Here is a 66,396-nt window from a genome sequence, read left to right on the forward strand (position 1 = left end):
CTCAGAGAGCTCAGAGCCCACAGCAGCAGCAGACGCACAGATAACAAGTCACAATTACACCAGGAGCTGTGGACACCCCAGAAGTGGCCCCTCACTCAACAGTGGGAGAAGAGAGAGGAAATCCAGAAGCCTTCCTGGAGAAGGTGTCTCTGCACTGAGTCTTTAAACATGAGTGGGAAAGCCTCTAGTTTCTCACCATCAAGTACAACACCCCCTCAGCCCAAGCTGGGGAGGATGGCCTCTACTCCTATTTTGTGTAGAGCGGTCATCATGCGTGGGTGTTGGATTCTGCATCTCTAGCTGTGATCACACGATTTCTCGTCTCTGCTCTGTTGATGTGATGGAGTGCGCTCGCTGATTCTCCAGTGTTGATCCCGCCTTCCGTGTCTGGGATAAACCTCACCTGTTCAAGCTCCTGTATCATCTTTCCATACAGTTGGGTTTGATTTGTTAATATTTTGCCGAGGATTTTTGCATCTATGTTGATAAGAAATAGAGTTTTCTTGTAATGTCTTTGTCTTGGTGGTAGGGCATAGTGGCCTCATAGAGTAAGTTATGAGGTGTTCCCTCTACTTCTATTTTCTGGAACAGATTGTAGAGAATTGGTACAATTTATTCCTTAAACGTTTGCTAGAGTCCTCCAGTGAAGTCATCGGGCCTGGTGCTCTCGGTTTCGGAAGGCTGGAGATTATCGATTTAATTTCTTTAATACGCATGGGCCATTCAGATTGTCTATCCGTCCTGCGCGCCTCTTGGTAGATTCTGTCTTTCAAGGAATTTGTCTATTTTATTAAAGTTATCAAATTTGTGGCATGGAATTCTTCATAACATCCCTTTATTATCCTTTTTTTTAAAGCTTTTAATATTTTTATTTATTTATCTGACAGACGGAGATCACAAGCAGGCAGAGAGGCAGGCGGGGGGTGGGGGGGAAGCAGGCTCCCGGCTGAGCAGAGAGCCCGATGCGGGGCTCGATCCCAGGCCCCTGGGATCATGACCCAAGGTGAAGGCAGAGGCTTAACCCCCTGAGCCACCCAGGCGCCCCCCCTTTATTATCCTTTTAATGCCTGTAGGATCTGTAACGCTGAACCACCTTTCTTATATTAGTAACTTGTGCATTGCCTCTCTTTTTCTTAGGTGGCTTGGTTAAAGGTTTACCAGTCTAGTCATCTTTTCCAGGAACCAACTTTTAGTTACATCGGTCTCCTCCATTATTTTCCTATTTCCGATTTCATTAACTCCTTTTTTTTTTTCTTTAAAGATTTTATTTCTAAGAAATCTCTACACCCAACATGGGGCTCAAACTCCTGACCCTGAGATCAAGGGTTGCATCCTCCACTGACGGAGCCAGCCAGGTGCCCCTCTGTCTGCTTTTTGTTTGTTTTCTTCTGCTTACTTTGGATTTAATTTGCTCTTCTTTTTCTAGTTACCTGAGGTGAAAGCTTAATTATTGATTTTAGATCTTTTTTCTAAAATGTACGTCCGTCTATAATTTATCTCTAAACACTGCATCTGCCGTATCTTACCCATCTAATCATTCGTAGTTCCATTTTCATTTAGTTCAATTAGAATATTTCTAAATTGCTCTGGGAACTTTTCTTTGACTTATGTGTTATTTATTCCCCAAATATTTGGGAGACTTTCCAGCGATCTTTCTCTTAGTGATTTCTAGTTTTATTCCTAGCATTGGGACTTTTCTAAGTGCACTATATTGGATTGATTTCTAAGTTTAATTCTTGTGGTCTAAGAGCAAACTTTGTGTGATCTCTAGGCTTTTGTTAAGGTGCTCTTCCTGGGCCAGATCGTGGTCCATCTTGGAGAATGTTCCATGTAAGCTCGAGAAGAATGTGTGTTCTGCTCTTGTTGGATAAAGTGGTCTGCGGATGTCACTCGCGGCCAGTTGGTTGATGGTGGAGTTGAGCGCAATTACGCATCTGTAACTTCCTGCCCGTGGGTTCTGTCCACTTCTGGTGGAGGGTGCGGCTGCTCCGACGCTGACGGGGGAGGGTATGGCTGTGGAGGGTGTCCACGCAGTGGACTGCTCCCCTCTTCCTGGCAGGGCTGCCAAGCTCTGCCTTATACATGTTCACCCTCTGTTGTTAGGTACATACATGTGTACCTGCGCTGGCGGGCTGGGCAGCCGAGGAGGGGAAGGCAGCAGGAGGAGAAAAGGTCCCAGAGTGTGGCAGGGCAGGCCCAAGGGGCGGGCAGTGAGGGAACCGAGGCTCAGGCCAGTTTGGCAAATTCGGCAAGGGATGTCTGGGCCTTTCCATCCCCAGGAGGCACGTGGGGCTGCGCAGGGGGCTCAGACCACTGGGGGGTAAGGCTCGCCTGAAGGGGCTCGGAGGTACGAGGCCCCCCCATCCCAGTGCCCACACCCTCGTGTGGCTTCCTCGACTTGAGTGTTGGGGAGACCAACCCGAAAATCGGGTGAGAGTGGCGCGTGTACGTGGCTCTGCGCGCGTGGTTGCGTCACGCTGGACGGTCGTCCCTCTTCCTGGGTTGCTCTCTCTTTGGCCGACCACGGAAGCGGCCACACTGGCGGGCAGCACGTGCAGGGGCCGTCTGGCCAACAGCCAGCAGGAAGCCGGACCGCAGTCCTACAATGCAGGAACGGAACGGTGCCCGCAACTTGAGCCTGAGCCTGTGCGCCCCAGCGCAGCTCCCGACAAGACCATGGCCGCGTGACCCCTGTGCAGAGCACAGCGCCCCAGAAACTGAGAGTAAGTGTGCGTGGCCTGAGCTGCCACCTTGTGGTGGTTTGGTTTCACAGCAAAGGCCGCTGGCGTCTAGGTCCAGGGCCCTAATGCCAAGGCCTTCGAGAAATTCCAGGGGAGTCGGGACAACCTGGCCAATGCGGAGGGGCGTGTCGCCGGCCGCCGGACACACCGGGAGCCGTCGCAGACTGCGGCCGGGCTGGCTTCCGAGACCTCGCGGGACGGACGTGGGCTGGGTGGTAGGCCGGGCCGTCCGTGAGCAGAAGGACAGGCGTGGGTTCCACAGGGACGAGGAGGGTCCCGAAGGCTGCGGAGCCTGACGGCCCGGCCCCCTCGCAGCTCCCAGAACCACCTCCCGGAACCGTCGGTAGAAGCTCGACGGCAAACGCCGACAACAACACGATTTAATTACGAGAGGACGACAGTGAAATCAAGGAGCGTATTGCGTGGGGGGTCGCGGTCTCCGGTGGCCAACGGCGCCCGCGAAGCTCGTCTGCGATCAGCAAGAACTGCGGCGCCCGCCGGGGGGAGTCGCGGCCGGTGTCAGCGCCTCCACACGGATCTTCCTCCCACAGGCTCCCGATCCGCACCGGCCCCGCGGCCGGCCAGGTCCAGTTAGATCTGCCTTTTCTCATCCAGAGAGAATACCGCGCACTCTGCCTCACTCTGCCTCCAGCCGCTCCTGGCAGTCGGCCGGGAGGGCCGCACCCAGTCCCTCACAGTGCCCGGCCGCCGAGGAGAGCGGCCCCACGGGGCTGGCCTCCCACCCGCGGGGGCCGCCCGCCCTGGGCCTCGTCCTGCCGTACGGACGGCGGTTCCCGTGACCCGTGCCCGCGTCGCCGACCACCCCGACCCGCAGACGCAGATGGAGGAACGTCGTGTGTGAGACGCGTGCTGCGCGGGTGGCCTCGGGAGCCCGGTGAGTGGACATGAGCGGGCCTCCAGGTCAGAAACGGCCCTTCTGGTCTGGACGCCAAGACCTGCGAGTCTGTCCCCGCCCCCTCACACGCCCCGCGGCCGCCGGCTGCCCCGGACGGAATCTGGGAGGGAGGCGGGCGCCCCGGCCGGGCTCCTGGAAGGCGCAGACGCGAGGACGCTCCAAGCCGCACGTGCGTGAGCAAACGTTTAACTTCACGCCCGTCCTTTGCCCTACAGGACGGCCCTTCTGGGGACGGCGGGTGGGAAGCCCTGCCCAGGGCGGCCCCGCCGGGCTCCCCGCTGAGGAGGCTCGACCTTGTGAGCCCGAGGGGATGGGACCGCCGCGCCGTCCTCCGCACCCATCTCTGCACACATCTCCCTTTTCCTCTTCGTTTCTGTTAGATTCTTACCAATCAGTAAAGCGGATTTTCCCCTTCAAACCGGAGGGTACAGGTTTGCTGTGAATCTTCTTCAGAACCCGGAGCCCTGCTCCGCCCTCCGGGCCGCCCCGCTGCACAGGGCGGCTCCTGTCCACACCCCTGTCCCGAACCGGCCCTGCCCGTGGGGGTCCCCAACCCCCTGCCCTCCGGAGCCCTCCCTTCTCAGCCAGCCCCCTAGAACTCAGACAAGGTCCCTCCAGTCGGACCCCACCGGCAGAACGCCCAGTCTCACGGCACGACCCTCGCCCCACGGCCCCCTCGGAGCTGAGCTGGGCTCCAGGCACGCGGGAGGGGCCCCCGCCCCAGGGATCACCGGACCCAGCAGCCCTGGCCCAGCTTGAGCCTCCCTGGGAGGCCACTCAGGACAGCCCACGGAAAGTGCGGCCACGACTCACCCAGCGCGTGGGCCCCACCGCAGCGCCTGCCCCGTGGAAGGTAAGACACACGCACTGTCTCAGGGACGCCTGGCGGCTGCAGGTTACCACCAGCAGGTCTTGTGCTCGAGTCCAATGCAGAGTCCCTGCTAAACGCCAGGAGGGCGCAGCTGGCCGTCAGAGCCTGGGCCGCTGGGGAGGGTCTGTCCCGGGGGCCGACAGGGAGCACAGGCCGGGGCACGGCAGCCACAGCCCTGAGCACACAGCGAGGGCGCACAGGCCTGCCTCTCCCTCCGCGCCCGGACATCCGCACCACAAACACGGCTGTGGGGGCAAACACGCTCCGGGCGCCTGTGACCTCTGAGAGCCCCACACGCCCGGGGGCGGGGGCCGAGCACCTCGGGGATGCCCGGCGGAGGCAGCGGGCGGCCTGGGCTCCGGGCCGGGACCACAGCAACACAGGCAGTGCGGGGCCGAGCGAGAGCACGTCTGGAAGCAGAGCCCCTGGGCCCTGGGGACGGTGTGGCGCCAGGGCCTGGGGCACGCTCTTTCTTCTCTTTCTTCTGCGTTAGAGCCCAGTGTTTCCTTATCTGTGAGGGGCCTCTGTCGTCTGTCCGTCGTCTTCAAACCACCCCTGGTCTCTTAAAGATGAGTTACTCGTAAGGCGGCCTGGGGGGCTCAGCTGAGCCTCTGACTCTTAATTTCAGCTGATCTCAGGCTCATGGGATCACGTCCTGCGCTCGGCTCATCTGGTTGGGACTCTTCTCCCTGTCCCTGCCCCTTCCCCCCAAATAGATACATCTTTTAAGAAAAAAAAGAAGAAGAAGAAGAAGACGACGACTTGTAAAGCTTCATGTGTAAGGAAAGCCCTTTTCTGCGGCTTGGGTTGGAAACGGTCTTTTGACACTAACAGATCTGAGGACATGCACGCACAAACTTTTAAATTTTATCCTGTTAAATACGTTACTATTTTCTGCTATAGTCTCCAGAAGTGTAGTCACATTTGTAAAGGGCAACTCCACTTCCGTGGCCATAAATGATCATTTCATGTTTTCCTGGAATTTTCATTATTTCACTTTCACCCATGTGAAATACACCTATCAAGAAAAATAACTGTGGCCTTAAAAGGGTATAAATGTGTGTTTCTGCCACACAAGTAAATCAATCCTCAGGAAAGCTGTGTGGCTCTGAGACCGGCTTACTCTCCCCCACAGCTCTTGCCATCTCCACCACACGAAACAGCTGCTGCGGCCCCAGCCACCACGTCCACATTCCAGCCAACAGAGAAGAAAAAACAGCAGGAAAGAGCTCTCCTCCCTGAGGGCACTTCCCTGAAGGGTCACTTCCCATTACGTCCCATGGGTCGGGTCTGCTGGCCTCGCCCGGCTACACGGGCCCCTCTGAGGGCGAGGAGGCAAGGCGGGGCGGCGGTGGTGGTGCAGATCTGCGGGAGTCTGGGCCACAAGCACTCCTGGGAAGGAGAGCCTGCTCTCGCCAAGGCGGTGATCCCAGAGCACATGAACCTGGGCGGTGTGAGGCCCTAGAGAGGGCATGAGCAGGAAGGGACACAGGGTCCCCGTCTGTCATGGGGAGACCACGAACTCTGCCAACTGAGAGCAGGAGCGAGAAGGCCCGGCCAGGGTGGCGGGCATGCAGGGGCCCTGAGCTGAGCCACACCATGAGCGCCACCCACACCTCGGACACCAGAGGAGCCAGGCTATGGTTCTGCCCCTTCGCGCTCGGAGCAGAGCCTCACCGCCTGGAGCAGAGACACTGAGCGGGTCCAAGCCTGAGTCCCCAGGCCCCGTGTCCCCCAGGGTCCCCCGGGCAGCCCAGAGACCACAGAATCCTGGCCCCAGATAACCTACAAGTGTAGCAGGAGAGAAGGCTAGCGGGGCTGACCCAGAGCACGAGATCGGTGCCTGCCGTCCAGCGGGGCTGACCCAGAGCACGAGGTCGGAGCCTGCCGTCCAGCGGGGCTGACCCAGAGCACGAGGTCGGTGCCTGCCGTCCAGTGGGGCTGACCCAAAGCACGAGGTCGGAGCCTGCCGTCCAGCGGGGTGACCCAGAGCAGGAGGTCGGAGCCTGCCGTCCAGCGGGGTGACCCAGAGCATGAGGTCGGAGCCTGCCGTCCAGCGGGGTGACCCAGAGCATGAGGTCGGAGCCTGCCGTCCAGCGGGGTGACCCAGAGCACGAGGTCGGAGCCTGCCGTCCAGCAGGGTGACCCAGAGCACGAGGTCGGAGCCTGCCGTCCAGCGGGGCTGACCCTGCCGTCCGTCCCAGGCCGCCCGGCTCCGACCACCAAGGGTTCCCCCGCTGGCGCTGGGCCCTTGCACCCCCACCCCTCCCAGCAGCTCCCCTCCTGGGATGCTGACTTCTGGTGCTGATGCCAAAAACCTAGACAAACAGGGACCATTTTCCGCCCCTTCCGGTGGCTGCGGAGTGGGTTGCCCCCGGGAGGTGACCCAGCAGAGCCCCGAGGTGCCAGCATGTACCAGCCCCTGCTGGGCAGGCACCGCCCGTCCCACATCCCCCTCTCACCTTGCCTGGCCGCAGCCCCGACCCCGACCCCAGCTCTGAGCCTGGCGGGCCAGGCTGGCTTCTGAAGAACCCCGGAAAGCAGCACGTGGTGGGGTCCGGGGCAGGTCCCCGTGGGAGCCCCGCATGCCTGCAGCCTGTCCCAGGCGACTGGGAACACGCTGGGAGGCACGACTCCACTCCAATGGACGCCACGAACGGAAAGTTCACTCTGCGCAGACCCCGACAGCACTTTCTTCCAGCCTTCGGTGTGACCGTGACCACGACCCTGACCGTGAGCGGTGGACCGTGGTAGGAGGGGCCACCAGCCGCCCTCCCCAGCAATCTCGGCTGCCGCCCCAGCAGGAAGCTGGGGTGGGGGGTGCCTGGGTGCAGCCCCCGCTCTGTTCGCAGACCGCAGCCCGCGTCGGGCCCACCGTGACCCCTCCGCCACCAGCAGCCCCCCGCCGAGGGCCACAGTGGATAAAAAGCGTCCGTCAGACACAGGACAAGCTATCAAAGGAAGACATTTTATTTTCAAGTTTCTATGGAGATGTTACAAACAATGGAGACTGAAGGGGAAAAAGAAAAAACATTTAAAAATTTTAAAACTACCACTTTAAAATAAAAATATGATTAGGTAAAATAATAAATAATGCCATCCCGTGACAACTTTAAGAGGAAGGCATGTCGCGTGCCTCGATGAGCCGGCGGGGACAGGCTGGCACGCGCCCGCCCAGCGCCCTAGAGAGGGAGGAATGAAGTGGCCACACCGTCCAAATCTTGACTTTATTTTTTAATATAAAAACCGCAGTTCTGGAGACCCACCCTACCCTTTCCCCTAACATAATGCTTTACCTCTTAAAAATAAAAATAAAGTACTAATTCTATATACATCACATGTACCATACAAAATGTATCCAAAGTTTCTATTGCTACCAAAGTGTTCTAAATTAAAACAAGTTACAGAAAGCCCCTCGTTGTAAACAAAAGATTACAAGTTACAAAATCAAAGAACACACAGCCAGAGTCATTTACACAACAACCAACACATCCGGCTCCCAAAGCAAGTTGAATTTTTATGTGCTTGTATAAAAATGCATATCAATATACTTCTGCAAATTTATCTTTCATTATAAAGCGAATGAGTACACTTTCTACAATAAATATCCCGCTGGGAGGCACACCCGTGGACAGGCGAGGGCAGGCGGCAGAGGCTGGAGGCCGGCAAGGCCGGCGAGGACGCGACACCCAGAGGACGCGCCCGCCCCGGCCCTCACGGGGGACGGCGGAGTGTTTTTGGTGATTTGCAAGTGATGTACATAAACTTATTCTCCACCTCTTTCCACAAAGTACCATCAAAATAATGTCATTTTCTTTCTTAAAATACACATTTGTCATTGTAAATTTACATCCTGTCTTATTAAACAGTGGTACTCCGTGTAAAGAGTATGATTTACAAAATTATTAAACATTCAAAAGTCTTTAAAAAAAAGCTACAGGTCAGAGAAAGTGACGCGAGCAGCGGCCTCCAGCCGGACGCGCGGCGGCACAGACGAGCCGGAGGACGCAGCCGCGCCGTTCAGAGCGCCCAGACGGGGATGTTCCCAGAGAACTTGGAAATAAAACCGGCCCTCCGCGCGGAGGACGAAGGAAAGAACCAGGCCGAGAGATCAGAATAAGTTAAGTCTGGAACAATATACACGCATGTACAACTTATCCACACTATGGACAAGGCCACGCAAAGGCGGGCGGGTCAGTCGATGTCACTGAGGTCGCTGGTGGGCTCCCCGTGCACGCGGCTCAGGTGGCTCATGGCGCGGTCGAAGGCGACCCTCACGGCCTTCCTGATGCTGGAGTTCCGCCCCTCCATCATCTTCAGTTTGTCTATGGTCTCGTCCATGCCCAGGGGGACCATCTTGGACTTGGGGAGCCACTGCCTTTTTAAGAGAGAGAAGAGGGAGCGGTAAGGGCCGCCCACAGGGAACCAGCAGCTCCGAGCTCCTGGGCTGGCGGGGATGCGTGGTGGGCGCCAGGCGCTCCAGGGCCAGCCCGATCAGCCACCCCTGACCAGCCCTGGGGCCGCGGGCGGGGGGCACGGCCTGACCCTCCTGTGAACCTGGGAGGGGCCGGGGGCTCAGGGACTGTGTGCAAATCAAGACTTCACCACGTCTCCTCCGCGACACTTACCAAGGGGCCACTGCACCCTGGAGGCTAGCGGGAGACCAGCACAACCCATCAGCCGCCCTTACCTTACCTGAGTGGCCACCACGGGCACACACAGACCCTCCCTCGCACAGCGGGCAGGGGAGGGCAGGGCCACGCCAGGAGGGGCGGGCAGGTAGACCAGGCTGTGGGGCGGCCGCCCGGCCCTCTGACCAGACACGGCGGGCACAAGCCCCCACGTCTGACCAGGACCAGGTCACAGTGAGGAGAGGGACACGGGTGAGGAGCGCCCCGGCCGCCAGCAGCACACACAGCGCGATCGGTCTACACCCCTCCACTGGCCCTGCACGGCCCCTCCACACTAGGGAGCCCCTCGCCGGCACAGGGAGCTCTCGGCACGGAGACCACTAACGCGTACCCCATGCGTGCTCGGGGACAAGGGACCCGAGCACCGTGGGGGTTGTAGGACTCCCAGGCCCAAGAGCACCGTGTAGACCCATACGAGAGGAAGTGACAGGGTCCGGTCAGCTGTCCCCCAGCAGGACCCTGGAGCACCGAACGGCGTGACAGCAAGCCCAAGGCCGGCCCCGGCGCGGCCCGCGCCCCTGCACTCACCAGCTTCTCTTGTTGTCGAAGAAGAGAACGAGGAACAACTTCTCGTCAGCCTTGGTCTGCATGTGCTCACCTATCTTCAGCACGTCCAGCGGCGGGGCCGGGATGGTGACCCCGTTGTGGTGGCCGGGCACACGCGGCATCTTGGGGTCAATGATCTGTCAAGGGAGGTCACGTCTGAGGGCCCGTCTGCCGCGGCCCCAGAACACACTGCTCCCTGACCCCGCACACACATCCCCCGGCCGACGCTCAGGGGACACTTGTCCCGACAACAGCAGCGGCAAGGCCCCCAGACTCGGGGTTCAGGACCCCACAGCTCCCTGGCTCCCCAAAGGGCAGCCCCACGGACCCACACGACGCACAGCCCAGAGTCGTGGCCCCACAGCCCGCTGCCCCGAGGCTCACCAGGGCCGGATAGGAGGGGTAGCCACTGCACTTGGCCCACACGACTTTGAGAGGCTCGAGGACGGAGGCCGCAGCATCGGTTGAAATCCACATGCTGTTCTGACCGACCTCTGGGCAGAGAAAGGAAGGACGCAGGGCGTCATCGGGAGGGCCGGGCACCGGGCACGTCTCAGGCCAGCCCTGCAGGAGTCCCAATAGACCCACTCCCACCTGACCCCAAAGCCTGGCCCGGCCAGCACCTGCCCAGCAGGTCCCTCGCGCTCCACCAGATGCGGAAATGTGGGGAACCGGCAGGCCTGCGGTCCCCCACGTGTGGCTGCAAATGGCCACCGAGCCTAACGTCGGGGGCCTCCAGAGTCTCACAACCAGCGGACATTTTGACTGAGTACCCCCCACACGAAACGATAATGTGCAGGACAAAGCCGTCCCCGTGGTCCCCACGGCCCCCCTTGCCGTGAGCGGCAGCCGTCCCCATGCGCGTGGAGCTCACAGTCCCCTGGGACGGAGGCCAGCTCGACCCCGCCCGGCAGAGCGGGCGGCCGCATCACAGCCCGCGGAGGACGGGGCGCGGACTCACCGGCGGCGATCCGGGCGGCCTTGGCGTAGTTCCCGTTCTCGATGCAGGAGATCAGCTCGCTGCGGTCCTCCAGCGTGTGCCTACGTACCAGCGCGGGCTTGCCCCGGCCACACCTGGGCGCGCTGAAGCTTCAGGAGGAAAAGCAAAGCTGCGTCAGGACGCGCTCCTTCCCCTGCGCTCTGTCTGCAGCCGGAGCCGGGCCCCAGAAGGCACCCGGGGCAGGTGCACCCAACAACCCGGAGCGTGCGGGGCCCCCCCGGGGCAGATGGGGGGTGCTGTGCTCGCCACCCTTCCCATGAGCGCACGACTTTGGGAGGAAAAGATAAAGAACAAGTGTAACCAGATCCAGAAACTGCCCGTTTTCCGCCAACAGTTTCCCATCTCTGGTTCAGCTCCAAGAGGCAGGTGGATCACAGGAGGCGCAAGCCCCGGGGGTGGGAGGGGGAGGGGGAGGGGGAGGGGGAGGGCGGGACAGGGCAGGTAGGCGCAGGTCAGCAAGCGGGGCCGGGCCCACCTCGCGTCGCAGAGCGGGCTGCTGCTGGAGGCGATGCTAGACTCGGAGGCGCAGCGTCGTCGGGGCGCGGCTCTCCTCCCCGGGGCGCTGCCCGGCTCCTGCGTGCTCTGTGCACCCCCAAAGCCATTGGTGAGACCTGCAACACAGGCCCAGGGGCACCTCAGTCCCACGCGCCGGACCACGCTGCGCAAGAGCGCTCCCGTCCGAGGCCACGCGGCATCCGGTGGCCCGTACCCCCACCCCGCAGCGTGCATGGCAGAGACACGGAGGTGCCCTCTGAGCCCAGAGACCGCTGGTCCCAACACGGCGCTCTTCAACACAGAGCAACGCGGTCTGCACAGGCCCCACAAAGGCCAAGCCGAGCGCACCCGCGTCGTCCTCCCCAACTCAAAGGAATCTGCCACATGACGAGCCCCCGCGTGGGGGACGAGCCCTGCCTGGGTGAGGCCCCTCGCCACCAGAACAGGTTCACACACGGGAGCTTCAAGGGGAACAGCAAGTCCGAGGAAACACACGCACTCACGAGCACGCCGGACACGTGAAAGCAGGCGACGCGCCCTTTAGCCCTGCGCCCCGCGGCCCACCATGCCAGGACCACTGGGGAGGCGACCGTGACCACGCCCCGGTTTGCCAACAGTCTGTGTAGCCGAACAAAACACAGTTCACCCAGAACCACAGCAACTCTGAACCGCACCGCTGCCTCCCGAAGCACCCGACGCCCCAACAGGGCAAGCGGGCAGCTCCCTCGGGGCCCAACAGCTGGGACACTTGGCACATTTCTCTTCCCAAAAGCAATCTCATTCCCATACTCAAAAAGAACGTTAACTCTGGGGGTGCCTGGGTGGCTCAGTGGGTTAAAGCCTCTGCCTTTGGCTCAGGTCATGGTCCCAGCGTCCCAGATCAAGCCCCGCATGGGGCTCCGGGCTCAGCAGGAGCCTGCTTCTTCCTCTCTCTCTGCCTACTTGTGATCTCTGTCAAGTAAATAAATAAAATCTTCAAAAAAAAAAAAAAAAAAAGTTAAATCTGATTCTTTAAACATTTTCTGAAGGAGGCGGCCAGATTTCGGGGTCTCCTCATCGACTTTACACGCTACTTTCTCAGCAGCCAAAGCACGCGTTCAATGAGCTCAGCCGAGAAACACAGCCGCGGGCAGCAGGCCACTGCTCACAGGACAGCCCGAAGCGACTTGTTCTCCTGGAGTAAGTCCTGGAGACGTCTTGTTCCAATGCCCTGCGACTCAGCAGTACCGGTTCCGAGAGCACCGAGCTACCGCGGTGCTCACGTCCGCACCCCGGCGGGCAGGGCAGCTGGCGGGGGCCGAACTCGCCCAAGGCGTTCGGACAGTCGTGGCCCATAAAGCGCAGCTGCTGAGCGGAAGCCAGGCCAGCAGGTCGGGGACACGGGGAAGAGTGAAGCAACAACGCCCAGGGTCCCCCAGGAGCTGCAGAAGGCAGCAAAGACCCCAACCCAGAGACAGCCCACCCCACCCATGCTCCCTGTAGGGATGGCAGGACAGGGCCACAGTCCCGCAGGTGCACGTCCAGCACCCGGCAGCAGTGAAGCCACAAAGCCACCGCCTGTGCCTTTGAAGACGCCCCAGGACATCACCCGACTGGCCCTATGGGCAACTGCCTGAGCAACAAGGACATGCGGCCACAAAGCAGCTCTGCACAGGGTCACCTTGGAGCTGGGGCCTGGTGACTCGGGATGACCTCGCCGGGCACTTGCCACCTTGATCCCAGGTCCCTTCCACCCGCACCTCTCCCTACAGAGCTGGAGTGGGCACTGCTGGGGCAGGCGTGAGAGGCACTGGGAAGAGCCCAGCCAGGGCCCGCGCCTGTCCCCAGCAGGGCAGTCATCGCTCAGAACAGCAAGAGAAGACGCCTGCTCCAGAGCGCCCTGGCCAAGGTCCGACCGAGGCCCAGCGCCTGTGTAGAGGCGTCCAGGGAAGACGAAGACCCGGCACCCGTGTTCCCAACGTGGCGCCAGGCTTCACTTGCCACCAGGAAGGCGGCACCAAGGGGGAAAGTGAAAACGTGGAGCTCCCACGACCTCCCGGGGCACTAGAGGACACCGACGCCCACAGCGACTAGTTACACGCACCGTGTGGCTGCTACCCGGGAAACATCACTAACAGCTGCCGACGAGCAGGCATCACAGACACGCCCGGCAAGAGGAGGCTGCTGGGGCCAGAGCACAGCCCCCCCAGGCCGCCCAGGCCTCTCAACATCCTCAAGGTGGCCGGAGGCCGGGGCAGCAGCGTCTCTGCCCCCTCCCGGCCCACAGATCCCCTGCACAGACACACGCTCCCTCCCAGCCAGCGGTGGCTGAGGGAGCCCCCGGCCCCACCCTGCACAGCCCGCAAGGCCAGGGCAGGTTTTGGGGTCTGCGCGGAGATGGGCGCGCGAGCCACTCACAAAGGACAGGCGTTCACGCGGCACCTGAGGCCCTAGCCGAAACCACGTCCACACCACCTCTAACGAACCACTTCAGGGAAACATACGTTTCTCAACAGTGAACGTCGAGTCAGCGTGCTGCGAAACCCAGGCGACGAGCTGGCCATGCGGGAAAGGCTGGCGGCCTCCAGCGCAGGAGCCGCGCCCCCAGAGCACGCGGGACCTGTGCCCAGGCCCTGTTCCGCCACACAAGGACCGTCCTCTCGGCCCCCACGGGCACAACACCCCGAACCAAAAGACGCTCTGGCCCAGCAGCTCCCCTGGGGAGCCTTCCTGGGGCACAGCTGGGTCCCATGGGGAGGGGCTCCCAAGGGGCCTCCTGAGACGGCCCATCAACAGCGGCAGAAGCTCGGCCCTCGAAAACTTCATTACAGCTTCGAGCTCGTGGGAAGAGCTCCCGGCCACCGGGCAGTGAGAAGTCCCTGGCGGTCCCCCACGGGCATGAGGCCCACACCTGCCACACCCTCACTGCTCCTCAAGGAACCCTCTGCTCGTGGGGCAGGAGGCAGAGAAGCAGGGTGGGCCGCGCTCCCCACACACCACACCCCGTGGCACAGACACCGGGGCGCTGCCTGCCAGCCCAGGAACTGCCCGGGACCCCGGACAGTACAGCCCAGGGTGTGCCGCCGGGCCAGCTCCCGAGGCCGGGGGCCCAGCGACTGTGCTCAGCCTCCCGAAGTGCTGGGGCCACCCGCTTCTTCGTTCATACGCCTTTACTTGTACTGCCGGCAACACAATTACGTTTTTCAACCTTTTCATAAAAACAGCAAATGAGATCCCAACCACCCTGCTTTCGCCTAGACCACCTCCCGGAAGCGGCGGCGGCGGCAGGGCAGGCTCCCGTGCACAGCAGACGATCGGCGTGGGGAGCAGAGACAGAGCTGCCTGGCTGGCTCAGGACTCCCCGGGGCCCGGCCGGCAGGGAGACGCACGGAAGGAAAGGCAGAAGGAGACCAGGCAGAAACCCAGGAAAGACAGACACTGACAAGCGAGGGGAGGCATCGGCTGTTCACACATCTTCCGGCCGGGCCGCACCCTGCACGTGGCCCGGAGCCCCCGGTCCCATCAGGCCAGTCCCGTGCCTGCTGAAGGCGGGATCACAATCTCGGTCCACGTAAGTCATCCGCGGGCGCCGTAAGTCATCCGCGGGCACCGGAGGCTGTCTCGCCCCCCGGCTCTAAAGTCGCCCTCGGCAATGTTCACACCTACCCACGGGGTCAGGGCGGGCTGAGGCGGCGTCCCTGCCGACAGCCACAGCGGCCGGCTCGAGGAGGAGCACCGGGCGGCTCTCCGGCACCAGCACCGTTGCTCCCGGGGGCGTCTGGCTCTGACTTACAGAAGGGGGTGGGCGGGGTGGGGCCCATGTCCTCCACGCGCCGGTGTGTGTGTTTTTGTTTGGAAGATGGCTGAACAGATGCTCCCAGCGTCCTCCACAAAATTATGTGAGACCCCAGGGCGCAGTGACCGCTCAGCAGAGCTCCGGTCCACGTGGTGAGAGAGGACAGTTAGGGTCCAAAGAGTGAGCTACCCAGCATGCTAGTGGTTAAACTGAGAACCTGGAAAACAGCGAAAAAGCCATTTAGTCTGACTGGGGGCACCGCGAGACCAGCCTCCACAGAGCGGCCTGAGGGTGAACGTGACTCCCTCTCTGTGTCTCTGTGTCTCTGTGTCTCTGTATCTCTGTGTCTGTCTCTGTGTCTATGTCTCTCTCTGTGCCTCTGTCTCCGTCTGCCTTGTCTGTCTCTCCGTCTGTCTCTGTCTCTGTCTCTCGAGGTGGCCGGTGTCTGCCTCCATCTGTCTCGTCTCTGTCTGTCTCTGTCTGTCTCTGGATCTGTCTCTGCTCTGTGTCTCAGTCTGTCTCTACATCGGTCTCTGATCTCTGTCTTTGTGTCTCTCACACGCACACACACGCCACGGCGCGTGACGTGCACACGGCCGGCGTCTCGAGAGCAGAGACCAGGAGCGCGGAAGTCCCGGGCCAGCTGTCCGTTCTGGGAAACAGATGAGCATCGCAGAAGGAGGAAGCGAGAAGACAGAGCGTGGGCTCCGGGTGGCGTGGCACCAGCACGCGCGGGGTCAGGGTCTCTAACCCGGGTCGCCCCCCGGCGCTTCCCACAGCTCAAGAGCAGGGAGGGCCCCCAGAGGCCGAGCGTCTCCAAATGAGAGGGTCTGTTTTCCCTCTAACTTGGGAGTCTTGCAGCGGGCCGTGGGACGCCAGCAAACCCCCTACAAGGCAGAGCACACGGACGAATCTCTGGAAAAAGTGGAAGGTTCAGAACAGTTCACGTCCTCGGACAGTGGAGGCCGCCCCTCGGAGAGAGCGGTCCAGGGCGTGTAGAGAGCGCCAGGAGGCGGAGGTGAGGTAGAGCCAGAAACAGGCGCCAGGACGGGCAGCGGGAAGCGGCGCGGGCCTGGGCCCGAGCGCTGCGCAGGTCCCGGTGCTACTAAGACTCCCGGGCCGCGCAGGACGGCGTCAGGACTCAGCACGCAGCCAGTCTACTGCCGCTCTGGAACAAGAAAGCAAACACCCCCGCGTCAGTCATGCCACCGGGGGGAGGCGTTCGTCAGGTCGCCCGCCGCGGCCCGCTCACAGACGCTCCTGCGCAGCTCCTGTCGGCACCAGACACCTGCAAGGCCCCCGCTCGGCCGCACACAGGGCAGGAGGGACCAGCACCTCCTACAAGGGCGAGGGCGTCCAAGGCCCCTGCAAGCATGGCCGCCGGGCTGCCCGTGGAGCCTCACCTATTCGGGGGGTGGGGGGGGCATCAGCTATAGCAGGACCCGCCTGGCTGGTTGAGAGCCACCGTCGGGCCCCATGGACCCCTCCTCTGACACCATCTTTGTGGCACACCAGGGCCGCGGTCGGAGGCTCTGGCCCGGGGTCTGGAGCCCTGAACAACGTCCCAGCGGCTCTGCCCAGGTGCCTGCAGCACGACGCGCTCTGGCTTCTGTCCTCGCGCACCAACTGGACCTCGGCACTCGCACACACAGCGCGGAAGGAGTGTGCCCCTGGCCCGGCTCCGACGGGCCACAGCGCGGTGTCTCCACTCACACAAGCACAGACACAAGCTCCATGCACAGCCCGTGCCCCCCCCGCGCAGCTCACGGTACGCGGGAACAGAGAAGGCTCCAACCCACCCGACACGAGCAGCGGCACAGAGCACTTCCGTCACATTAAGTGAATGAAGCAAAGTTTCGCACACGTTAGGACAAAAATTCTACAGAATCTTCCGGCCACCAGAAGGAGTCGCATGTTGGCTGTGGGGCAGGGAGCGCGCCCCAGCCACCTCTGCCTGGCCACCCCCACGGAATGCGCCTCCGGGTGCAGACATGACAGGCGGACCCTGGGCACGGACACTCCCGGGCCTCCGTGGGTGGCACGAACACAGATGACACGCGCAATTGGCTGCACCGCCCGAGCTGCACGGGCTCAGGAAGGACGGCCAGCCACGCCCGTGGGGAGGCCACCAGCCTGCGGCCACCCCGGCTTGAGAAATTCAGGGGACTTGAGGACAGAAGCCCAACACGCGAGGCCAACAGGCTCCAGGGTCACATCAGCGGCTCCCGGTGAGGCCGCCTCACCGCCGCAGGCTGGAGCCACGCAGGCCCGCAGGGGACTGTCCCCATGCGCCCTGATCCACCGCGCCACCCACATCCTGGGACACGCCACGTGTGCCACCAGACCCCGCCAGGCCACCCCAGCCCCCGACCGTCCGTGGCCAACAGCAGCTGAGGGCCCCGCCGGGCGGCTCCAGCGACAGCCCGGGAGGAGAGAGGCCGCAGCACCCCGGAGCATTTACCTGTGTCCAGCCGCTTTCCCGGGGACCCTTCCTCCACCTCAGAGTCGCCGCAGGTGCTCCGCGACCTTTTTCTTGGCTGCAGAAGAGTCTCCAACCTCGGAAGGACTACAGACAAAAAGGTTTTGGTCCCTAGCTGAGGAGAAGTTGGCTGGGTTTCAGTGTTCTTGGCAGACTTTGGGGGGCTTACACTTTTCGATTTGCAGAAGAGAACAGAAGTGCGTCTGTTTACATCGCTTGCTGGCTCCGGCACCGCGGAGACCGCCGCTGGCGCATCGCCACTACCGGCGAGGGTGGGCTCTGGAGGGTGTCCGATTACCAGTGCGCTCTGAGTGCAAGTGCTATGTGATTCATTATCAAATGTGACTCTTTTGAATAGTTTACTCTGCTCTGGGTTGAGTTCTACTGGTTTGAGGGTTGGTGGTTCTGAATTAGTCTCCGAGTTTGAAGGAAGAGGTAATGCATCTGATGGTTCAAGTTTAGGGGGAGATTTATCTCCTGAAAAAATTATAAATAAAGTGATTTTTGAAAACTGATCATTATAAGATCTATTATAAAACTTACTATAAATGTGAAGTCCACCAAAACACTAAGTCAATCAAGGAAAACATCGCATCACATATACTGTCTGCAAGTGGTGAGGGCCGCAGCGGCCCAGGCCCGTCGGGGACACTGTGTGCTTCCCTAACAGCGGACACTGACGCGGCCCGGCGCCCAGGCTCCAGGCACACAGGGTATCACGTCACTCCCGAAAGCGACTGTCGAGGTCTGCCTCCACATACGCCAGTACCGACCGCGTTCGCGTCTGTGACCGCGACCGCAATCCACCGTTCACTTACCTTGAGGAAGAGGAATACGTCCCAGAACTAGGGGGCTACCCAGGCATTCCCGCATGGTCCTGACCTGGGCCACACGGTCAGCGAGCAGGTCAGCAAGAGCATGTAAATCTGACTCTGACCGAGGGGTTCTAGGCTGGTGACAAGGCCCATCTGGTGAGTGGCGGGTGGCTGTGAATGTCTCACGGAGCAGGAAAACCTCCCCCTCGGCTCTCCACCACCCCACAAACCACGCTCTGAAACGTCACAGTGGAGAGTCTTTTTCTCAAATCTGACTTTAAAAATAAAAACACTCTTTCAAAGACAATCTTTGCCTCATTTAAAAGGCTCCTTGAAACTATTAACATGAAAACCAGAAGTCGGATGACCTGAGGGAACAGGGCTTTTATCCCCGTGCCCAAGAGGAGGTCCTCCAGGGACCACGCAGGCTGGCCACGCGAGGAAGCAGCCCTCTGGGACAAGTCACTGCTTTGGGCTACAAGACACGTGACGCCAAAGCAAGAGTAACAATGCACACGGCCCGAAGCGGTCCGTACAGCCTCACTCAGCACAGTTCTCCTCTTACTAACCCTCCAAACCGCCCAAACCTGCATGGAAATACCTAAGAAGGTCGTGTCTCAAAGCTGGTCATTTTGAAAGCGGAAAGCTACACAGCTCCTGGGTCCCACTTACGGCCCAGAGCGCGCATCCTGAGAATTCTCCCTTAGGAACGTGAGCCGGAGCCAGGCAAGGCTCCAGCCGCCAGCGCGGCAGGGTCCTGACACAGCCAGACATAGCCCTGCTGGGAGATGGCCCTTGAAGCTGGACACAGCACGTCACAGGGGACCCAAGCCCCGAGGCAGTGTGTCCGCGGCAGAGGGGACCCAAGTCCTTCTGTGTCCACGCCCTTACCACGGCAGTACCACTGCCTGGGGAACCGTAGGGCACCCGTGACGCGGAAACACTGAACCGCGAACCACGCTGACCAACACGGGGCAGGGTTCTTCCTGCCTGTCCCTTCCAGTCCCTAACAGGCTTAGGAAAACAAAAGCCACGGGCCCCCCAAGGAGACTGAGCCCATGGAAACCGGAGAGCAGGGGAGCTGCTGCTGCTGGGAAGCTTCTCCAAGAAGCCCCCCGCCGGGCAGGGACTCGCCCCCGCAGCCCACGCCCACTCGCATGAGGGCCCAGCACCGCCCCTTCCCTGAGCGCGCGCCTCAGTTCGCCACCTGCCTCCTGTCCCCGCCCCGGCCTCTCCCCCGGCCGCCCACGCCAGGTTCCAGCCCGACCACTGACCAGGAGTCCTGCCCCCATCGCTGCGGCCACGGCCGGCAGCCCGCCTCTGTCTCAGCCAGGTGGGCCTTGGCAAGGCAGGCCGCGGCCGCGAGAGCCTGAGAACGCCACCGCCTCCCCAGGTTCTTGTGGGCCCCTCCTCACATGCCCTGTCCGTGCTTCCCCGTCAGCCTCCAGTCCCGGCTCAGCCCCGAGCCTGCCCGTCCAGCCTGGGCCGCCAGCCGCCAGGGCGCCCGCGTCCCTGGCCAAGTACCCAGGGCCCTGGACCACCAAGGTCCACGCACACACTCTCCTGCATCTCAGGCTCCGCCCACCCAGGGCTTTCTTCCCTCGCGCACCTCGCCAGACGCCAGACGCAAAGGGGAGGGCGTCCTCTGAGGACCCTCCCCACCCCTCCTGCTGCCCAAAGGCAGCCTGAGGCACAGCCACAACGGCCCTGCCTGTCCCCCGTCCCCGCGCTGGGCTCAGCCTGGACGGTTCCCCAGAAGCCTCTCTGAGGCGTGAAGGGGCAGGAGGCGGGGGCCAGCCGTCAAGGCTATGCAGGGGACCGAGGTGCAAACCAGCGCCAGTACCGGCGGCCACACCGTGGGGGTTACCGAAGCCCGGGGCCTCACTCTCCTCACCCATGAGAAAAGAAGAAAGCACTGGTGCCCGGTGACCCCGCGGCTGGACCCCGTGTCCGTCAGCCAGCACCCCTGCCGCCCGCTCAGGACCCCAAGCCCACCCCCCACGGGGAGTTAACACACGTTCCCTTTCTCTTGAAAGGTCACCGGCCGCTGACAGTCCTGTTGCTGAACCGCACAGGAGACCTGCTCTACGACCTTCTAGAACAAACCCCGTTCCACTCTGAGCCGTGGGCACAAACATCCAGGTCCGAAACTCCGAAACTCCCAAAAGCCACAAGGTTCCCTGCTCGGGGTCTGAAGCCAGCGCCTCGGAAAACCCGGAGAGGCAGGTCCGTCCACAGCTCAGGCCCTCGCCAACTCCCCTGACCGAGCGCGTCCACATCAAAGCCACAGAGAACTCGGGCGGGCTCCGGCGGGAGGCGTCCGCCTCCTGGGACCCCAACCGCACGCTGCCTGACCACCACCCCTGCCTCGCGCTTCCACCCCGCAGTCCTCGATGGAGAAACCACCACCTACACACACTGCGGACTGGGGACACCTTTTACAGACATGGGACGTGACAGGGCCCTCCCCCGCTCCAGCGGGACCCGCCGAACCCCAGCCCCACTCGCTCTGAGGACTCTCGGTTGCACGGAACTAGAGCGGGCCCCGGGGAGCCTGCAGGAAAAGACAAAGGCTCGGTCCTGAAACACGAGGACAGACCTCCTCGCAGCACGACCTAAATCCCAGGGGCTGGAAGGGAAAGGCCCAGCCGGCGACTCAGTGACGGCGCCCTGCACCCTGCCGGCCCTTCTCCCAGAGCCACCTGCCTTCACGACTCTGCACCCGATCAGTCCGCTGGGACCGAACTCCAGGCAGCAGCAGAGAGAGACTAAGCCCTGAGAGCGCAGGCAGGCGAGGACGCACGCACCAGACACCTGTGGCCGTGACCGGCGACCCGGAGAACCAGGGGAGCGCAGCAGACAGAGCGGAGGCAGGAGCCCTGGCCCTACCATGGGGGGGGCGAGGAAGAGGTCCCAGCGGAGCAACGGTCCCCAGGGCCTCCCTTCCAGGAGGGGCCTCAGGGGGGCCAACCCACCCGAAACCCCTATTCAGTCGCAACCGAGACAGCACGCGGAGGGCGCGGAGCACGCGGCGGTCCTGCGTCCTCCTCTTGCACAAGACGCCGGGCCCCCGTCCCACGGGAAAGATCACGAGCTCTCCTTTCTGCGCTAGTTCCCCGCTGTCTTCGCCGGCCTTCATGGGATGACAGCCCCCAGCCCTGTCCCCAGCCCCTGCAGGTCCCACGGCTGCCTCCACCTCCCCGGCACCGCTCCCAGCAGCTCTCTCCACGTGGACCCCGGGCCACCTCTCGTCAGAGCTCCCTGCTGTCTTCCTTCAAAATGACCCCATGCCTCCGAACAGCAAATGTGGGCTGGCGTGGGGGGCGCCCGCCTGGCGGGGAAACTGCAGGGAAGACCCCACGTCCACACAAACCCCACCCCCGGCCCCCACCGGGGACCGTGAACAACTATTCACTATTCACAAGCTTTCCCCAAACTCACTCTTTTTGGAGCAAATAACACACAAAGAGTGGTTTTCCCATGAAGAGAAACAGATTAGCTCAGCCAGAGTGACCGCTCAGACAGGGGCAGGAGACTGGACGGGATGGAGGTGTGCCTCCCGCTCCAGGCCTACGAGCTGGGCCCCCCTGGACCCCAGGGACCGTGAGGGTGCACACACCGCACAGCCAGCATCAAAGCCTGGAGGAGTCAGGCCATCTGCAGAGCAGAACTGTCGTGGGGTGGGGCGCCTGGGGGGCTCAGCCGGTTGAGCATCCGTCCAACCCTTGATTTCAGCTCCGGTCAGGACCTCAAGGTCATGAAATGGAGCCCCATGTCAGGCTCCATGCCGGGCATGACGCCTGCCTGACAGTCCCTCCCTCCCTCTCCCAACAAAACAGAACGGCAGAGCCGTCCTTCCTGCCCCGCCGCGGCCTCTCCTGCCGCCCTCATCCGATCGCCCGAGAAGGAGGTTCCGGAGCCTGCGTCTCGCGCCACAGGGGAGCCGAGAGCCAGCGGGGGCAGGACGAAGCAGAGCTGCACAGCCGCTCGGAGCTGCCGCACGAGGGCTCACGTCCAAGGACAGAAAGGAGCCCGAGGGCCGCGGCTCTCGCCTCCAGTAGCCGCCTCGTGCAGCGGCTGCGACAGGAGCAGTGACACGGGGGACGCGCTGTGGAACGCCCACACCGTGCCGAGGCGGACGCCCACGGCGGCGTTACTGTTCCTGCTGCTCCAGAGCGGACGTGCCGAGAAGAAACCCAGACTACGAGGCAGACCGCCAGCGGCGTGTGCCTTCTTGCCTTCCGCCCACTAAACGCGTGCGCTCGCACTCAGACGGAGAGCGTGGACACGTGTGGAGTGTCTTCCACTGGGTTCTCTAAGCTCCAAAAACTGGGCCACAGCACTCCCGACAGCCTGCGTCCCGAGCTCGAGGCCTGCCCCCTGTGGCCACCTGAGCCGTTAGTACTGGGCTTCCCTGGGGTTCCCCGCAGGGCGCGGGCTTCCTCTCCTCACGGACGTCCTACGCGCAGAAACGTGCCTGGTGCCCGGCACTCCTCCCAGACACGCGCCCCACGAAAGGTCACCAGCCCCCGTCACTGTGCATGTGACGTGTCGGGAGCCCCAAGAGGCAGCTCCAGGTCAGATCCCTGCTCCCCGGTGACAGCCTGTGCGTCACCTGCCACCCTTCAGTATCAGAGAGGAGCGTTCAGGGGACGGTGGCATCACGGCCCTTGCAAGAGCTGTGCCAGGCAAACACCATCCCTCTCGCCACGTAAGCCACGTCTGCTCTAGCACCATTCTGGGCAGTGTGCAAGGCCTAAGTCACTCTTTCTAAATAGCGTTTCAAGAACAAGTTAAGAAAGTCTCATTCTGAGCCTCCAGCTTCGTGACTGTGTCAGAGCCGGCGCCCGCAGGGACCGGAAGGGAAAGCCCGGCGGGGGCTCCGGGGAGCAAGTGGCGACCGACGCTCAGCACGTGCTTACCTTCCTCCCCCGTCTCCTGCCCCAGCTGAGCACCTTCCTCTTCAAAGCTTCCAATACCTGATTCCGCAGGCGGGGGCTGGCTGTGCTGCTGGCTCAGCTTGTTTCGGAGGACGGCGATCTCCTTCTTCAGGAGCTTGGCGCGCTTGCTCCGCGACCCGCTGGACTTCATGGCACACGTGAGGTCGAGCTTGTCCAGCAGCTCCCGCAACTGCTCCTCCAGGACCATGTGGGCCCTGTTGGCCGGGTTCAGCAACCTGTCCACTGGAGTCAGAGGACACCGGTCAGTCATCCACCACGCCGCCCCTGCGACCACCTCACTGGCACGGGCCCCACCCACAGGAGCCCCAAGTCCCCACCGCGCTCATTCCACACCCTGACAGGCTGCCACGCCAGGAGACACACTTCCACCCAGCGGGCGTCAGGACATGCCTGCAGGGAAGTCTCCACATCCCCAGCAGGCGAGCCAGGCGCATGGGGACAGGGTGCCCTGAAGCAGGCCAGCACCCCTCCTGCCGTGCACCTGCTCCGGCGGCTGGGCCGGAAGAAGGAACAACCGGACTACACACACCGGCCGCCTGTGCAGACCCGGATCCAACCCGGCTGGGGTTCACGTCTGGGACAGTCTCCTGACCCAGCCGTCTGGGGGGCTTTACTCAAACCGGGCCACACAATGCACAGTTCGTTGTCCACTTCAGGCGTATTTACTATGAAAATCCCTACTGACTTTAACTTAAGCAAAACAACAAAATTCATAAAACACAAAGTAATGGAAATCAGTGAAAGGTGGCCAAGAAAGAAACGGATCTTTCCGAGGGAGACCAGAGCGGGAGCAGGAGCCCAGCGGGAAGACGGAAGAGACAAAAGCCACGGCGCGACCACCACCGTCCTCCAGAAACCAGCACTTACTAAAAGCATCTGCGCTTTTCCCAAAGACGCGAGGCATCAGAATTGCAGAATAAACACCGAACGGCCTGGCCTGCAGCCACACGGCTCTAACACAACTCCGTGAATAAGAGCCTCAGCAACGATCACGTAAACAGCAACCGTGTCACTTGAAGCCCCCTCAAAACATGGCCTCGTCAGATCTTTACCCCTCAAGCAGACAAAGGACGGCTCTGTGTGCAAGACGCTCCGAGACACAGCCCATGGGCCTCAGCAGCATGAAGGCAGCCGGTGCCCCCACGGACTGGACGGGGAGGAAGGACGGAAGGCCCGCGGCCCGCGGACACGGGCTCCCCTAGCTCCACCATCTCCCCGCACAAATACAGAAAAAATAAACATTTCTCATCCTTGAGTTTCTCCCTAGTGAAACCACGGGGGCAGGACCTGACTGAGGAAATCCTACCAGGGCCCGTATGCCCAAGTGCTCAAAGCCCGGAAGCCCCTTCCTGTCCTGGGGAGGTCACACAGTGGCCGGAGCGTCACGGCCAGGGCAAGGCCCAGGGAAGGCAGCCCCCAAGGACAGGAACATGCGAACAGACCACTGCGCCCGTCCTGAGAGGCACACAGCGGCACTCAGATGGCTGCAAGGCCAGAGTCTGGGGGCCTGGGCACTCACCCGTCCCTGAGGCTTTCCCCCAGTCACAAGATGCCCTCAGGAGGGGCCTGAGACCCACTCGGGGCACAGTCCCCAACTGAAATGCCCCCCTGCCATGTACATTCAGACCCAGGCCGTCCCCTGCAGAGCCACTGGCTGTGCCCTTCTCCCTGAGGGGCCCTGAAACACGCCTGGTCTGGACAGAAACGTGCTAGGGCATAAAATCCACACTGCGTGGCAAAGAAAAATTAAACAACAGAAATCACGCGCGGTAACTTCCACAGCGACGGCGCGTTAAGAGCACGATGGGCCAGGAGTGCAGAGTTAAAGAGACTGTTTCGAGCGAATCCCTCCCCTTTCTCGTGAGTACGGAAGACGTACGGTCACACGGCAGCTCGCGTTCTAGTCCCCCGGCCTGCGGACGGGGCCTGCGGGCCAGCGCGCGCTCCCACCGGGGCCTGAGCTCAGGGCTGGTGCTTACCATCGTCCCAGGAGAAAGGCCGCCGGGGGGCCGCGGCAGGCCGCTCAGGCAGGTGCATCCCCGAGGCCTCCTCGAAGCCGATGCTGTCCGCCTGGCGCCTGGCCTGCCGCAGAACGACACCGCCCTGATCGCGCAGCCTCACGGCGGCTCTATAAAACACCGTGTCCTTGGCGTTGTACTTCATGCAGTTATCTACAATGAGATTAAAATCCTCCTCAAACTCAGTGAGGTGTCTATACCCTTGAGCTTCTAACCGTTTCCTCATTGTGGCAAAGTCCATGGGATGTTTAATGTGATCCAAATAATCTGGTACCTAATTTCAGGGAGGAAAAATAAGCATTTACCAACAAAGAAGGACTCTTATTCACTCTACACAACCCCACCCACCCGCCACGTTCCGTCCGAGACACGCACACGCACACGCGGCACTGGCGCCTAGCACACACCTGACCGTGCGGCACACGCTCACCCCACGACCTGCCGGGGCCCCTCTGCCTCAACCTCCTTAAACTGCACACGGCGACTCAACCGGCACACTCGTCCGGCCGGAGGCGCCATCCTGGATGGCTTCTCTCTCAGGGGGACTCTGGCCTCTCGTGCCCGAGACTGGACGCTGAAACCCGCGCCCCCCCTAACCTCGAAGGGACCGTGATCCATAAACACCAAACACTCGGGGCCCCGCAGGCGCACCCCACGCCCCAGCGGGCAGACGCCCGCGAGCAGCCGAGCGCCCGCCCCGCACCGGGCGTGCGACACCCACCTCCTTCAGGCTCACGGGCTGGGCGAATATCCGAGCCGGGTCCTTCTCCTGCAGCTGGTCGAGCACCGAGCGCAGCAGCACTGTGAGCGGCGTCAGCCGCAGCTCCAGGGCCGTCTGCTCCACCTTCACCTGCGGGACACGGCACCGGGCTGTGCTGCGCGCCCCGCCCCGCCCCCGCGAGTGCCCACACGCAGCGCACTCCGCCTGGGCGGCCGCCCTCCTGCCCAGCGCCTCCATCAAGGCAGGGCACACGGGGCACCCCCCCCCCGGACACCCACCGCGGGCCAGCCGCGCCCCTGGCCCGGGAGGAGGGCAGGCGGGGGGGCTGCAGCCGGCACAGGCGCCCTCGCAGGGCCCCAGGCTCACCTGCTCCCGCTTGAGCTTCTCCCGCTTGCGCAGGAGCTCGATGAGCAGACGCGCGCGCTCCAGGTCGTGCCGCAGCCGCTGCCAGTACTTCAGCTTCTCTTTGGCGGCTTGAATCTCCTCATCATTTTCTCTCTGACAAAAGGAGCGCAGGGTCAGCCGCTCACAGGAGAACCCGGGGCTGCCGAGGGGGCCAGGGGCCAGAGCAGACGCCGCAGGCACGGACTCGCCCGCAGGGGCCCACAGGCTCCCGACGAGGCCGGCCTGCTCCAGACCCAAGAGCCGAGCGGACAAGCTCAGCGATGGGCATCTGAACCCAGCTGGGGAGCCGCTCAGGGGAGTGGGCAGCTGTCGCAAGCCGCGGCCTGCCCCCGCCCCCAAGCCCGGGAATGGACGGCGCGGGGAACCAGCCCCGGGGACACACCCACACCAAGTGGCTCTGAAATCCGCACACTTGGGGTCACCCCCTGAGCGCTTCCTCCTTCTGTGGCAAAACACACAGTGCCACTAACCTCAACACAGCCCTCGACTGACCCATTTCCACTCTAGCATTTTCCAAAATAAACTTGCACCCAGAGCACGAGAGACAGCAGGCGGCGCAGAGCAGACAGATGGCAGCACCCCCCCCCCAACGCATCTCAGACCAAGATGCAGGAAGAGCTGCTCTGATCGTGGCAGAGACACCGAGGAGCACCAGGACCACAACACACGCCCCACAGCAGCTGAGGACGCCCCCACATGACGGCCAGAGAGCCCTTCCCTGCACTGGGAAGCACGCGAGCTCCAGGAACTCCCGACCCAGGGCCTCCGTGCTCCCATCCACAGCTCCCCTGCGGCCTGCCCCACCCAGGCCCAGGGTGGCCGTTCTCCCCGCCCCCACAAGGCCCCACCGCCCTCACCCGCGGCCCCACTCCTCCTCCTCCAGTCCCTCAAGGTCTGACCAGGCCCACAGGCCACCGTCTGCTCCTACGGCTGCCGCCTGCCCTCGGCTCCAAAGCCCACGTGCTGGTGCGGCACACGGACGGCCCCACCAAGGCCACAGCCAAGAGCAGAAGATGCCCTCGGCCCAACCACAGGTCCTAGGCAGACCCATGCAGACAGCAGAGGAAGCAGCAGTCGGGGCGCTCCTGCGCCTGCCCCTGAACCCCAGCTCCGCTAAGATGCTTCCATCTGTCCCCATGCAGTCTTCCCGATCGACAGCAGCCCAGGATGCCTACTGCGAGGGTGCACACGGGACCCCGGACCGAGAACGTCCCCGGCTCCCGGTGGCGTTACCTTGCTGTTCTGCAGACACACACCTGCAGCCTCGGCCCGGTCGCCCTGTCAGGTTCCGGGACACGCTCCACCCACGCAGACCCCCGTGGGGTCCCAGCCCACCGCATCCAGACAGAGCTGCAACAGCGCACCTGCCCAGCAGGGCCCCACCCCCAGGCGCCCCTCACTCCTGCTCTCAACGCTGAGCACCTGGCAGGTGACAAGTGCTGAGCTCTGACCCCGTGTCCTCACTTCAGAGTCCGCGGGCAGAGAGTCACCGGCGAGGCTACCAAAACCTTCCCAGCTACCAAAGGGATGGGACAGGCTGGGCCAGGGCCTCCTCGCCAGGCACCCTCCCACCTGTCACAGAGCTTGTCTGAACGTTACTTCGAAGTCGCAGGCATCGGGGCGCCTGGCTGGCTCCATCGGTGGAGCGTGCGACTCCTGATCTGAGGGTCGTGAGCTCAAGCCCCACGGTGGCCGTGGAGCCTACTTCAAAAAAGAAATCATCCAAGTCTCAGGCCATCAAGCAGGAGTTGACAGTAACATCAGCTGCATAAATGTGGCCAATAAATACGTTAAAAAGTCAATTTAGAAAACCCAATTCCCCAAAAGCACCTGAAAACCCCTTTGTCCGCTGGTAAGCACTCCAAGGACACCGGCCGGAAGGACATTGAGCCTGGCGATCCCACAAAGCGGAAGGTGCGGTGCCGCTCAGGATCCTGGCTGGAAGACGCACGCACGGCCGCAGAGGGGCGCGCTCCCTGCACACGCCGCCTTCAGGACAGGACCCGACCCCGACACGCTCCGCATCAGCAGCCTCAACGACACAAAGCGGCCTGAGTTTCCTGATTTTGTTCGGCGAGCCGCCTCCTCCAGGGAAACCTACCCAGGAGGACTCATGAGGTGGAAGAAAAGCAAAGTGGTTTCTGGCACCAAAGAGCCGGCAGGAAAAAGAACTTCAGAAGACCGTGTTTACCACCCCCACCGCACAGGCAGGACGACACAGGATGGAGGGGACGGAGCGGGCCACCCCAAGGAGGTGAGGACCACAGCACACCCACGCGAGCCCCAGGACACCACCAAGGACCGAAGGCCCCAAGAGGCCGTGCTCCCTGTCCCTAGAGCAGGACGCACGGAGGGGCCCAGCCACGGGGCCGAGCCTCACACCCCCAGCTGCAGGCTGGACGGCCACAAGCTCAGTCCCAGCACAGGAAGTGACCATGTTGTCCTAAAGCCACCAGAGAGGACGTGGAAATGCGGCAGAGGGAGGCACTGCAGCAAGCCGGAGGACGGGCCAGTTCCAGGCCTTGCGGGACCCGTCCAGAGCTCTGCCCTCCACCTCCCCCAGCACTCGCCCACCGACTCTCACCCCAGCCAGGGTCTGAGGATGGTGGAGGACGGACACTGGAGACGGTGCCATGAAGGCTCCAGGAAGGTGCCCGCAGGAACCCCACGCTCCGGGCCAGATCAGAAGAGCTGAGCCACCTCCTCTGAGACCACTTTGCACAGCAGCGTCCAGCAGGGCCAGCCCCGGGCCAGCCCCCAAGGTGCCTCATCTGCCTGGACGTGGGGCAGGGGCCCTCATTCTCGAACCGGCTGGTCCCATCTGTCTGTCGTCTCCCACCTAAAGGTCAGCCATGGGAGGGAAGGGCCGCCCATGACCTCCTGCACAGCCTGGCCCAGAGTGGGCACCCAGAAGTACAAACAAGTCACAGATGTCCCAGCTTTGAAAAGCACATAAACATCACACCAAGCCCTACTGTTCCATTTGGAACATTCCTGTTTTGGATCCCTGGAAACCGTCAGCCCCTACAGGGTGAGGCAGGAAAGGTCAGTCTGGGTGCGGCCCTTCTGTGGAGTGACTGAGGGTCTCTACAGGCCACGCAGGGAGCTTCCAACCGCCACGTCACGGACCTGCCCTGCCCCGCAGGAACTGGCCCTGGTGCAAGCCAGGACACCCTCATTCAAGCCGCACAGACAGACTCCAATCCAGGCGGTCCCTTCTGCCGAGGACACAAGCACTCCCACAGCTCATGTTCCAGTCCCTACACGTGTTACCTCCTATGTGGTCACTCCCGCTGGCCCACATGTCCCATGGCAGAAAGCCCCGAAGGGGGACACCAGCACCATTCCCAAAGGGGAGGAGGGACGAACAGGCAGCTTATCACTGCAGCAGACCTCGCCGACAGAGACCTCCAGGGTGATGGGGTTTAGCATGGATCTGGAAGTCCCAGGCCCAAGCGTGCGCAGGATGCGGCCAGCCCCCAGCGTGGGCTGCACGCACACCACACAAGGTCGCACCCACACCAGTCGCAGCCCCAGTGCGTCTCGGGAGGTCCGAGCAGCCTGGCCTCATGTGTGCCCGCGTCCAGCGTCACCAAGACCACAGTCTGAGTGGGCGCCTTCGGTACACAGGAACACTGGGCCCAGCAGCCCCCGGCCCAGGGACCCTGGATGCCACGGGACAGGACTCAGATGGTGCTCTTGGCCTGGGCCTCCCAGGAGAGGGTCGGCCAATCGCCGCACCCTCGGAGGGGCATCAGCTCCCAGAAGCATGCCCCTCCTTCCCCAGAGATGGAAAAGGTCAAGGCCAAGTCCACAGAGGCCCAGAATCTTCAGTTTCTCTGTGGCTTTCCAAAGGTGTAAGGGGGCGCCTGGGTGGCTCAGTGGGTTAAGCCTCTGCCTTCGGCTCCGGTCATGATCCCGGGGTCCTGGGGTCGAGCCCCGCATCCGGCTCCCTGCTCAGTGGAAAGCCCGCTGCCCCCTGCCCCCTCCCTGCGGCTCTACCACTCCACCCCCACTTGGTCTCTGCTCACGGGGGTCTGCTTGAGCTTCTCTCTCCCCCCCTCCGCCATCCCCCTCCCCCGTCATCTCTCTCATATAAAGAAGTAAAATCGTCAAAAAAAAACGGTATAAGAAAGATGTTAAAACCCACAAATTTAAAAATTCAGGTGAGCACGTAAACGTGTTAACGTTTTGCCTCTCCTTGTCACCACAAAATCAAGGAGGTCAAGATGCCGTCACCCGGGCCGGGCGATGAGAGTCAGGCTTGACCTGCGCCACCAGCGGTGACCAAGGAGGAGGGAGAGCAGAAAGACAGGAACTACTTCTCCTAGCACGGGGGGTCACGAGCTGTCAGTTCACTCCGCAAACGCTCGTCTCGGCCGCCCCTCTGTCAGCACAGCGAGGAACAGACTCGCACCGGCCACAGCTAAGCCACCCCCAGGGACCTGCAGCCTAAGCCTGACCACCGTGGACGGGGGTCAATCCACCCACAGAGAACCCCACCAACCAGGACCCTGGGGGGGATCCAGGAGCACAGCGTGCAGCCGCATCGGACGGCATCCCCTCCGACGCACTCAGCCACCTGGCGACTCGGGATCGAGAGGACAGCAGGCGCGCAGCGGCCCACCGCAAACTCTCGGGAAGGCCGGTTTCTGCTGCATACCCAGCGTGCCGGAGAAGGGCCATGAGGGGACTCTGCTCTCTGCCAGGGCCTCCAGGCCTCCTGGACTAAGCAGGTGGCCGGGCCCAAGGCCAACCATGGTCACGCTCCCGTCCGAAGCCGCCCATGCCCCAGCACAGAGCCGGCTCGTCAAGAACCTGTGGCAATGGGCCGAAGAGCCGTGTCTGTCCTCCACGTCCGCTCGGGACGCCTCACCGGGCCACGCCCTCACTGCCCGACCCACTGCCCCAGAACCACGTCCTGCGCTCAGCAGGCTGGACACCCGCAGCTGCGCTGACACCCCGAGCTGGTCTGCCTGTGCTCTTTCCCACGGCCGGTCCCGTGCCCGCTCCCTCCTGGGGCTCTTGTGTCCCTCCCTCCCCACGGGGTCACCACGGCAGGGGCCGTGGGTCTCTGAAGCAGGCCTTCAGAGCAAGGCCCCGAGACCACCCCCCCGTACGTCCCCGGCCCAGCACGCGGGCAGGCCCGCTCGTCCCAGGGGCCCAGGTCTCACCTCCTGCCGCTCCAAGCCCCGCGGCAGGCCCGCTCTGTGGCCGCCCCAAGCCCCGCGGCAGGCCCGCTCTGTGCCGCCCCAAGCCCCGCGGCAGGCCCGCTCTGTGGCCGCCCCAAGCCCCGCGGCAGGCCCGCTCTGTGCGACCTGGTGGAAGTGACTTCCCTGGCGTCCCCGGCGCGGGCAGAAACAGCTGGAGTGCGGACAGACGAGTCGCCACACCTCCGCAGCGTCAGCAGCCCGGGGCGGACGCCAGTCCGCGGCACGTCCGCACTGGACCGGCTGGGGCGTGCACACCCAAGCCGCAGGCGTGCAGCGGGCGCCGCTGCGGGAAGCCCCGAGGGCGGGAGGCCACGTACCTGCTGCGTGCTCCTCTGGGACTGCAGGCTGGACTGGAGTCGCCGCAGCAGCGGGGCGCCGTTCCTCGACAGCCTTTTGAGCAGCCAGTAGCTGTGCGCCCTCTCGACGAACTGCTTCTTCCGCTGGATCGCCACCTGGTTCGCGATCCTGTTCAACCTGCGGCACGGAGAACTCAGAGTTTAGCTCTGACGGAGCACGGGAGCAGGCTTCATGGTGGAAACGAGAAAGGGCAGGGCCACTCTCACACACCGACGTCCACACGTTACCGTCTGTGCTCAGCCCCCACCCGAACCGAACAGCTGCCTCGGGCCGCCCCGGTGCTGCCCACAGCCCGGCCTCCAGCCACCGCCAGGTTCCACCCGCCGTAGCCACGTGGGCGTCCGCCAGAGACATCAGACACGGAAGAGGAGATACAGCGGCGAAGCTCCTCCTGCCTCCCACGTTTCGCCGACCGCACCCAGCGGCCGTGAAAGGCTGCTGCGCCGGTGGCCTGAGCAGTGCCCTCCAGGGGGAAAGAGAGGGGACGGCAGGGGTGGCGGCTGCGGGCGGCCGAGCGGCTCCTCGCTAGCACACGGCATCCGCAAGTCACAGGACACAGCTTCCCTTCAGGGACTGCACGGCGCACGGGGCTCGTGCGAACCCCTGCACGGAGGGAACCATCGTCTAAACCCCCCGAGGCTGGCCGGAGAGCTCCCCCACCCGTTACGGTCCTCCCTGCTGAAACAAAGCGGAGACTCGCCGATGTGCCTCACCAAGACACTGAGAGAGAATAAAAACTCAATCATCAACTAAGAACTTCATGAAAATACAAACGAAACGAGATGTTCCTCACTGTGCACCAAACCTGAAAATGTCAGGACGAAACCAAGCAATTTTAAGACCAAACTGTGAAGAAAGTAAACGGTAAGTTACAAAATGATCGATGATCCCAACGGCCAGAACAGCCCCGGCTCCACCACGTCCAGCACCCGTCATCTCAAGACTGTCCCGAGCACGGCTACTGGTCGGCTGCTGACTCCAGCAGGGCTGCTCCCCTCCTGGGGCTCGCGACACCGGTGCTCCACGCGCAGAACCAGCACGGCCTCTCGTGGGAAGGCACAACTCGAGTGTCTGTCCCGCCAAAGGACCCGACGCAGAGGAACTGAGCAAAGCTCTGTGCCAAACACAGGTTGTGGGGGGCTTTGCCAGGAAAGTCCCGTCAGACCTCAGAAGCTGACGCCAAGGGCTGATGCGAGCAGGTGCAGAACCCGTGCCCAGGTCTGTCTGCAGCGTGCCCGGGAGCAGGGGCCGTGGGTCTGCCCCTGCCAGGCCCCCAGGTGCCACGGCCTCGGCAGGAGGCGGTGGAAGGACACGTGTTGCTGCACCCACGAGCCTCTCCAACGCTGCTGCGGGCGCCAGCAGAAGGCGCTGGGGTCCCCCGGGATCCTGCCCGCAGCCCCACGCACTCTGCCGCTCAGCTACGGGGGGCCCGTGCGAGCCCTGGGCGCTACCGGTGCTGTCTCTGGGGGGGAAGTCGGTCTGTTGACCAGTCTCCGGCGAGGCACGACTCAGGAGCAGGACGGAGCATGGACCTGGACGCACACGGCTCAGACAGGTGTTCTACCACACGTGCACACTTGGCCGTTTCAACAGTGGAATGACACAGAGCGAACAGAAGTGCTTCCTAACGGTCTGAAGGTTCGAGGAAGCGCTGTTTGAGGGCAAGCTCAGGAATAAGGACTCTGAACCTCATGAGACAAGCCGCCACCTAAACAGAGTCGGGGTCTCTGAGCCACCGACAGCTCACGCACGTGAGCAAGGCTCTGAAGAACGTGTCTCGCGGCGGTCCTGGAGCGTTTACTGAAAAGCCGCCTTCGGCTGAGCTGATCCGCGTCACGAGCCACGACGAGTCCTGGAGGAGCAGGGTGGGCGCCGAGTGCCCGGGCGCCCCACGTGCCCCCTCGGACACACCCCAGCCCCCGGGAGGCAGCAGCGCCCGCCTGCGCACACGCATCAACCCTGCTCCCACCAGCCCCGCAGCCACCGCAGAGCAGGCGGAGGGCTGCGGACCGTGTTGGAGCTCACCAGAGACAACGCCCGCCACACAGGCCTGGCCACGGGACAGGGCCCAGGAGCCTCGCGCAGGATGGGGACACGGCTCTCCAACACTTCAACTCCGACGGGACAGAGACCACAGGGACCTTCATACGATGAGAGGCAGACAGGGCTCGTGTCATTTTCAAGGCAAGGCACACCTTGGTGCTCAGGAAGAGGGTGATCGGGCGAGTCCCACACCGGGGAAGACAGCGGGAGTCCCGGGACAGGGAGGGCTGGGGGGGGCTTCTGTCTGAAGGACGGAGCCATAACAGGGGTGTTTACGCCAGGGCCATGTGCTTGTTGCTCGATCCTTCTCCCTTTGTGTTTTGAATACTTTCGTATAAATTTCCCTCTGAGAGAGAGAACACACGGCAAGCAGGGTGAGGGGCAGAGGGAGAGAGAAACTCGAGCAGACTCCCCACTGAGCAGGGAGCCCGACACGGGGCTCGATCTCGCGACCCTGAGATCACGGCCGGAGCTGAAATCAAGAGTTTGGACACTTACCCGACTGAGCCGCGCAGGTGCTCCTTTAGATATTTTAAAAAAAAAAAAAAACAAAAACACTATTTGGCAAAGGTATAAAAAGGATTACGAGTTCGATCTTCTCCAGCCTTGCGGAACGTGTCTCCCACACGGCGCCTCCAGATGAGAACTAACCAGGCGCAGGGGGAGGGCCCGACCGACAGAAGGTCGGCGGTAAGACACCAACGTGGGACTCTGGCGTGGGACTCTGGCGTATGATCTGCAACAAAGTGTTGTAAATCGAGTCCCTGCTGTGATAAAACCGCTTTCACAGTTTCTATTCACGTACGCGACCAAGATGCAGACTCACGTCCACGGTAACAAAACCAGGAGAACTACAGGAGAGGGGGCTCATCGGAGCGAGCAGCGTCGCAACCACCAGTGGAGCCCAGCCGTCCTGCAAAGCCCTGTTCCTGGAGACGCTTACGGGGAAGGCGCTGCAGCCGCGCACTGTCTGCCCGAGCGCGTGCCGGCGGCAGCCCCGCTGCGTGAGGACGAGCGCGCGGCACCTGCGGGGAAGACAGAGGCCATGGCCCGACCGCCCAGGCCCCCCTAAGCTCCCTTTTGGGAATGATGAGCCTCTCCACTTGTGTCTGTTTTTAATATTCCAGAAATTACACCTTCTAGGTGTTTGATCGTAGGATGCAAAGTGCTGGATTTGAACTCAAAAATGCGGAAGGTGGTACACTGCTTTATATCCAAAATGTCTTAGAAAAGAGAAAAGCTGACTCTGTAACAGGCAGCCCCCTGAGATAAGTCAGGAAATCGGCCACGGGACGTGGGCTCAGCGCATGCAAAGACGCCCCCGCCGCCGCCTCGGCTGTGTACCACGGAGGGCGAGCCATCGGCCGGACACCCACAACACCCGCGAGCTTCGTATCACCACGCTGTCACCTGAAACTGACAGCGCTGTCCGTCGAGGACACTCGATGTCGCTGGGGGAACAGACAAGCAACACCCAGCGAAATGGAAACAGGAGACACACGGAGCTCCCGGCCCCCAGCCACTCAGAGAGACGGGTGGGCCACGTCTGGCAGGCCCTGCCCTGAGCACAGACACGGCGCGAGCTTGGGGAGGACAAATGAACAAGGATCAGTTAGAAATGTGAATCACGAAACCAACCCAGGGAAAAAACAAGACTGACTTCTGAGGTACAAAGAAAAAACTCAATACGTTCACAGTAATGATTGCAAGAACAGAATCAATAGTGTAAAATCCTCCTCCTACCCCAAAAGGAAAGGAAAAAAGGTAGTTTTTCAGAAGAGGTCGGCCGCCAGAAGACCAGGCAGCCTCTGCCGGCCGCCGGGGAGACAGCAGGGGTGCCCCACGCCGAGGCAGCGGGCGCTCCAACTCACGGGCCGCAGGGACACGAGGGAAAGGCCAAGTCACCCACGAACACACGCCAAACTGGAACCAGTGCACGTGGGTATAAACTGACCCACCCACCAGGAGCGAGGGGGCCTGTCCCAGGAAGGCAACGGGTGGTCTTGAGAAGACAAGTTCTGTAAGGAGAACTCACAGACCAGCGGTGCAGCGCAGACCGTGCTCATCTCAAAAACGACCCCCAACTCCCATCAAGGGGGCGAAGGCCCCGCCAGCAGGGCCGGGAGAGGCTCCCCTCCCCAGACCGACGGCAACAGGCACGTCGAGATGCTTCCCAGGTTCGGAACCGACATAACGATGACCCCCTCCCCACTCCCACGAGCAATGCAGACAGTGTTTTCTTTCTTTCTTTTTGTTAAGGATCTCATTTACGCATTTGCCAGAGACCGAGCGCGTGAGCACAGAAGCAGGGAGCAAGTGACAGGGGAAGCAGACCCCCGCCGAGCAGGGAGCCCCCAGCGGCCTCAATCCCAGGACCCCAGGATCGTGACCTGCGCCGAAGGCAGAGTCTTTAACCCACTGAGCCCCCCGGCGCCCTGAGCGAGGACGTTCTTGCCGATGGAAAGAGAGGAGGATTTCAGGACGGGCGCGCACCGCCTTCCCGGCGGGAGAAAAGCATAGACGCGACTGAGCGGGGCCGAGGGATTCCCGCAGCGACACCCGCGGTGCGCGGTAGCTGGACAAGGACGAGAGGAGCAGGTGCACAAACTTGGAGGTGACCGAACGGGTCGGCGGACTCCACGGGATTCCAGGTTCCCAGAAGGTCTGTCAAGAAGCCCCACAGGACGGCCCCAGGGCTGGGCAAGAACCGCACCGGAGGGACCTGCTGGGGCTGCGGGAGCGAGCGGGGAACTCACTCCGGGAGCGAGAGAAGGCGGTCACCCCCGAACACCCAACCGCACTCACTCCTCACCAGACTCGTCCCCAGGTGCGTGAAGACACGGATGTGAGGGACACGGATTCTACAAGTGACCGAGGCCTCCGCGCCCAGGCCGGGGACACTTCGGGGAACGGCGGCCTGTGCCGGGGTGGCCTGTGCAAGGAGGCCACACAGCCAAGACACGGCCGGCAGACCCCGAGGGCCCGCTGGCACCGAGGCCGAGGGGACGCGGACGCCGACGGGAAGGCCGTCGGAAGCTTTCCCAAGAACGTCCTGAGGCCTTCAGGGAAACGAAGGGTCATCGGACCGAGACACCGCAGGCACCGACCAGCGGACAGAGCAAACGCACGCCCATGGGCAGTAAAAGGCAAAACTCTTGGAAAGTGCCAGGACTGAGGCAAAGCTGTCCGCTCCCGCCCCATCAACCCGCTGCTGGGCCGGCGGTCCTGGCCTGCACTGAGCCTGGACGGAGACCGAACAGGGACTTGCAGCCCCCCCACACCATCATTCCCTCACGGACTGTCCCCAGAAATGACCTAATAAACTACAACACATTGTATCAATCTTAACAACAACAAAACAAAACTACCCCGAAAACCACGCTACTCACAACACTCCATGAGAACCCCAGGAACCCTCGGGGGACGTGGAAGCGGCGCCCCGTGCACAGCAAGGCAGGCCCACTCGTGCTCGCGCAGCCCCTGTGCACGGAGCCCCGGCTTCCCGCAGGGACACGGCCATGGCGAGAAGCAGGCCTGGGAATGCACATGGGGACGGCGACCCAACCACGCAGACAGGGACTCCGCAGGGACCCTGCGTGCGTGCGCGCCACGCACGGCGACGACGGGTGCAGGGGCGAGGCGTGGGCGCTGGAAGCCGCGGGTCGGAGCCGGCCCACTGACCGGCCACGGGGGGAAGACACAGAAGCAGGCGGGAGGGCTCGGGCTGCGGGGGGAATACAGGGGAGCGGCAGGACGTTGGCGCAGGGGGAGGGAGGCGGCCTCAGACCCCGGCCGCAGCACCACCCAGGAAAAGACGCTAAGAAGAGTCCCCTGCATCAAACGCCGCCGCGCTACGGTGTGTTCTCCAGAGTTCGCACCTGTTCTCAGGGGTGCGGGTGGCTCAGGTCGTGATCTTAGGGTCCTGGGATCGAGCCCGGCACCAGGCGCCCTGTTCAGTGGCGAGTCTGCCTCCCACCCCCCCCCCCGGCTTGTGCTCTCTCTCTCTCTCTCTCACTGTCTCTCAAATAAAGAAAACCTTAAAAGAAGACGCTCTTACCTGGTCTCTACCAACGTGCTCCTGGACAGAATGAGGACAGAAAGGAAGGGACAGGCAAGGGAGGCCTCCGAGTGCCGTGCCGCTCGGACGGGGCCCCAGACCTCCGAAGCGGAAGAGCCCGCAGACACAAGGACAAGCGTGGCGCGAAGCCGAGGGGAAGGGACACACGCGACGTGCACAGCCCAAGCACCTGGCCACGCACATGCGAGGCAGAGGCCTCCTCACCACAGGGACATGCACGCCACCACGCGCGCCCGAGGTGGCCACGAAGAGACACCGGCTCGTGCCGAGAGCACCGCGCCAGTCCCCAGCGACGCCCAGCTCTGCAGCGAGCCAGGAACTCCCACGTGAGCAGCAGGGTCGTCTGGCCGCCCACCTCCAGACCCACGGCAACGCCGGAAGCCGCGACACGTGACAGCGTGGTCCTCAAGGTCAGCGCACAAGCAGCAGCAGACCCTGTGCCCAAGCACGGAACACCAGAGCAGGGACTGGAGGAACACACCGCCATTCACCAGGGGCCGCTGCGAGGGCTGGGCTAAGCGGACTGGAGGGCCCGAAAGGGACTTTGGGAGCGCTCCTTTCTTGTCGTTTCTTTAAACAAACAAAAAGCGACAAATGCCTGTGTTAGTCTCTAGTTTTCCATTTTAAAACTTTTTATATAAAAACCCTGGGAAACGGAAAAAAAAATGCCATTAAAAAATTATTTTCCCTACACGTGTGCACGGCCACCGCAAGGACGTGCTCGGGACGAGCGGGCATCGCCCCTGCGGAGCCGCACCTCAGACCCCACCCTCCCTTTGCACCACCTTCTCAACTGTCCTGAGTCTTTCCAACGGGGACAGCTCACTTCTGGACCAGCTCAGAGGTCAGACGGAAGTCGGGGGGGCAAGAATGAAATCCAACCCCTCCGACCAGAATCTGCCAAGGCCAGAATCTGCCTTGGGAGCAAAGTGGTTCTGCAGACGCGGCTCCCAGAGACCCTCCGGTCCTCTGCCCTCCCCCCTTCTTAGGATTTCCCGTCACCGAAGCCGGAGGTGGCCGGGGCGCATCACACCCAAGGCGAGGTGGCCGTCTGCAGCAAGCTACCCATGAGCCAAGTTCCCCAAGGTCAGGTCCACGGTGACGGCCTGCTGAGCCACCCAACGCTCTCCAGTCCCATGTCCAGGTCCCTCTGCACAAGCAGAGCAGAAGGGAAGGATCCCACGGAGGAGAACCTGGGGTGGGGGCTGAGATGGACGGCCCCCCAGCCCCCCCGGGGCAGAGAACCCACAGGTGGGACCTGTGGCCGCGGTGAAGAGGAGCCAGGGGCTGCCTGGCCTCCTTCTCCCAGACCGTGGGCCGGACATCGGAAGAACACAAGCGCAGAAACCTTCCGCGGGGGCGCCAGCAACACCGTGGTCACCAGGGAGCAGGGGCTGTCACTCCGTCCGGGCGAGGGACACTGGCAGCTCTGCGGACACCAGGCGAACCCAGAACAAGGCTCACTCTGCAGAGGCAGAGGGCTGCCTTCTCCAAACCCAGCCCACCAGGGAGGAGCTTGGGAAGCACCCAGATCCCAGCAGGCTCACCTCCCGGGACCGGTCCTGAGTGCCGGCCCGGCCTCGCTGCGGCTCACCCCGAGCTCAGTCCCATTACGGGACGTGTGGGCACACGGGGCCTTCTCTGTGCCGGGCAATGGGAGGCACCTTACAAAGACGTGGCTCCGAGGGGGCACCTGGGTGGCTCAGTCGTTAAGCGTCTGCCTTCGGCTCAGGTCATGATCCCAGAGTCCTGAGATCGAGCCTCACATCGGGCTCCCTGCTCCGCGGGAAGCCTGCTTCTCCCTCTCCCGCTCCCCCTGCTTGTGCTCCCTCTCTCGCCGTGTCTCTCTCTGTCCAATAAACGATGGCTCAAATAAGAAGATTTGGGGGTCTCGCTCCTTATTTTTGCAATATTTTATAAATTTAGAGTTATTTCCGCATTTCCAATTTCAATAAAAAATTGAAATAACTACCCTCAACCCGATGTGATCCGCACCTGGGCCTGTGGAGGGCCTCCTAAAACCTCCCTCGGCACTCTGAACACTGTCTGTCCGTCCGCCGCGGCATGCAGGTGTGGACTCCAAGTGCCCCGCACACATCTGGCCCCTGATCAGCCCAGGGGACACCCAGGCTGGGGCGGTCGGGAGACAGAGCAGCAACTACCCACTGCCAGTATTACAGAAAACCCAGACCAAGTCCCAATCCTATTTCTGCCAACAACAGAATGAGTATGAACAGAAATGACAAAATTTTCTTCTCCGGCACGTTCTTTCCGTGGACTGAGCGCCGGGGATCCTGGGTGGAGACCCAGACCCAGTAGGAGGGCGAGGACACCAGTGTGGGGAGCACAGTGGCTCCCTGCGGGGAGCACCAGCACCCAGAGCACCCTGGGAGGGGCCGAGCGTGGGAGGGGCTGCACAGGGCACAGGCCAAGCTGTCCTGATGCTTGAAGGACCGTGGCCCACGGCCCACAGCACCACACTCACAAGACTCCGGGAGGAGCCTGCCGGCCCACACACCTTGACCAGGTCCTTCCCCAGCGCCTCCCCTTCACTGCAGCTCCCTGGTCCAAACAAACCTGATCACCAGACCCAAGGCACCCTGTGCCCCCTCCCCCGGCCTCCCCCGGCCTCCCCCGGCCTCCAGGCAAGACAGCCGGTGGCATGGCACAGCCCCACCCCAGGCTGCCAGAGAAGCCACAGGCTGGGGAGCACCCCTCCCAGGAGGACACGCCCCACCCCCAGTCTGAATTCAAAGGGAGATCAGGGCAGGTGGGAAGGAGAACATTCCCAGAGCACTCGGCAGGCCCACATCCGTGCTTTCCCAGTGGCTGGAGGCAAACACAAGCACCTTGCTTTTCCACAGGCCACAAAACGCACAACCTGCAGGTTTTACTTTTTGATTTTTTTTTTTTTTTAAAGATTTTATTTATTTATCTGACAGACAGAGATCACAAGCAGGCAGAGAGGCAGGCAGAGAGAGAGGAGGAAGCAGGCTCCCTGCCGAGCAGAGAGCCCGATGCGGGACTCGATCCCAGGACGCTGGGACCATGACCTGAGCTGAAGGCAGAGGCTTAACCCACTGAGCCACCCAGGCGCCCCTTCGGTTTGGTTTTTAATGCTTCTTTCCAGAGTAGCCACTTCTTTAGTCCCTCCACAGGCCCTTTCCTGAGGACCCCAATGCCGGCAGGGGGCCTCGCCTGCCTGTGGCCCCACACCGAGGGTGGCACACAGTGGGCCAGGCAGCCCTGGGGGACAGCAGCCCTGGGGGGGGGGGGCAGAGCCCCCATCTCCCGGAAGGGCTATGCCAGCGCCCTACACGGCCCTACAGAACTTTTCTCAATTACAATCAAATTAACTTCCAGAAACACGGCAAAAAAAGACGTACAAAGCTCAAGCTCACACTTTTCACTTATGTTCAAGAAGCATAAACTTTCTCCGCCAAGTGTCTCCCGCGTCTGTCCTCACCTGGCGTCTGCACAGAGGGAGGGCACCGACCAGCGATGCCCCTGAGTTAACGGAGCTGTGGACTCGACCCTCCAGCTCGTCATTAACAACTTACCAGGCGTGCACGTGCCCTGAGCCACCCCCCCATAAATGACCCAAGTGGCCGAGAGGACCAGGCTGGTATCAAGGCCAACAAAGCACATCAGCCTCTGCTCGTTAGAGGCCAATCTCCTCCACAAAGAAAGAGCTGCCCCCACCAAGTACGACAAAGGCGAGCGCTCGGGGAAAACTCCGTGACTACCGGGAAACCAGACGCCACAGCTTGCTGAGTCCTCCTTCTGGCCTGTCCCCCTCTCCAGTGCCCACCTCGACTGGTCCCTCCCCCTAAAAAAGCAGCGTGGAAGATGAGGAACCAGAGAAGACTCGCAGAGAAGAGCAGCTACTGGAGGGAAAGGCACCCCTGCGAACCGAGGAATGCCTGTGACAGGACAAAGCTTGGGCTGTTCTTGGGAAGCCCAGCAGTGAGGGAGCATGCGATTTCCTCTCTAGACTCTGCTCCCTCCTGCGGCTTCGCACTGCTGCCGAGTGAGACACACTCTCACGAAAGCCCGTGACGCCCGTGCCGGAGACAAGACAGACAAGGATGGGCCTGACGCAGACCTGGGAACAACCCTCGGTCACTGTGCCCGCGGCCACACCGGCAGGGGAACCCTCAGAGGCAGACGATGACCCCGCCAAGGCAGAGCCCGGTACTGCACCCATCCACCTCCACCGGCAGCCCCTGCAGCCCCCCGGGAACGAGGCCGCCAGACCAGCCACACCTCAGGCCGCGGCTTCAGGACAGTAAGAGCCGTGGCTGGACGGCCCGGGCCACCCCAGCACCGGCCCTGTCAGCCCCCAGAGCGGTCCGACCACAGATGACCACCAGCTGAGGGTGGCCGGGAGATCTTCCAAGGCGGCCCAAAACATCAAGATCTCCCGAAGTCTGGGCAAGCCGGACGGCACGGCCCCAGGCCCTAACCCAGGTCCATCTTCGATCTCTGCTCCGAAGTGCAGCGACGGGCTACTGCTCAACTAGAAGAAGACCCAACACGGGCCAGGCCACAGCTCTGGCCCACACTTCAGCTACATGACCTGCTGTGCAACGCTTCGGTCCAAAGTGTGGGTGTCTCCTCCGTCAGGCCCGGTCACCTGCGACCTGCGGGCGCCCAGGTTCTCCCGCTGGAAATGCTTTCTCCTGCGAATGGCCCAGCAGCCCCGCGCAGCCCCTCGTCAGCAGCCTCGAAAGGAGCACGTGAGCTCACCGCGCCGCGCACGGAGGGGCCAGCACCGTGCACTTCCGGCTCCTCCATTTTTTAGGTCGCATTTTCTCCCTTTCATTTACCTCGACCACCGTAAAGCTGAAGTTTTTAGGGCTCTTCAGCCAAAGCTCTTGATGCAAATCTCACACTTTCTGGCCCAAGGCAGAAACGCAAGTAAAACGACCTTTTAAGAAGTCTAGCAGACTGGTTTGCAGACGCTGGTTTTCACCTGGCTATGAGGGACAAGCACTTTTATCCGCTTCTGTCTGAATTTACTGATTCTGCAACGAGTATGAGCAAAATTTCAGTCTGGGAAAAGTCACACTTCCCGTGTTTTTTTAAAAGATTTCCTTATCTCAGAGCGGGAAAGAGATCGTGTGCACAGTGGGAGGGACGGGGAAGGAAGCAGGCGCCCCGCTGAGCGTGGGGTCTGCTGCGGGGCTCGATCCCAGGACCCTGACATCATGACCTGAGCCGACATCAGGAGTCGGACTCTCAACTGACTGAGCCCCCGGGAGCCCCTACTTCTAATTCTTAAGAGACACTAAGCGCCTGCTCCCTCAGGAGAAGAGAGCGCTCCAAGGGGCACCGCGCACGACCCCTCACAACCCGGCCGGTGACCCTAACCCAGGCGTGACGGTGAGGGCCGAGCCGCCTGCTTCATCACACACGCTCCTCCCCGTCACACACACGCACAAAAACAACGCAAAAACCGAGTCTTGGATACATTTAAGGGAAGTCTTCCTTCTCCGCAATCCAAACGTCCCCCGAGTCTGTCACTCAGTCTGGGACACGAGCAGGTTCTCTTTCTGGCGTCCAGGCCACAGCACGGAAGCCCAGGCTGCCCTCGGGCGCACGCGACGGTCTGCACCCTCACCTCGCCGCCCCATGCGGTCTCCTCCACCAGACGCCCGCCAGCCCCGTGCCCGACGATCAAGTGCCCGCCACCCGCAAAGCCCCCCCCAGGCCTGGGGGCCTCCAGTCCCTCACCCTCATCACCAAGTCACCCACCCACACGCTGAACAAAACGCAAAGAGCAAGTCCGTAACCGGACCACAGGCAAAGACGAAGAAACAAGTCCCGGGACAGGAGCCGACACAGCCGCATGGGGACTGGGCCTGGGACACTCCCCACGGCGGCCCCCCCAGCACCGTGAGCCCTCCAGACCCCCCGCGCCGCACCCCCACCGCGGCGGCCTGCTGTACCCTGGAGAGCCCCACGCGGACCCCTAGTCACAGCCCCAAGGGAGGCTGCGGAAACCCAGACAGGAGCGCGGCGTCTCCCTCTACGAAGCTCCTGGCGGCCCCACTCTGATCTCCACTCGCCCCTTCCCTCCCCTTCACTTTACAACAAGTTTTACTTGAGACGCCCCAAGGTTCCCAAAGTTGGAAGCGGAGCGGAGCGAGGAACAGTTTTTTATCGTGTCGAAGGTGATGGATCAGGGCCCGGACTCTAACTTCCTGCAGTCGGGAAGCTAGGGCTCTAAGGTCCTCGCGGCTCGGGGGAGAAGGTCCGTCAGAGAGCCCCCAGCTGACGGCCCCCGTCCCGGGGTCGCCCACCCCGTCCCGGGGTCCCCCGTCCCCGTCCCGGGCTGCCCCGCCGTCCCGCGCCCCACGCCTGCAGGCACTCACCTCTGCGGGGGGATGTGGGGAGCACACACGGGCGGCAGGGCCGCGCAGGGCTCACTCGGGGTCTTCTTGGCCTTTTTTGCTTTCTTCCTGACTTTGGACGTGGACCTGACGGCTTTGACGGAGCTCTCTTTTCGACAGACGCCGTTTTTCATCTCGACATCCCCGTAAATGTTCAGAGGCCTCCGGGTGCAGCCCGGGGGCGTGTGGACGTCACAGTAAGCGGTCTTTCTGACGGAGAAGGTCGTGGCGCCGCCAGTGAGCTCCTTCACGGGCTCCATCTTCATGTAGAGGCCAGCCCTCTGGGCGCACGTCACGTGGAAGGCGGTGTAGCAGTTGGCCTTGTGGCACTGGATACAGGCGCCCACGCCCTTCTGCTTACAGAGGTAGCAGGTCAGTTTCCACCTGGCCGGAGGGATGTTCCTCACGCCATCGATGGGCTCGATGAACACTGTGTTGGCAAAGCCGACCTCCGGGATCCACAGGGCACAGACCACGTGGCCCCAGCGGTCGTCGTCCGTCTTTTTGAAGGCACCTCCCTTGTTGGGGCAGAGCACGCAGTCGGCGGGCCGGGCCCGGGACTGCAGGCAGTGCCGGCAGAGCCACTGGCCCTCGGGGATGTAGGGCACCCCGTAGCACTCCTGGTGCACTGCCAGGTTGCACATGTCACAGAAGAGAATCACGTTGCTGTTCTGGCACTCGCCGTCCATGCAGATGCAGCACACGGCGTCCTCGTCGATCAGGGACTGCTGCTCGCCCTGCTTCTGGTTCTCGCAGTAGGACTCCTTCTCGAAGCGGTCCATGAGGAACTCAAACACGCTCTGCGACACGGCCGAGACGCAGTCGCCCTTCCGCTTCTCGTTGACGATCTCCAGCCAGGCGTAGTCCTCCTCGTCCATGTCGTACTCCACCTCGTTGTCCAGCTCCTCCGCCGACTTCTCGATGAACTTGTAGTACACCGGGGGCCGCCGCGGGGCGGAGGGCGGGCTGTACTCCACGATCCGCACCTTGGGCTCGGGAAGCGCGCCGGCCGACGCCAGCGGGCCGTGGGCGCTGGGCAGGGCCTCATGCCTCTTCTTGACCCGGTTATTCTTGTGGCGCTTGGTGCGCGCGCACGCCGGCGGCCTCTCCCTGTTCTCCTTGTTGCTGTTGCACTCGCTCAGCTCCTGGGCCGTGAGGTCGTCCTCCAGGATGACCTCCAGGGGATCGAAAATGCTGATCCTGTGCAGGCGCCCCTCGATCTCGATCTCCACCATCCTCTGGGCTTGCGCGTAGGTCAGGGTCTCTCGCGTGGGGGAGTGCTTAGTGCCGCACGGGGAGGAAGGGTGCCTCGCTGCAGCGCCGCGATGACATCGTCCTTTCCTCCTCATTTGGTACTGACTCCCTGAAACGGAGGCACAGGGGCGTTAACTGCCTGCAGAAGACCCGAGACGAGAAAAACCACCAGACACCGCGGCCGGAGCGAACCAACCAACTCAAACTACATCGGAAGGAAACTCCCAGCTGACATCGCTCCAAGGCTTCCAAAACCACGCACCCCAGGACTCGTGATTGGAGGTCACAGACCGCCTGGACAAGATGACACAAGGAGCACGGAGAGGCCTTTGAGAGGCACAAGTCCCTCCAGGCCACTCTGGGGTTCCCATAGCTCGCCAGTCACCTTCCCAGACCACACTAACAGGTCGTCAAGATGACCGCAGCATTCGTCCTGAGGAGAGGTCCCAGCTCTGAGCCCAGGAAAGCCCACACAGGGCTGGACTCCAGCAGGCACAGAGGTCGTGACAGCAAGGGCAGCGCGCCCCTTAACCAGCTCTCCCCCAGCCCTGCTGCTGCCCAAGAGGGCTCCTACAGCCCTGGTGCAAAACCCCTGCCGGCAGCCAGAAGCCTCGGCAGTCTGACCACAGCGGTCCACCCTCTCCACCAACACGGCCTCCGCACAAGGTGAGGCCCAGGGCCACTAAGCCATGCCAGAACCAAAGAGAGGAGCCCCCCTTCATCCCCAGGAGGCCCAACCCGCCTTCCAGAGGGCCTCAGCAGTGACCACACAGAAACCCCCACAGCCCAGCCACCCGGCCTCGCTGCCCCAAGGGCACTTCTCAGCTGCTGGCGTGACTGCAGCGCCCACCGTGCCCTCCTCATCACGTCCACCCAGACGACGTGCAACAGGCCACGGAGGGCACCTCCGCTCGCCCCCAATAGTGAGCGGCACCCCCGCCGTCCGAGGAGAGCCCCCGCCCTGGGGTTGCCAGCAGTGGCTCAGGAGCCCGACAGCCTGGCCACAGACCTTCAAGAGCGTTCACTCTTTTCAGACCTCCACCATCGAACTCAGGAACGGAGGCTGCGCTCAGCCTGCCTCACAGGAAGACCCTGGACCACTGGCCGCCAGGCCCGGGGTCACCGTAGGATGACAACGAGGACCTCGGACTCCTCTCCCCGAACCACCGCACTCTGCTGACAGGAAGCAAGACGACTTCTAGGAGACTGGCCTCCAAAAGGACTTTCCAAGCCGGGGGCCCAGACCCACTGCCCTGCAGTCACCCCGAGGAGCTGGATCGCTGCCACACAGCAAGGCAGCTGGCCTTGGGGAAAAGCCCCGAAAGCACGGGAAAAGTCCTGAGAGGCAAGACCCGAAATGCACTTTAAGACAGAGACTTCAGACTGTTCTCCTTTCGTCAAACAGAAATCCCTGTTTTATGCTGAAACCTTCTAGGAATTCCCTGTAAAAACAAGATGAAAACGCCGTGGCCGGCCAAAACCCCATGCACCTGCGCCTCAGGCCTGCGCAGGGGCGCCCTCAGCCCTGGACCGCGGGGGTTGGGCGGAAGCCACCGGCCAGCCAGCACTGCACCAGTGATGCCTTGTGAAGAGAGGTGTCAGCACCACAGCCTCTGAGCAGGGGACCCTCGGGCACCCGGGGACGGCCTCCCGTGTCCCCACCGAGGTGGTGCAGGAGCAACATGGTTACTCCCCAGGTTCAAAGCCAACGCCTCACCTTGTCCTCTGGGCACCGTGCGGAGCCCATCTAACTACAACGGGCCTCCAAGAGCCACACTCGGGGCGGGGGGGGGGGGGGGGGGGGGGGGGGTCTTTAACCACTGTCCACCAGAAGTTCACCTAACAGCTCCCGGTCCCCGCAGGCCTGTCATCTGGACTCCTAGCTGGGACCGGGACAGAGGGCACGGAGCAGCACAGACCGACTGCCCCAGGTCCTCGCCTCCCTACGCCCACTGACCGGCACTTGACGCCGCGTCCACACAGGCGCTTCCCCGGAGCAGTAGGACTCCCGCGGGGAGGTGGGCAGCAGGGACCCTGAGCCAGCGCTGGCAGCAGTGACTCCGCCGCGGACACGCAGAGAAGCCGGGCGGAGAGGAAGCGGGCTCTCCAGCGGTCGGCTCCGGCCCCAGCAGTGCACCGCGGCCCGGCCTGGGCCCAGCCCTATCCGCTCCCCCGCGTCTGAGCGTCGCCAGTGGGAGCAAGGCCGGTCCCCAGCTCAGGGGCCTGAGCGAGGACCGCCTGACCCGCGGACGTGCCCGGGGCCCCCGGACCGAGGCGCGGCCGGCTGGGCCGACCCCGCGGGGGCCGACGACGGGCGTGGCGCTTCCTGGGCCCGGCGGGGGTCGGGACGGCTCTGGGCCCTCCCGGCGGCGGCGGCTCCGCACTCGGGCCGGAACGCAGGGGCGCCGCGTCCTCCCACCGCCCGCCGGGGCGCCCGAGCCGCGAGGCCGGCGCGGGGCACTGGGCTGGGCACGTTGAACGTCCGGCCGCGGCGCAGCGAGGTTCCTGCCTCGGCAGAAGCGGGCGGCGGCGGTTACATAACGCGACCCGCCGGCGCCACCGACGCTCCGGCCCCGCCGCCCGCCGCCCGCGGCCCTTCCCGCCCGGGTCCCCGCGGCCGGCACAGCGGAGCCCGGCGGGGACGAGCGCGGCCTCCCGGACGCCGGCCCCGACCGCCCCGACCGCCCCGACCGCCCCGACCGCCCCGCGCCCCGGCGGCTCCCGGCTCCCCCGCCGCCGCCCCGACCCTCCGCGGCCTCCGGTCCCCCGGCCCGGCCTCCCCGCGGCCTCCCCGCCGCCGCCGCCCGCCGCCCGCCGCCCGCCCGCCGCGGACAATGCGCCGCCGCCGCGGCCGCCAAACATGGCGCCGGCCCAGCCCCCGAGAGGCCGGCGGCGGCGGGCGGCGAGCGAGGCGGCCCCGACGCGGCCCCGGCCCGGCCCCCGCCCACTCACCTTCGGGGCCGCGGCCGCGGGAGCCCGGCGGCGGGCGCGGAGGCCGGCGCGGCCCAGGCGGCGCGAATGGCGCCCGCGGCTCCCCCGCCAACGGCCGCGCAGGCCCGGGTCGCCCCGCTCTGGGCTCCCGTCGGCGGCCGCGGCCCGGCCCGGCCCGGCTCGGCTCGGCTCGGCTCGGCTCGGCGGGCTCGGGCTCTCCGGGGCGGCGGCGGCGGCGGCGGCGGCGGCGGCGCGGGGTCGGGCCGGCGGGGTCGGGGCCGGCGGGGAGGCCCGGCCGGAGGCGGCGGCGGCGGCGCGGGAGGCTCGGACGCCCGGGCCGGCGCGGCGCTCGCTCCCCGGCGGAGCAAACAATGCGGCGAGCGCTCCGCCCCGCGCGCTGCGTGCCCGCGCCCCGCCCGCCGCCGTGACGCGCCGGGGCGGGGCCGCCGTGACGCGCCGGGGCGGGGCCGCCGTGACGCGCCGGGGCGGGGCCGCCGTGACGCGCCGGGGCGGGGCCGCGGGCGGGGAGGGGCGGGGCCGGGGAGGGGCGGGGCCGCGGGCGGGGCGGGGCGGCCGGGCCGGGGGAGGCGGGCGACGGGACCCTGGGCGGGGGGCCTCCGGGGCGCCGGGGGGGACCGGAGCGGGGGGCCGGCGACCTCAGGGACAGGGCCGGACACGGGACCTCCGTGCGGTGTCGGGGTCCCCACGCGACGGGCCGGGACCCTGGGGAAGGGCCTGGGGCGGGGTGGCTGGGACCCTGGGCCCAGGGCCTGAAGGGGAGGGCCGGGACCTCAACTGGGGGCGGGGACCCTGGTCTGGCCAAGGCCCCGGTCCAGAGGGCCTGAGGGGGTGTGTGCGGACCCTGGGTGAGGCAGGGAGGGGGTATTAGGACGGAGGGCGCAACAGGACGCGGGGCTGGGGGTCAGAGAGGGCGACTGGACTGGGTCACCAGCCAGGGTAGAGGACTAACCCTAGTGGAGTTACAGGACACTGGGCAGGGGAGGAAGGTGGAGGCCAGCCCGTCAGGGGAGCTGGCTCGGGAGAGGTGAAGCCCAGTGCCCCGGGAGAAGCCTAAATGGTTCTGTGGTTTCCTGGAGGGTTCCTGGCTAGCACAGTGACCACGAAGGAATAGGCCCTGGGAGAAAGGAGCCGGCACGGCCCCCCTCGCTGGGGGCAGCAGGAGAGGCCCCTCAGGAAGAGAAGGGACACCCCTCCCCCCAGGGCAAAGGTTGGGTTCCTCTGAGCTGGTAAGATCTTCTCCTTATGGGGCAGGCGGGGCAGAGCCCACTGCCTGGGGCCCTCCGGCAAAGGCCTTACTTGGAGCAGGCCACCCTGACCAGTGTCCTCCGTGGGAGCCGGAGCCCACCAGCCTCTGCTGACCGGCACTTGTGTCTCCCTGCCCCCAGTGCACAGGTTGAGACGGGAAGGTTTGGAGGGTGGGCTAGGATTCCAGCCACAGCCCCCCTCGAGGCTGGCGCAGCATTGGGATCCCAACCACATGGGCCCCAGCCCCGGGAGCTGCCGTACAGATGCCCACTGATCTGAATGCAGGCTCGCCAGGGCACACAGTGGCAGAGGACAAGCAAGCTGGGCCTGCATCCCTCCCTCGGCCTTGGGCAGACCTGACGCAGAGCAGCGAGGTGGAGTGTCTCAGGACAGGGTCAACAGTAAGAGGCTCCGAAAAAGAAGGTGAGCGCCGGGAAACCCTTCTCCCAGGACCGGAGGTGGGGGGGCTTCTCACATGACGGAGCCATGCCAGGAGGAGTGAAGAAGGAGCTCACACAGCCAGGTCAGAGCCACATCCTGGAATCGCCAGGATAAAGAGACGAGCTCAAAGGCCTTCAGAGAAGAAGGGTTTTTTTTTGTTTTGTTTTGTTTTGTTTTTTTTTTTTTTTTTTTTTTTTAAGATTTTACTTCTCTGTTTGACAGAGATCACAAGCAGGCAGAGAGGCAGGCAGAGAGAGGGGGCGGGCAGGTTCCCGCCCAAGTGGAGCGCCTCATACAGGGCTCGATCCCAGGACCCTGCGATCATGACCTGAGCCGAAGGCAGAGGCTTCACCCACTGAGCCCCGCAGGCGTCCAAGAAGGGTTTTCTTTAATCAGACCGAATCTGATCGTTACTTGGCAAAGAACCGGCCATTAAAATTCTAAGAATTCAAGAATTCCATGTACAGAGAAACTCATTCGTGAGACAGCAAACGAAAGGTGTCTTCACAGTCTGTAAACAACCCCGTTTGCCACACCCAAAGTCTCCAGAAAAACGCCAAACGCCTCTGGCAGAGGGACAGGTGTATCCCGGAGAAGACCTGGACGCCCGCAAACAAGGTCCCACGACAGCTGAGCAAGTCCCAGATGAGCCGACACGGCGTAGGGCAAGGGCAGGTGAGAGCAGGAAGAACGCGCACGAAGGTTCTCGTCCTGGTAGCGGGTTTTCAAACTGGTAGAAGGAAGTTGGGGGGAACTGACATGCGGAAAGACGGGCGATATCAACAGACGGCCACACGCATGGTGAAGAAGGGATATGATGCGACACGACGGGAAGAAACCCAAGCGTTTGTGTAACAAATACATGTGAACGTGTCACATAGATGGAGGATGGAAGGAGGGACCGTGTGTGCCTAACCCTGTCCCTCCTCTAAGACCGCAAGGAGGGGACAGAAAACTGAACTGCGAGAGGCTCGCAGCACCTGTGCCTCACCGGCGAGGTTAGTGTCCAGGATCCCCTCAGACACAGCAGAAAAAGGCCAGCAAATAGAGTAATAGGCAAACCCATAAGCAGTCTCCTTGCAGAGAACGTGGCAGCCCATAGGCTCACCTGTGACTTTAGAAATGCAAACTGCAATCACACCCCATGAACACAAATCTTCAAGTCAAACCCGTGGCGACAGGAAAGGAAGACCGACGGGAACAATGACAGATACACGCGGCCCCTGCCGGCTGGAGTGGCCTGTGGTCCGGTGACCTTGGGAAACAATAAGGCGTTACCCAGTGACGTCGGACCTGCGCGTCAGCTACCCACGGCTACGTGTCGAGCTACTGCACGACTCTAGCTCAGGAACAAGGACCGCTCCTTTCGCACAGGGATGTCCTATTTGGGCAGGATTCAGCAGGCGCAGCCCGTCCACTCCACACTGCACCACCTGGGGTATCCCTACTGCGGGCTGGAGGGCCCACGTGCAAGGTGGTGCCCTAATGGGGCCGGTAGGCCGTTTCCAGCTGTGGAGAGGGGGATGGTGTCCACGTTCCCAGAGAACCAGGTAGGAACTGTATCACTTCTCGTGCCATGGCCCCGACGGTCACAAAGCATCACTTGTGCCCAAGCCTGTCCAGATTGGAGAGATGAAACGCCGACTTCTGCCCTCTGGGGAGATGAGTGTTAAAGTCACATTCTAAGAGGAAGAAGCATGCAGTATGGGAAAAGTGGCGGGCCCTTGGAGAGAATGCAGGCTGCCACGCGTGCGCTGCAATTCCCAGCTCTAGGGTGAAGCCGATACGTACTCCTGGATCCAGTCTGTGCCTGAACATACACCCAAGAAAGCTCCACTCATTCACGGAGACGTGTGCATCGGTGTTCAAGACAGCACTGCTTTTAATGATAAAATACTGAGAGGAAGAAATACCTTCAGTGTCTTTGGACGATAAAATGAATAAAGTGAGGCACATCGTACAGCAGAAGAGAACACAACGGCTTACACGAAGAAACTTGGTCCCGCTTGGAGCCCTGTGGCCGGGTCCCAAACATGATGCTGAATGGCAGTAACTCAAGACAGTGATATAAAGTGCGGTTGCATTTATGCCCACCAGAGTGAGCTTGGAAGTCTAGGTGCACACACCCCGGATCTTCGGCTTCGTATCTGTCCACGAGGCTGGAGTTCGTACTGACAGCTCCGATTCCAACCCAACTGATTTCGTTCTGTCCTCTCTCTCCGTAGAACTCGTTTCCAACAACAAAAAGCCTCTGTGCACTTACCTGGTAGCTCTCTCGGTCTCCACTGTGTGTTGGGCTGTGCCAGCCAGAAAGTGGGCCCAAGACCCTCAACCACCACCCCTACCCCGTCTCCATTAGGACACACAGAGCCTGACGAAGGCAAGGAGAGGGCAGCGGTGTTCTTTTCTTGTTCTATTTTCTAGCAAGAGTCCGATGAAATCCTTCTTCTTTGTGTCTGATCTAGCTTTAACCTTTGCTACAGTCGATGGCGCCTGCATACACAAACACAACATCCTTTAAATGGTATTCTCACTTCAGAACTCAGGAAAAAATAATTTTTCCTGACTCTTTTAATAGAAACCTAGTTGTTTTCATAGTTTCAATAGAAGTCAGCCCTCTTTTTTACCAGGATATAATTAGAGAAATTGCGCAACCTCATGTGGATGTCACACGTGAGACTCCATCAGGGTGACCCAGCCACTCTTAGGAACAAGGGTTGTAGCATCTGTGTTGAATCCATGACCACAGAGCCCGCAGATCCACCGAACTCGTGCTCCTGTCCTGTGGTGTGCCAGATCTGAGTCCTACAAGTAGTAACGGAGGCAAGAGCTGTGCGAGACCAGCTGTGTGTGGTCCTTGAGAAGACAGGGACTTACCCAGCTGTGCAGGTGCTGCAGGCAAATCCGAGGGAGATCACTTTAGTTCAGTTTCCTAACCTAGGACTGGAAGAGCAAACGAGAGGAAGCTGGGGCATAATAGAGACTCGACCCCACATTCCTTACGGCGACATCTCCAAACGGGGTGATTTTCTGGACTTGATCACCAGGAGACATGGATGCACCAGCCCAATGGGGAGGCTCACCCAGGTTAATTACCACTTCTGCAGCACCTGTGAGTGACTCAGGTCCAAACACGGGAAGACTCAGCTTTCTGCGTTCAAGAATAACCTTTGTAGATCCTTTATCATCAAAGGGAGCGGTTAAGAGTTTCCAAAACTTAACGATGGGTGAAGGGAGTGCCTGGATGGCTCCATCGGTTAATCTCCCAACCCTTGATTTCAGCTGGGGTCATGATTTCAGGGTCATGAGCTCAAGCCCCGTGTTGGGCTCCATGCTCAGCTCAGGAGTCTGCTTGTCCCTCTCTCTCTGCTCCTCCCCACCGTGCTCACACTCTCCCTGTCTCTCTCTCTTTGTCAAATAAATAAAATCTAAAAAAATAAATAAATAAATAAAAATAAAAACAAAAAAATAAATAAATAAATAAATAAATAAAATCTTTAAGAAAAAAGAACAGGTCAAGGGATGGTGATGTGTGCTTTGCTGGGCGGCTGGACGTTGTCTAGCACGCCTGCCGAGGGAATTTTTTATGTTCTCAAGACCGCGCCTGTTTCACCGCTATTTACTATTGATTATGACTTTTTTACAACCCATTAAGGGTAGACTTTAACTTGCAGAAAACAGACAGCTAGATAAAGTGATCCCTGTCTGATAGCAATGCACATGAATTTTGTCCAGTAGTAAGTGATAGAAATTTTTTGTCTGGTAAAGAAAAAAAATTATGATTAGAAGAGGTTGCCATTTAATGGCCCTGTAGATCACTAGCCAGTTTGGTTTTTTTTTAAAGATTTTATTTATTAATTTGACAGACAGAGATCACAAGTAGGCAGAGAGGCAGAGAGAGAGAGAGGAGGAAGCAGGCTCCCCGCTGAGCAGAGAGCCCGATGCGGGGCTCGATCCCAGGACCCTGAGATCATGACCTGAGCCGAAGGCAGAGGCTTCACCCACTGAGCCCCCAAGCACCCCCACTAAGCAGTTTTTAATCTAAATGAGCAAGCTTGTCTTCAGCCAGTACCAATACCTCTGTTTTCAGTCCTCCCCAGACTTCTCTTCTGTTGCCTTCCCCACCTGTTATGTGTTGAATCGTGTCCCCCAGAAGATATGTTGACATCCTCGCCCCCAGGAGCTGTCAGTTGGCTCTCACGGGGAAGTAGGCTCTTCACAGATGGTCAAGGTCAGATGAGGTCATTGGGGTGGGTCCTTATCCAAGGGCGGTGTCCAAGGAAATCTGGACACGGATGCACAGGCCACAAGAAAGCCGTGTGGACCAAAGCAGATTGGAGGGATGCAGCTGTTAGTCCGGGGAAAGCCGAGCCTGACAGCTGCCAGAGGTAGGCGGAGACGGGAGGATCCTGCCCTACTGGTTTCAGAGGGAGTCCTGGCCTCTAAGCTATGAGACAATACATTTCTGTTATTTTAAGTCACCCAGTTTGTGGCCACTTGCTATGGCAACCATAGGATACCAATCCATTTTCCTAGTACATGGTGACTTCAAGTTTCCTGGGTAAGCCCATCCGACCCATCGGCAAATCGTGTTGGCACCCCTTCAAAATGTGTCCAGAACCAGCCCTGTGTCACCACTTCCTCTGCTACCAACGGACCAATCACTATTGTCTCACACCTGGATCATCTTGGTATCTTGACTAGGCTCTGTGTCACCTGTGACCCTGCGTTCTTTTTCTCAACACAGCAGCCCAAATGATACTGCCACTTCTGCGCTTAGAACCTTCCAGTGGCTCCCCGCCTCTCTCAGCATAACAGCCAAAGGCCTCAGCCTACCAACCAAAGAACAACCAGACTAAAAATGGGTATAAAGGATTTGAATAGACATTTCCTCAAAAAGACACACAAATGACCGATAAGCAAATGAGAAGATGTACAGCATCATTAACCCTTTGGGACATGCAAATCAAAACCACAAAGAGACACCACTTCACACCCACTAGGGTGACTGGGATCGAAAAGTCAGATGCTAACACATGTTGGGGAGGATGTTCCTGGAGGGAGTGTAAAAAGGTACAGCTGCTTTGAAAGACAGTTGGACGGTTTCCCAAAATGTTAAACACGGAGTTACCATATGACCCAGAGATTCCACTCCTGATTGTGTGCCCAAGGGAAATTAAACACATGTCCACACAGAAACTTGTTCACGAAGATCAGCAGCAGTATTACTCATGATGTCAATAAGCAAAGATAAACCGAAGTCCATCAGCACAGGAACACCGGATGTGATCGATCCATGGACGGAACGAAAATGGGTGCAGTCCTGAAATGTACCGCATGGAAGGCTCTTGAAAACATTATGCAAAGGGAAAGATGCCATTTCTATGAAATGCCAATAATAAGCAAATCTATAGACACAGAACTCATGCTAGAGGTTGCCAGGGCCTCAGGGAAGGGAGAATTGGAGACTGACTTCTAGTAGTATGGGGTTTCTTTAGAAATGATGATGTTCTAAAATCAACTGTGGTAAGGGTTTCCCACCCTTGTGCCTGTACTAAAAATCACTAAAATGTACATTTTAAATGAGTGAATTGTGTGGTATGGGAATTATAGCTTAATAAAGTTGTTGTAAAAATATATTGAATAAATAATTACATAAGTAAAAATTTAAAAATAACACCAGAGACATCTGGTTAGATGGTGTGGACTCATCTCTCCCAGCTCATCCAACCGAACTCAACTTTTAAAACCAGGGAATAATACAGCAATTATAGGAAAAGAGAGGGAGTCTGACTGGGGGCCTGGGATTGAGGAACAACACTTGGAGTGTCCCAGGACCTACCCAGGAGAAGGCTGTCCAGGTCCAGGATCTCCATACAGCCAGTGGCAGAAGGCAATCCTGGCCCACTGTCTCCCCACCTGCCCCCCAGCAGCTGAGGGGAGCTCACCTATCCTCCCTGCGGGAACTGGTAGAGATCAGGATGTACCCTCCATCCCACAGATCCATCTTTCTGCACAGCCACCTTCTACCAGCTCTGGGCAGCAAGGGAATCGCCTCTGTCCCAGAAATAAGTGGGAGCTTCTGTGGCAACAGGTGAACAAAGCAGACCAGAGTAGGAATTCAGGGGCTCTAAAAAGCGAAACTATCATTGGAACCACAACCCACGAAAGTAGGCCAGGATGGGTCACTCCTAACAGGAGCACTGCCTGTGAAAGCGGAAGGGTTAGATCGGATTCGGAGTCTCCTAACATGACATCCACGCTGCTCAGGTTACACTCTTAAAACTCACTTGTCACACCAAGCATCGGGAAAGTCGTACCGGACTTAAGAAGAAATAATCCACAGATGCTACCGCTGAGATGAATCAGTTGTTGGAATTGCCTGATGGGAACTGTAAACTGGCCATCTCAAAAATGCTTCGGCACGTACTTATGAATTACCTTAAAACAAATGAGAAACCAGAAACTCTTAGAAACAAACAACAGACAAAGGAAGTTACAGAACTAAAAAATACACCAAAGTAAGCAGCTCCCTGTGGAGTCTCAACACCACAATGAATATGACCGAAGAAAGAATCCATGAACCAGAAGACAGAACAACAGAATTATCTAATCTGAGCCATAGGGAGAAAAGACACAGGAGGAAAAATAACAAAACTTCAGGAACCCATGGGACTGTATGTAAAAGGTAGGTCTAACCTCTGTGTCATTAGACTCTAGGAAGAGAAGAAAGGATGTGAAGCTGAAAAAATATCTGAAGAACAAATAGCAGAAACTTCCCAAATTTGGCAAAAGACGAGACATTCTGGAAGCCGGGCAAATCCCAAATAAGATAAATTGAAGAAATTTGCCGCACGTAATAATTAAACTTCTGAAAACTAATGACAATGGAGAAATCCTGAAAGCAGAGAGGAACAGCACTTGGCCTGGAAGAGCAGAGCAATGGGCCTAACGCGGGCGGTTCTCAGAAGCAGAGGCGGGAGGAAGCGCTGAGAGGAAAAGCGTCGACCGTGAACTCGGAGTCAGGTGGATTCGTGCTTTGGGAATGAAAGGGAAATAAAAACATTCTCCGACAAAGAAAGCCAACCCTTGGACCCTCACAGAACTAGGCTTCAAGAACACCTGAGGAAATTCTCCAAAGAGAAAAGAAATCAGAGAAACCTTAGAACTTCAGGAAGGAAAGAAGAACAAAGGAGCGGCCAGATCCAGGGCAGCGCAGGGGATCGCCCTCTCGTGGGTTTCTTCGATGATGCGTGGCTGGAGCAAACCTTGTGACACTTGCGGGGGCACGAAACACGCAGGGGAAATAACACAAGCAGTTCTACGTGTTTTTAAGTGGGGATGGCGAGGGGGGCTGAGGGGAAGGGCGGTCGCGTGCTTCGTTCCGAGCGCGGAGTCGGAGCCAGAGGCCGGTGACCCCCTGGGTGGGGACCGTGACCCTAAGAGAGCCCTAAGAAAGCTACACAATATGTTATGCCCAAAAACGCATAAAAAAACTGAAGCAGGCTTTTAAGCAGTATTTAGGTGTCCCACAGGAAGAAGCGACAAGGGAGAGAGAGGACCAAGAAAGAGAGCGAATGAACAGAACACCGATGAAAAGACGGCAGACTTAACCCTGATATATCCCCCCAAATCATATAAATGGTCTAGACACAGTGATTAAAACACACAGATGGTCAGAACGGATTAAAAGAAGATACAGCCCAGCTGGGCTGCCTGACTGGCTCGGTCAGGAGCGCGTGCGACTCGAAGTCTCGGGCTGGAGTTCAAGCCCCGTGCTGGTCATGGAGACGACCCGAAGGAAAAAAAAATACAACCCAACTATGTGCTGTCTACAGGAAACTCACGGCAAACATACTGATGGAGGTAGGTTAAAAATAAAAGAATAAAAAAATAGATAATGAAAATGTAAGAGTAGCCATGGTATATTATTGATTATGTATTACTATATAGAGCATGCTACGTTATTATTTATTATACTGTATAATAAAATCAGATAAACTGGACTTGAGAGCAAAGAGAATTACTGGGAACAAAAAGGATCATTATGTAAGATAAAGGGATCAAACCATCCAGAGAGACAGTGATCTTGAATGTGTACGTGTCCGACAACAGGGTTTAAAAATATATAAAACAGGGGCACCTGGGTGGTTCAGTGGGTTAAAGCCTCTGCCTTCGGCTCAGGTCATGATCCCAGGGTCCTGGGATCGAGCCCCACATTGAACTCTCTGCTCGGCAGGGAGCCTGCTTCCTCATCTCTCTCTGCCAGCCTCTCTGCCTACTTGTGATCTCTGTCAAATAAATAAATAAATAAACAAAATAAAAAACAAAAGAGTACAGAGTTAAAAGGAGAAATACACATCTGAAATTACAAAAGTTACAAAAAATAGAATTATAATCAGGGACTTGCACACCCAACTCCTAGCTACTGATAGAACTAGGAGACAGAGAGTCAGCAAAGATCCTGAACTCTAGGCCTCCAGAGGCCAATGCGATCTAAACAACGTCTGTAGATCACGCCACCAAACAAAACAGAATACACATCCTTTTCAGGCAGCCGTGCAATTTCAACGGAGGTCGACCACATCCTGGTCAAAAACAAACCTCAACAAATTTAAAAGAATATAAATCATACAGAGTATGTTCTCGAATTATAGCAGAATCGAACGAGAAATCAACAGTAGAAAGACCACAGGAAAATTTCCAAATACTTGGAAACTTAACAACAAACTTCTAAATAATCAATGTGTAAAAGAGGAAAGCTTCAGGGAATTCAAAAATGCTGAACTGAGGGGTGTTGAGCTGAGCGTTCAACTCTTGCTTTTGGCTCCAGTCACGACCTCTGAGTCCCAGGATCGAGCTCTGTGGCAGGCTCCAGGGAGCCTCAAGGTTCTCTCTTTCCCTCTGACCCTCCCCCCACTCTTTCCTTCTCTCTCTCTTTCTCTTTCTAAAATAAATAAGTAATAATTTCTAAAAATATTGAACTGAAAAAAAATGAAAATACAATATATCAAAATTTCTGAACCTAACAAAAGCAGTGTTAGGAGGAGTAACTATAGTAGTAAATCCATATCCGAGAAAAGAGGAAAATTCTCAAACCAATCATCCAAGCGCCTACCTTAAGTACCTACCAAAAAAAAAAAAAAAAAAAGTAAAACAAGTCCAGAGCAAGAAGAAAGAAAATAATATAAATGAGCGTAGAAATCAATGAAATTTCCCCTCCCCCATGCTCATGCACTCTGTCTCCCTCTCAAATAGATAAATAAAATCTAAGAAAGGGGGGCACCTTGGTGGCTCAGTCGGTTGAGCATCTGCCTTCAACCCAGGTTGTGGTCCCAGGGTCCTGGGATGAAGCCTCGACAGGGAGCCTGCTTCTCCCTCTGTCTCTACTCTCCCTCTCCCCCTGCTCATGCACATGTCTCTGTCAAATAAATAAATAAAACATATGTATAAAAAAAGAAAGCAACGGAATTGCAAATAGGAAATCAAGGAAAGAAAAAGCTCGTTCTTTGAAAAGGTCAATAAAATTGGCAGACCTCAGACAAGACTGACAAAGAAGGAAAAGAGAGAAGATAATTACTAATATCAAGAATGAAACAGGAGGCATCAAACGGGTAGTAAGAGCACCGGGGTGGTTACTTTTATGTGTCAACTTGGCTGGGCTAAGGTGCTCAGATAATTAGCCAAATATCATTCTGGTTGCTTCTGTGAGGGTGTTTTTGGATGACAGTTACATATTTTTTTTTTTAAGATTTTATTTATTTATTTGACAGATCACAAGCAGGCAGAGGCAGGCAGAGAGAGAGAGGAGGAAGCAGGCTCCCTGCCGAGCAGAGAGCCTGATGTGGGGCTCGTTCCCAGGACCCTGGGATCATGACCTGAGCGGAAGGCAGCGGCTTTAACCCACTGAGCCACCCAGGCGCCCCAACAGCTACATTTAAATTGGTGGACTTTGAGTGAAGTTTGCCCACTATAATGTTGGTGGGCCTCGTCCAATCAGTTGAAGGCCTGAAGAGCACAAAAGGCAGACCTCCCCGAGGCGAGGCGTGAGGGAATTCTCCAGCAGACCGCCTTCTGACTGCATTTGTAACATCAGCTTTTCTTGCTTCTACCACAACTATTGGCAATCAATACAAGGACACTGAAATTAAACACACAACCATTTACAATGGCTCAAAATCCAATGAAATAGTAAGAGTTACCTAAAAAAATGTATAGAACTTGTAAGCTGAAAATGATAAAAAGCTGATGAATGAAATCAAAGATCTAAATGAGTGTAGAGATAGACCATTTTCATGGTTAGAAAAACTCAAAATAGGAAAAATGCCAGTTCTCTCCAAATTGATACACGTGTTTACCACAATTCCTATCAGTATTCCAGCAAGATTTTTCTTAGATACAGACAAGATTATTCTAAACTATGCGGCAAAGGAACGATTCAAGCTATACCAATTTTGCAAAGGAGACGCCAGCGGCCAGAACCAGTCTACCCGATTTCGAGAACAGAGAGCTGTGGGAATCAAGCGTGTGGGGTGCTGGCAGAAGGAGAGAAGCACAGATCAATGGAAGAAACAGAGACTTGGAAACAGACCCACAGGACGTGTCCAACTGATGTAGACGCACGCAGAAGCGTTGCCACAGAGGAAGGCTCTCCTTTCCACAAGCGGCGCTGGAGCAATTAGACAGCGGAAGGCAAGAAAGATGGGAAGGAGGAAGAGGAGGTGGGGGAGGGGGGGAGTGAGAGAGGAAGGGAAAGGGGGAGGGGAGGGGGGAGGGGGAGGGGAGGGGGAGAAGAACCTCAGCCCAAGGCTCTCAGACTGAATACAAAACTTAACTTGAAATGAATCATGAGCTTAAAACTATGATGCTTTTGGAGGAAAACAGGAGAAAATCTTCGGGATCTAGGGCTGGGCAACAAGTTCTCGACACCAAAGACACAACCACAAAAGAAAATATTGCTAAACTAGACCTCAGGAGCATCAGAAACCTCTGCTGGGAGTAAGCCTGCGGAGAGGATGGAGACAAGCCGCAGACCGGGAGGCAGGGTTTGCAAACCACGCGCCTGACGAGGGCCTGAGAGATGGAACACGTGGATTCTGAAAACACGAGAGTAAAAACCAAGCCATCCACGTAAAAACTCGCCAACAGATAGAGACGTCGCAAGCAAGAGCGTAGGCACAGAGGCCCAGCGTCGTCGGGCAGTAGGGACACGCAGGCGGTGAGTGCGTGAATGCTTGTGAGGAGGCGAAGACACTGCACACTCGCATGCCTCGGTGGTGGCGGTGGTGGCGGAGCGGCCACCCTAACAGCTTGGGGCTGCTCTGAAAACAAACCCCTGCAGCCAGCACGTGACCTAGTTGGGCTCCTGGGCGATTCTCCCAGAGAAACGAGGATTTCTGCTCACACCAAAAGCGGCCCACAAATATTCATCCCGTCTCTCCTAGTAATGGACCAAATCCAGAATCGACCCCAACGTCCTCTGGCAGGTGAGAAGGGAAACATGGTGTGCCCCCAACCAAGGACCCCACTCAGCAGGGCTGGGGAACAAACCATTGTATCCAACAACTTGGAGGGGTCTCTAGCGAGCTACTTTTGAGCAAAACAGCCAATCTCAGCAGGTTACTCGCTGCCTGATCCCTTTGTGCAATACTGAGACGACATAGTTTTAGGAATGAGGGCAGATGAGTGGGTGCTGGGAGCACGGGGCAGGGCAGGGGTGTGGGGCAGGGGGTAGGTGTGGCTCTCAAAGGGAACAGGAGCAACCCTTGTTGGAACTCCTCATGTGGATCCAAGAACCAGCTTGGGTGCTCAGAAGGAAGAGAATCAGGGGCACCTGGGGAGCTCAGTCGGTTAAGCATCTGAATCGATCTCAGTTCAGGTCTTGATCTCAGGGTCTGAGTTCAACTCCTGCGTTGGGCTCTGCACTGGATGTGGAGCCCACTTTAAGGAAAAAGAAACATTTAAAGAATGTACGGAATTAATACATACACAAGCACACGTAAAACTGGGGAAAGAGGAACAGCATCGGTGAACTTTACCGGCATCAACGCCCTGTGATTCTCCTACTGTCATTTTATTTAGTTACTTCTGAAGATTTTACTTATTTACTGGAGAAGGGAGAGGGAGAGAATCTCAAGCAGAGTCCAGGCTGAGCGCAGAGCCTGATGCAAGGCTCGACCCTACGCACAGCCCTGAGATCGTGACCTGATCCAAAAAAACCAAGAGTCCAACGCTCAACCCAGTCACCCAGGCACCCCTGCTGCCATCATGTTACCTTTGGGTAAAACTACCATGTACGAGGGACCCTTCTGCATTATTTCTTGGAATCGCATGTGTCTACAATCACCTCTGCAAAATTTTCAGCTGAGAAAACTCCACTGCTAAGAATGTTTTCTGAAGAAATAACCCAAGGGACCTGCCAGGGCGTCAGAGCAGGCTGGATCCCCGCCGGAAGCTGGGCACAGCTGGGAGCCTCCACGGGGCTGCGTGCTCGCCCACGCGGCGTGGTACCGAGCAGCCCTTAGCAAGGACCTGTGCTGCCCTAGTCAGAGGCATGGATACAGGTGCGTGGGGACTCGGCCAAGTGAAAACACGAGATTAGAAAAGAGTACACACAGGAGTGTCTTTTCTGATTTTTAATCTGCAAGCTTGTACATAAAACCAGGACACGCATCCGAGTTGTTTTCCAAGTTATCCCTCTGCCGGTAGCCGTCATTTTCTCTTTGCTCTGGTGTTGGCCGGATTGTTTATGGCGAAGTGCTCCTGGTGTGATTACAGTTGCTAAACTACAGCTTACCCAGTGAAATTATAAACTCGGGTAACTAATGTCTTAGTGGGACGATGTCCCGTGCGGTATTTGTACTTCCACTTGCTGAATGCACCAATCCTAGATACGACGATAAACTCCAGAGCCATTTCCACCCTGGAAAGTAACGCAGAACCGGCCGCCACAGTCCGGCATCTTCTGCGCTGGAAGGCCAGGGCCGGTGTGTGCACCCGCCTGAACCCCGTGTCCCGCTTGGGCACCAACCCCCGGGCACTGCCCTCCCATTCTCACCAAGTGCACTTGCCAGGTTTCGACGTCTCCGTCCAGCAGCAGACACAGCGGCTCCCCCCGGGATCATGAAGTCACCATCCCTCTTCCTCCCTGGACCCTTGCCCACTCCAACCCTAACACCCTCAAGCCTCTTCCTACCCTGCCCCCTCCTGCTCGGCTTACCATCCATACAGTTGGTGAGGCCTGCCCCAGGGCCTTGCTGCTTGATGATTTCTGGGTGCTCCCTCCCAAGGACCCCATCCCGGTCACAAGGCCCCTTGTCCCCCCAGCGTGCCGAGGCTCCTCCTGGCAGGCCCTGCTGTCCGTGTCCCCCAAGGCCGTCCCATCTCGGTGGCACTCATCGCTGCTGGCTAGTGTCTCGCTGGTAGCTCCCGTCGCCTCCACTTCTCGTGACCCTTGCATTTCCTTCCTTGGGCCCCGGAGGGATCTGCGGGAGAGGCCGTGGGTCTCCGCACAGCCATCCACTCAGTGCCCCCGTGCCCCGAGGGGTCTCGACTCTGTCATCCTTAGCTCTCCTTCAACCCTCTTTCCGCACCCCAGGAAGGGCCAAACCCCAAGGAAGCACCCCAGGGGGCGTTCCCAGCCATGTCCCTGTCCTCACTTTTTTGCCTGCGGGTGTCTCCACCGAGACAGGCTCCATCCCCACTGCAGCAGAGGAGTGGGCAGGAGGTGTGCGGGTCTGAAGGACGCCCTCGCTGTCCTCACGCTCCCTCACTAACGTTGTCCCCACCTCCCAGGTGTGGAAAGGGAAGCCCCCAGGTCTCAGCAGCAGGGCTGGGACAGGGGGCTGGCTGGTGGCCCTGGGAACACCGGGCCACCTGCCGTGACATCAGCTATGGGCGGCAGGTGCCAGGCTCCTCCGCACTTGCCTGTTCCTGGCCAGGTCACTCCGCAGGGTAGCTGACAGTGTCCTGCACCAGGTCCCTTCCGGAAGCAAGACATTGACCATCTGGCACAGCTCTGGGGTTCCGGGGCTGCGTGGCGGGCTTTCCAGAAGCTGTGAAGTGCAGACCCTTATAGCTCATCTAGGCCAAAGAAGGTTACTCCAGGCCATGAGTGCCCCAGAGAAAAACTGTGGGGACACCTCCACGCATCCACATTGGGGACCTGGTGTTCTCTGGCCTCTAACCACACAAACAATGCAAAAGCGGAACACTGCAGGGCACTTCCTCCCGCAGGTCCTGGGACCCACCCCACGAGGCTTCAGAGGTCCTGGGAGAGCAGCGATTGGGATACGTGGATGGGGGATATCCAGGTGGGGGGGTCACAGTGCCCGGGGCGGGGGGGCTCTGGTTACCGAAGTCGGGGATCACAGCACGGAGGGCGGTGCCCTGGTGAAGGGGATTCTGGATGCCCAGGTAGGGGGTCACCATGAGTGGGGGGCCCGGGAGAGTGTGAATTCTGGATACCCAGGTGGGGGGTCACATTAGGGGGGTGCCCAGGTGGAGGGGATTCTGGATACCCAGGTGGGGGAATCACAGTGCGGGCAGTGGGATTGTGGGTACACAGGTGAGGAGGCCCAGTCAGGATTCAGCTGGCGTCCGTGCCCAGCTGTGCTGGCAGCTGCAGCCTCCCACCAGGCCAGGCTTGGTGTCCACCTCTCACCACCCCATCACCTTGTCATCCTGCCAGTGTCACAGGAGGCCGGAAAATGCTCATCAAAGATTTGTCCAATGAAGGGGCAGAGTTCTGGAAAGGGCTGCCATGCATTGTGACTCGCTGAGTCCCAGTTTATTGGGGCCCTCCCTGCTCCCAGGGTTCCTTTTAAGCATTGGGTGGACGGCCACCCTACGTACCCAACAAAATCCTTCCTGCGAGGGGTCAGAGCAGGCCACACCCAGCTGACCTGCAGGATGTGCAGTGCGGGAGCCAGGGTGGACCTGGAAGCGCTGCTGCCACTCCACTAGGGGAACCCTTCCTGTCCACCCCTAGCCTGGCGCCCAGCCGTCGTGCAGACACAGTCAGCCTATCCTGCCACCTCCGGACGTGCTGGTCTTCTCATGCCAGGTGTGTGTACATCAGCGGACATACCAGGGGAAGCCCCGCTCTCCCAGAGTGTTAGCAAGGCTGGCCCCGTAAATGTCTGAGAACAGCCAGGCTGGGAGGCAGGGGTGAGGGGAGGGGCACTGCCTTATACAGAATGGGCAGTATAGTGACATCTGGGCCAAGATCTACACGGGGGAGGGGTGAGGCAGGCTGACGATTGAGAAAGAGCATTCCAGGTGGAGGAACAGCCAGGGCCACCGCCCTGAGGTGGGACCCAGAGCTGGACCCAAGTCCACGAGGGAAGGCAGTGTGGTCCTGGTCATGACAGCTGTGAGAACTCTGGTCTTGAGGGACACAGGGAGCCCCGTGAAGGTGTCAGTGGGCAGGCGACCAGAGCATATAGCAGGGCCAGGTAGGAAGCCGTTGCCATCTAGAGCAGGAGGCCACAGGTTTTTTGCGAAGGGTTGGGAAGCAAGTTCTCCCCCACCGGGCTCATGAGCTGCTGGAGGCTGTAGGACGGAGCCGGCACGGCCGCGTCCCAGCAACTTCCGCAAGGACACCGACGTTCCAATGTCAGGTAGTGGTCGCACGTCGTGAGATGTTACGATTTCGGTTTTTTCCCCAGCCACGAAGGAGACAATAGTCTTAGCTCGGGGCAACTGCACGAAACGAAAAAACCCCGAACGAACAGCCACAAACAGGTGGCGGGTTGGGCCTGGCCGGCGGCCCCCGCGCCCATGCTGGCCCCTGAGCTCCACGCCGGCCCCCCCAGCCCCCCGCCCTGCGCCAGGACGCGCGCCGGGAGGCGGGAGCCGCGGGCGAGCGCAAGCCACCCACAGACGCGCACACCGACTGCCCCCGCGGTCCACACGGCGCCCGGACGTGACCCCTGAGGCCCGCGGAAGTCGCGCCGCCCGGGCTGGAGCGGAGCGAGGGGGCCA

At 60.2% G+C, this 66,396-nt stretch overlaps 1 protein-coding gene across 8 annotated transcripts; it reads right to left on the minus strand.

Moving 5' to 3' along the window:
- Window positions 1-7,475: 7,475 nt before the first annotated feature.
- Window positions 7,476-49,070, minus strand: BRD1 (bromodomain containing 1). Of its 8 annotated transcripts, XM_059187308.1 has the most exons (13): window positions 48,727-49,070; window positions 44,503-45,883; window positions 31,965-32,121; window positions 26,396-26,527; window positions 26,030-26,158; window positions 25,270-25,582; window positions 23,252-23,512; window positions 17,497-17,991; window positions 11,241-11,376; window positions 10,727-10,854; window positions 10,150-10,259; window positions 9,748-9,902; window positions 7,476-8,906 (listed from the first exon to the last, which is right to left on the minus strand). In XM_059187308.1, exons 2-13 carry the CDS (start codon window positions 45,867-45,869, stop codon window positions 8,723-8,725), a joined length of 3,567 nt encoding a protein of 1,188 aa, XP_059043291.1. In that variant the 5' UTR covers window positions 45,870-45,883; window positions 48,727-49,070; the 3' UTR covers window positions 7,476-8,722. The 8 variants fall into 8 exon arrangements, 7 of the variants coding, with proteins under 7 accessions (XP_059043291.1, XP_059043292.1, XP_059043289.1 ...); XM_059187309.1 differs by lacking the exon at window positions 48,727-49,070 and having other exon boundaries at window positions 17,497-17,601; window positions 23,309-23,512; XM_059187306.1 differs by lacking the exon at window positions 48,727-49,070 and having other exon boundaries at window positions 23,309-23,512.
- Between the last annotated feature and the right edge of the window lie 17,326 nt (window positions 49,071-66,396).

The sequence above is a fragment of the Mustela lutreola genome, chromosome 8, assembly GCF_030435805.1.
Source record: "Mustela lutreola isolate mMusLut2 chromosome 8, mMusLut2.pri, whole genome shotgun sequence".
Taxonomy (NCBI): Eukaryota; Metazoa; Chordata; class Mammalia; order Carnivora; family Mustelidae; genus Mustela; species Mustela lutreola.

Excerpts from the sequence above, each read along its gene's own strand:
- BRD1 (XM_059187308.1), bottom strand. The coding sequence starts at position 45,869 with ATGAGGAGGAAAGGACGATGTCATCGCGGCGCTGCAGCGAGGCACCCT. Across the intron at positions 26,159-26,395 it reads AGAAGCTCAAGCGGGAGCAG|GTGAAGGTGGAGCAGACGGC; the intron begins GTGAGCCTGGGG and ends CGTGTCCCGCAG. Across the intron at positions 8,907-9,747 it reads TTCGACAACAAGAGAAGCTG|GCAGTGGCTCCCCAAGTCCA; the intron begins GTGAGTGCAGGG and ends TCTCTTAAAAAG.